The sequence below is a fragment of the Podarcis filfolensis genome (genome assembly GCF_964270895.1).
Source record: "Podarcis filfolensis genome assembly, chromosome: 12".
Classification (NCBI taxonomy): domain Eukaryota; kingdom Metazoa; phylum Chordata; class Lepidosauria; order Squamata; family Lacertidae; genus Podarcis; species Podarcis filfolensis.
In genome coordinates this window covers 51,196,716-51,268,804 of record NC_139614.1, presented here as the reverse complement: position 1 = coordinate 51,268,804, position 72,089 = coordinate 51,196,716, and the positions used below count along the sequence as shown (strand labels likewise).

The 72,089-nt window shown below is 46.3% G+C and overlaps 1 protein-coding gene across 1 annotated transcript; it reads right to left on the bottom strand.

Annotated features, from left to right (window-relative positions):
- Nucleotides 1-28,933: 28,933 nt before the first annotated feature.
- On the bottom strand, nt 28,934-66,292 carry GHRHR (growth hormone releasing hormone receptor). The gene is made up of 14 exons (XM_083579927.1): nt 65,890-66,292; nt 61,273-61,375; nt 59,056-59,163; nt 55,924-56,021; nt 45,185-45,282; nt 44,347-44,479; nt 41,860-42,013; nt 40,786-40,846; nt 39,196-39,265; nt 38,211-38,302; nt 36,088-36,217; nt 33,737-33,778; nt 29,698-32,200; nt 28,934-29,586 (listed from the first exon to the last, which is right to left on the bottom strand). Exons 1-13 carry the CDS (start codon nt 65,938-65,940, stop codon nt 32,075-32,077), a joined length of 1,266 nt encoding a protein of 421 aa, XP_083436053.1. The 5' UTR covers nt 65,941-66,292; the 3' UTR covers nt 28,934-29,586; nt 29,698-32,074.
- Between the last annotated feature and the right edge of the window lie 5,797 nt (nt 66,293-72,089).

Below are 72,089 nucleotides of genomic sequence, written 5' to 3'. Positions count from 1 at the left end.
ACAAATTAAGGAAGGCTTTAGCAGCAGACTGGGCTGCAGCATTACAGTCTTTAGAAGCTAAAATAGAAACTTTATTAAAGAGCGTAGTCTACAGGTCTCGCATACTGCAAATGAAGCCCTTAATATGAGTTTATCTAGTCAATCAGGATCGCAACTATTTGCGAAAGGCAAATGAAGACCTTGAACCAAAGTGGGAGGAACATTCAAATTGGGATAGATGGGAACAATTTCATCTTTGCAGAGTTCCAGAATGGGAGGAAGGGGAAGAAAATGGTTGATTTAATAGTGGAATGGATAAAAAAAACTTAAATATAAATGTCTCTCTTTCTCTGACTAATATAGTGAGAGCACACAGAATTACATCTGCATAAAAAAAATGCACCTGCAGTACTTAGAGACATTACCTGGTGATAAGAGAATAGATGATGTAAGGAGGGAGACCAAGATAGGAAAAGAGGTAGAAAGGGAACACCTAGCTACTTTAAATGAATTCAAATCTCCAGGGCCTGGTACCCTCCAAGGATACCAAAGGAGCTTGCGGATGTAATCTTCGAGCCTTGAGAATTCTTGAAGAACAGGTGAGGTCCCTGCAGACTGGAGGTGGGCTAATGTTGTCCCCATCTTCAAAAAGAGGGGAAAGAAGACCTAGGTAACTAATGACAGGTGAGCTTGACACTAATATGAGGAAAGATCCTAGAACAGATAATTCAACTGTTGGTCTGTGAGCACTTAGAAAAGGATGCTGTGATTACTAAGACCCAGCATGGGTTTTTCAAAAATAAGTCATGTCAAACAAATATCTCTCTCTCTCTCTCTCTCTCTCTCTCTCTCTCTCTCTCTCTCTCTCTCTCTCTCGGATGGAGTTACAAGCTTGGTGGATCAGGGGAATGCTGTGGACATAGTATATTTTGATCTCAGTAAGGCTTTTGACAAAGTCCCCTGTGATGTTCTTGCGAGGAAGCTGGTAAAAAAATAGATTGAACAAGGTAACTGTTTGGTGGATTTGTGGCTGGTTGGCTGCCTGAATGCAAAGACTACTCATCAATGGTTCCCCGGCAAGTGGAGTGCCACAGGGTTCTGTCCTGGGCCGCTGATTGTTCAACATCTTTATCAATAACCTGGATGAAGGAGTTGAGCGGATGCTTATCAAATTTGCAGGTGACAATGATCTGAGTCAGTATAAGACAGCTGCTTATGTTACTGGGGACCCAGTGTTGACAACATCCGCCCCAGATCTGAAATTGGGTATAGTCATGTCCTGGACCTCTTAGAAGTTGGCACCCCCCATTTCTCCCTCCTCCCCAGTTTTGAATGTGGCTCTGATTGTGAGCCTTCCTCTTTCCCCATGCAAAATCGAGCTTCGCTTCAGCCCAATGCATACAGAACTCTCTCCCTTCAGTCTTTGATCTCAACTGCTGTTGCCTTGGAAATAATTTCAGCTTTGACTCCCATGTCTATTCACTACTTTAATAAAAAAGAGCAAGTGAAAGTGAGGGAGAGAGGGAGGGGGACAACAGCCCACGCTGACAATGGGAGTCCTGCATCTTGGAGCCCAATGGAACAAAGGAACTAAGTGGCCCAAATTATGTAAAATTGTATTTGATTTTTCTGTCAGAGACATATATCCGAGGCTGCCCAATTTTCCTTTCTGTCTGTTGCATTGATTACTATAGTAACAACATCAGACTCTCTAATTTGCTTGATTGCAGGCTGAGAGTTGGAGGAACAACAGATTGGTGAACTGTTCAGAAAGGAAATAGAAGGCCATTTCTATTATTTATTTTTTGTGGTGTCCACAAGGAACATTCGGTCTTCTTGGAATCACAAGAAAAAGGTGAAGATCCCTAATGTTCGCCAATTTTGCAATGGGGGAAAAATATTTTCTCATATTTGCTCCCTTCCTCTACTTCCTTTGAATGCCTATTTTCCTTTCTCTTTAAAAATAGCTGCTTCTTTGTCGCCTTTCGCATCAGCCCTGCAATCCATATACGTTTCAAACCAACCCAGGAGTGGAGCTGCTATGAATAGGCTCTTGCAGGAACCCAAAGGACTAGAAGATTAGCCAATCAGTTGTGCCAGGATAGAAAACCAACATTGCTATTGGAGGGAAGTTACTAGTAGGGTTGGGCTGAACCTCCTTGCTTCCCCCCACCCCCTACCCTGGCAAACTGTCATGTGACAAAGGTATATGACAGCAGAAGCGGTAAAGGACGCAGTAAAGCAGTCTAGAAAAGTTGAGAAATGCTGTAAAGCTGCACAATCAGTCAGCGTGCTGAATCAGATTGAGAATCAGATTGAGATTGAATCCTGACAAGAGAGAAGTATTGTTTTTGGGGGACAGGAGGCGGGCAGGTGTGGAAGATTCCCTGGTCCTTAATGGGGTAATTGTGCCCCTGAAGGACCAGGTGCGCAGCCTGGGAGTCATTTTGGACTCACAGCTGTCCATGGAGGCACAGGTCAGTTCTGTATCCAGGGCAGCTGTTTACCAGCTCCACCTGGTACGCAGGCTAAGACCCTACCTGCCTGCAGACTGTCTCGCCAGAGTGGTGCATGCTCTAGTTATCTCCCGCTTGGACTACTGCAATGTGCTCTACGTGGGGCTACCTTTGAAGGTGACACGGAAACTACAACTAATCCAGAATGCGGCAGCCAGACTGGTGACTGGCAGCGGCCGCCGAGATCATATAACACTGGTCTTGAAAGACCTACATTGGCTCCCAGTACGTTTCCGAGCTCAATTCAAAGTGTTGGTGCTGACCTTTAAAGCCCTAAACGGCCTTGGTCCTGTATATATGAAGGAGCGTCTCCACCCCCATCGTTCTGCCCGGACATTGAGGTCCAGCACCGAGGGCCTTCTGGCGGTTCCCTCACTGCGAGAAGCCAAGTTACAGGGAACCAGGCAGAGGGCCTTCTCAGTAATGGCACCCGCCCTGTGGAATGTCCTCCTACCAGATGTCAAAGAGAATAACAACTACCAGACTTTTAGAAGACATCTGAAGGCAGCCCTGTTTAGGGAAGCTTTTAATGTTTGATGTATTATAGTATTTTAATATTTTTTTGGAAGGCGCCCAGAGTGGCTGGGGAAGCCCAGCCAGATGGGCGGGGTATAAATAATAAAATTATTATTATTATTATTATTATAATCACTGTGACTCATTGAAGGAATGACCGCCAGGTGTGGAACACACTTCCAGCTGCCGGGTGTGGAGCACACATCCACCCGCAGACAAGCCACAGCTGTCTGAACATCATACCTTCTATCTAACCTTTGGCTTTCTCAGTGGTCTGCCTGTAACCCTGTCTGTAACCTTTGTCTCCTTCGTCATACATTGTGCAAGGGGAAAATGACACGGAGTTATCTGTTTGTTTCTGCAATAAATCCTCCTTTTTAATTAACAAAAATATTTATTGAAATTTTACAGACAAAAGAGAATTACAGAATAAGAAAAGAAAAAGAAAAAGAAAAAAGACACAAAAATGCAAAGAAAAATACAAAATACATGAAGAAATAAAAAAGAATTAAAAAACAAATCAATCTTTTCGTATCTTATATTTCAATTACTTGTTTCCTGACCTCCTCACACCTCCCTTTTTTGTATTCGAATTCACATAGTTAATTCAGCAAATCCTTTCCCTCTTTGTATTTATCTTAATTCTATATCTTAACATATTATAACTTTATATTTTCATCTAATTATCAGTCCATTTTTACATATTCTTTTTAACCTTATTGCTAAAGCCACTTCATTTCAATCCAACATCATTTTAGCATTCATTAATTTTACAATGTTTCTGCAAATAGTCTTTAAACTTCTTCCAATCTTCTTCCACCAACTCTTCTCCCTGGTCTCGGATTCTGCCAGTCATTTCTGCCAATTCCATATAGTCTATCACTTTCATCTGCCATTCTTCCAAGGTGGGTAGATCTTGTGTCTTCCAATACTTTGCGATGAGAATCCTTGCTGCTGTTGTTGCATACATAAAGAAAGTTCTGTCCTTCTTTGGCACCAATTGGCCGACCCTTCCTTTTTAATTAACGATGCTTACTGTGCTATCAATGGGACATGGGTGGCGCTGTGGGTTAAACCACAGAGCCTAGGACTTGCTGATCAGAAGATCGGCGGTTCGAATCCCCGCAACAGGGTGAGCTCCCGTTGCTCAGTCCCTGCTCCTGCCCACCTAGCAGTTCAAAAGCACGTCAAAGTGCAAGTAGATAAATAGGTACCGCTCCGGCAGGAAGGTAAACGGCGTTTCCGTGCACTGCTCTGGTTCGCCAGAAGCGGCTTAGTCATGCTGGCCACATGACCTGGAAGCTGTACGCCAGCTCCTTCGGCCAATAAAGCGAGATGAGCGCCGCAACCCCAGAGTCGGCCACAACTGGACCTAATGGTCAGGGGTCCCTTTACCTTTACCTTACTGTGCTATCAGGCTGGGAACTGGGACGCAGGACACCTGAGGAGGCCATGACCAGGAGAAACAAATCTCAAGGGCCAGCTAGAGATGCTTCAGCCAGAGTGCCCTAGAACTGAAGAATTGGAAGGGACTCTGACGATCATCAAGTCCAACCCCCTGCAATACAGCACTATGAAGCTGTCCCATACGGGGATTGAACCTGCAACCTTGGCGTTATCAGCACCATGCCCTAACCAACTGAGCTATCCAGGTTCTGGTATGATGCACCCCCCGAGGTGCTGATGCAATGCACAATCTTGTTCTTTATTGTTCAGCGTGCCTCTGTGCTTAAAAGAGCATCATGTGGGAGTTCCTTTGTCGTTTTAAAGAAAACCGACACCATTAAAAAATGCTCGTCGTTAATCTAATTAATTTCCTCCTTAACGACGATTCGTCCTCAGCTACACACAGTTGCAAGTCTCCCCGGAGTGTTCCGAATATGTGTAAACGAAATCTTAATTCCATTTGCTTGCATTATGCATAAATGGAATAATCACCCTTTGTTTCCAGAGAAACTATCAAGGGAGCAGATCTTGAGCAATTTTTAAAATTAAAAGATATACATATATGTATAAAGAAGGTCTTTTGCATCAGACACTGATAGCATACTGTTCTCTGCTCACACCCCCTCTTGTCACATTGACAGATGAAACAGACAGGCTCAGGATAATCATTTTCGCAGTGATTAACCAGGCTAGCAAGGTGTTATTCATTCAAGTCAGGAAAAATCATTTCTACAGAAAGCATGCTCCATGGTGGCTTGGGGTATCAACCCCACTGTGCTACTGCAGTTAATTCAGTTTATGAGTTTATTTATTGGGGTTTTTTATTGGTTGCTTGTTTACCAAGGTAAGCTCAAAGCAGATTACAATTTTTAAAAACAAACAAACACATAAATTGAAACCTGCATTAATGAACAAACAAAGAAAAATATAAAAGAATTGTTTAGTCATTTAGTCGTGTCCGACTCTTTGTGACTCCATGGACCAGAGCACGCCAGGCACTTCTGTCTTCCACTGCCTCCCACAGTTTGGTCAAACTCATGCTGGTCGCTTCGCGAACACTATCCAACCATCTCGTCCTCTGTCGTCCCCTTCTCCTTGTGCCCTCCATCTTTCCCAACATCAGGGTCTTTTCCAGGGAGTCCTCTCTTCTCATGAGGTGGCCAAAGTACTGGAGCCTCAGCTTCACGATCTGTCCTTCCAGTGAGCACTCAGGACTGATTCCCTTCAGAATGGATAGGTTTGATCTTCTTGCAGTCCATGGGACTCTCAAGAGTCTCCTCCAGCACCATAATTCAAAAGTATCCATTCTTCAGCGATCAGTCTTCTTTATGGTCCAGCTCTCACTTCCATACATCACTACTGGGAAAACCATAGCTTTAACTATACAGACCTTTGTTGGCAAGGTGATGTCTCTACTTTTTAAGATGCTGTCTAAAAGAATATCCTTTATAATTTATACTTTATAAAAGAATATCCTTTTTTAAAAAAGGCACCTAAATCCATGTAATGATGGTTGCAGGTGAGCCTTCTTGGGGAAAACTTTCTACAAGTAGGGCACCACCACTGAAAAGGCCCATTTTTGTGTTGTATCCCATGAAAGTCTCAAAGTGACTGACAAGTGACTTAGGTGCATAGGTACAAAGGTACAAAGGAAGATGCCTTTTACCAAATCAGAACATTGGTCCATCTATCTCCGTAATGTCAGCACCAGGGATGGCAAACCTGCATCCCCCCCAGATGTTGTTGAACTCCAGCTCCCATTAGCCCCAGCAAACATGGCCAGTGGTCAAGAATGATGGCACTTGCAGTCCAGCAACATCCTGAGGCCCAGGAGTTTCCAACTCTTGGCCTACCATGAATGGTGGGAGCTCTCCAGGGTTTCAGAAAGAGGACATGCCCAGCCCTACCTGCCAGGGATTGAACCTGGGTGTCTGGAGTGGGTCTGCAATAAATCACACAGAGTCAGTGAAGTTAACTCTTTATTAGAAGAAACAAGGTCAGCTTAGGGGTGCCAGGCCTAATGAGCACAGCAACTCTTCTTAATGGTCCTGCCTCTAGGAGGCAGTTGTGGACAGAGTAGATAGACTAATATATTCACAGAGTTGGAAGAGACCCCAAAAGCCATCTAGTCCAGCCCCCTGGATTGCAAGAATCATAGCTCAAGAATCCCTGACAATTAGCCACCCAACCTCTGTTTAAAATCCTCCAACGGAGGAGAGTCCACCACCTTCCATGGAAGTCTATTCTTTTGTCAAATGGCTTTTATTAGTTTTTCCTAATATTTATTCAGAATTGCATGTCTTGTCATTTGAATCCCTTGGTTCGAGTCCTGACCTCTTAAGTTGCAGAAAACCAGCTCGCTCCATCTTCCATGTGACAGCCCTTCAGGGAGTTGAAGATGGCTGAGCTAAAGGGTCGTGAGCTGGGTGGAGCATCACTGTAAGACAACTTCATGGACACTGAACTCTAATACCAAATATATTGCTCTGACAATCTGGACCATTGGCCACTCAGCTCCATCTTCAGTGCCAAGGATAGACAATGTGGTGCCCTCCAGATATTGGTGGACTACATCTCCCATCTTTCCTGACACTGGCCGTCCTGACTGGGCCTGGCAGAAGTCGGAATCCCAACATCTGGTGGCACAGGTCAGAGGCAGCCAAGGTGGTACGCTACAGATGTTACTGGACCACAATTCCCATCAGCTTGACGATTGACCATGTTGGCTGGGACTGATGGGACTTGGAGTCCCTCAATGTCTAGAGGAGACCACCTTGGACACTTCTCCTCTACACCAACATATGCCGAGGGCTGTTACTAGGGTAACTTTTGCCGCGCAAGTTCATCCCGGCTCGGTTGACAGCTTGAAATCTTGTTGATATTCTATTATCAGCTTCCTAATGAGCATGTAAAGGAGGTTGTACACTGAGATTGCATTACACCAGAGACTCACCCCTGTAGACTCGCTTTCGCTTTATAATTCTATTTCCCCACATTATAGCACTCGATGGGTATCAGAATACCACTTACACTTTTACAAGACACAATAAAGCTTGTCGGAAATCTAATTGGTTTTTCTTGCAAATCTATGCTCCTCCCCCCACCCCCATCTTGTAAATACCACATATACATTTAACGAAGTGCCATTCAGGAGCTGCACGGCTGAGATCTTAATGGCAGGTCTTGTGTTGCATCCGAGTGTTTAAAAACATATTAATAACATCCCTTTGACATGAGGGCATCCCACCAGGATTCTAAACAGGAGGCTTGCTTGCAAGACAGCGGATCACAAGAGAGGGCTTTCCTTTGCGATGCCCTCTGTGTTGGCTTCTGCCGAGGCCGCAATATATGCATTAAGAACCCCTTGGAAAAGAATTGCTCCCTCCAGGTTTAATTATATGGGAGACTGGCTAAGCATATTTCATGGTTCCTAGGCTACATTAAGAAACAGGGCTAGATTAGCCAGTAAACCAGGAATGCTGCAACACAGAGCGTCTAGGCTTGCAGCATTTTTGAAGATTTCAGCCAGACTCTCCTTGGTTGTAATGGGGAAATAAAACATACTTTTCAGATGGCTAGCTTTGTTTTCCCCAAAGTTATTATTATTTTGTCCTGCCTTTCAAATAAATATATCTCTCCCCCTCGCATCACACTAGGACTGGCGGACGTCTGATGAAGATTCAGGACAGAGAAAACAAAGGACTTCTTCACACAGTGCAGAGTTAAACTAGAGAACTCCCTTCAATGGGAGATTGAGATGGCCACCAACTTGGAGGGCTTCAAAATATGATCAGACAAATTCATGGAGGAGAGGGCTATTAACAATGACTACTAGTCATCCTAGAAATGGAGGCAGTGAGAGATTGTACTTTCTTGGGCTCCATGATCACTGCAGATGGTGACAGAAGTCACGAAATTAAAAGACGCCTGCTTCTTGGGAGAAAAGCAATGACAAACCTAGACAGCATCTTAAAAAGCAGAGACATCACCTTGCCAACAAAGGTCCGTATAGTTAAAGCTATGGTTTTCCCAGTAGTGATGTATGGAAGTGAGAGCTGGACCATAAAGAAGGCTGATCGCCGTAGAATTGATGCTTTTGAATGCTGGAGGAGACTCTTGAGAGTCCCATGGACTGCAAGAAGATCAAACCTATCCATTCTGAAGGAAACCAGCCCTGAGTGCTCACTGGAAGGACAGATCCTGAAGCTGAGGCTCCAATACTTTGGTCACCTCATGAGAAGAGCAGACGCCCTGGATAAGACCCTGATGTTGGGAAAAATGGAGGGCACAAGGAGAAGGGGACGACAGAGGACGAGATGGTTGGACAGTGTTCTCGAAGCTACCAGCATGAGTTTGACCAAACTGCGGGAGGCAGTGGAAGACAGGAAGGCCTGGCTGCTCTGGTCCATGGGGTCATGAAGAGTCGGACACGACTAAACGACTAAACAACAACAACAACAGCAACATGCTGTCCATCTGGCTGGGTTTCCCCAGCCACTCTGGGGAGCTCCCAACAGAAAATTAAAAACACAATAAAACATCAAACATCAAAAACTTCCCAAACAGGCCTGCCTTCGGATGTCTTCTAAAAGTCAGATAGTTGTTTATTTCTTTGACATCTGATGGGAGGGCGTTCCACAGGGTGGGTGCCACTATCCCTGTGACGGAACCGCCAGAAGGCCCTCGGCGCTGGATCTCAGTATCCAGGCAGAACGGTGATGGAGATGCTCCTTTAGGGCGTTGGCCCTGTATATGGTGTGGGGCTTGAATTTTTGAATGCTCTGATTTGTGAAATGGCATATAAATACATTGTGCCCCTATCAGCTCCTCATAGCATAACCAGAACCAAAGCTGGATGATAACTCGTAACAGAAAGATCCCATCTTTTGCCCTGGTCATTAGAGAGGCCATGGCATTTTATTGCATTTACATCGCACCTTCATTCCTCCAAGAAGCTCAACCGTACATAGGTCACCTCATTTTATCCTCACAACAACCATGGGCTGTAGAGTGAGTGACAGGCCCAAGGTCACCCAGTGAACATCCTGTGGGGATTTGAACTCTGATCTCCCAGGTTTTAGACCAAAACTCTAATCACTATACCACATTGGCTCCAATGGTCCCTTACTTGGAACTGATGCAAATTCAGGGGACCCAACATTCCCTGATTGGCTTCAGCTGATCCTATCTTGAGATCTTCTCTAATCAGCCCCAGGAGCAGAGATAATGGAACACTGAAGCCAGTCAGAAGACATCTTGTCCCATTTGGCAGACCTAGATTTCTTAAGCTCTACTCAGGAAGCAGAAAAACTGGCATAGGCTCTGGATGAAAGCTCTTCTGGTGCACCATTGCCGAGGCAACATATTGTTAGAATTCCTGCTCCATGATTGCAGTCATGGGATTGTTGTCTTTCACATGACGGTATGTGTTTTGACTCCAGACAGTGGGAAGTGATGGAGACAGGATGTTTGTGTTACTGTGTTCCATGAAGTGGGACTATTGTCCTTTGTTCTTTTCCTCTTTGCTGTCTGAGGCTAGAGAGAGAGGGAGCCATGTTGCAGTGCTCCATGTGTGTTTATATGTAAATAAAGTAGATTAGCCAAAATGCTGAGTTGCTGAGGTCTGTCATTCAAGTTGCGCAAACTCTGCGGATCCCTAAGTGTGCCGGTGTTGGTTGGCATTGGTCGCTGTGATGTTCGGGCTGAAGAAAGCTTTTGAAGCTCCTGAACGATCGACCAGGAGGTAGGGAACATGCCATTCGGGCATGTGTCTCTGCCAGGGTCCTACTCGAGTGTAGGACGAGCTCCTGACACACATTGTATAGCTCAGCTCACTGTGGCTATGGCTGGACAGCTCCTTCGGTATTGTGGACTTGTTTGTTGTTGTTGTTTAGTTGTTTAGTCGTGTCCGACTCTTCATGACCCCATGGACCAGAGCACGCCAGGCACTTCTGTCTTCCACTGCCTCCCGCAGTTTGGTCAAACTCATGTGGACTAGAAACCTTGATTACCAACCTGTTAGATAACTTTGCAACCTTGCTGGTAAGGTGGGAGCTTAAGCCAGGTGGAAGTAGAGGTGAAAATGGAGTGAAATGTGGCAGCTGGTAAAAACATGATAAGGATTTATCCAGATTCCTGGAATTTGAATTATGCAAAGGCAGGCATTTGCAATTCATTTAACCCAGAGCACAATCCACCAGGACTTTCTCCTGAGCTCGCTCCATTGAGATGAACGAGAGCAGCAGAAAAACACGACATCTGGGACCTAACTGAAAATATAGTGGATGTAAACAACAGGACAAATATTGAGAATTAGGAAAATAGCTCATAGCAATGCAGCAAGCCTGGCGTTCATCTCTGTGTAAATGTCGGTAGTACAGTTAAGCAAATGAAATTAAATCCAAGCAAAGCAGATGCAGATGATGCATTAATAAAGATAACATTTGCCAGGAGGACCCAGTCATTTTTCCCTATTACCATTTTTATGTATAACTTTGTGAAATCATTGCCGACCTCCACCTGCATGCATCTCCCACCACACACACACACACACACAAAAACACCTGCACCCACAATTCAAATGTTGTATTAAAGGTAGAGGGACCCCTGACCATTAGGTCCAGTCATGACCGACTCTGTGTTGTGGCACTCATCTCGCTTTACTGGCCGAGGGAGCCAGTGTACAGCTTCCGGGTCATGTGGCCAGCATGACTAAGCCGCTTCTGGTGAACCAGAGCAGCGTACGGAAACGCCGTTTACCTTCCCGCCAAAGCAGTACCTATTTATCTACTTGCACTTTGACGTGCTTTCAAACTGCTAGGTTGGCAGGAGCAGGGACCGAGCAACGGGAGCTCACCCCGTTGCAGGGGTTTGAACCGCCGACCTTCTGATTGGCAAGTCCTGAGTTCTGTAGTTTAACCCACAGCACCACCCACATCCCTAAATGTTGTATTATGGAATGTAAAATCTCCATAGGGATTTCATTTTAGGTTTTCCATAGTTAGTGGGGTGGAGAGTTCCTGGGGATGAAATATGCTTTCTTAAAAGCAGGGCTGGGAAACTGCAGGCCCTCCAAGTGCTGAGGAGCTACAATTCGCATCTTAAGAATGTAAGAATAGCCTGCTGGATCAGTCCAAGGGCCCATCTAGTCCCATATTCTGTTCTCACAGTGGCCAACCAGGTTCCAGCGAGAAACTCACAAGCAGGGTTTGAGAAGAAGAAGCTGGGTGGCCATCTGTTATGGATACTCTAGTTGAGATTTCCGCCTTGCAGGAGGTTGGACTAGATGACCCACAGTATCCCTTCCCACTTTACAATTCTGGAATTTTATGGTTCCATGCTAGTGGGCTTCCCATTTGGGCAGTTGGATAGCCACAGGATGCTGGGCTAAGACAGGACTTTAGTCTGACCCAGCAGCCAGGCTCTTCTTATTCCATTTCTATACCTAACAGATAACTTTCCTCATCTCGCCTTGTCCCTTTTCCTTGTGTGTCATGTTCTTTTATTATTATTATAGTTCATTATTAGCCCTCTGCTTATGAACTTAGTCCGTTCTGGAGGTCCGTTCTTAACCTGAAACCATTCTTAACCTGAGGTACCACTTTAGCTAATGGGGCCTCCCGCTGCCACCATACCAGACCTTGAAATTTTACCATCCTGAGGTAAAGTTCTTAACCCGAGGTACTACTTCCAGGTTAGGAGAGTATGTAACCCAAAAGGGTTTGTAACCCGAGGTATTTGTAACCCAAGGTACTGTCAGGAGTTCAGCCTACACTCGAGTAGGACTCTGGCACAGACACATGCCTGACTGGCATGTTCTCTCCCTCCTGGTCGATCATTCAGGAGCTTTGGGAGCTTCAGCCTGAACATCACAGCGACCAATGCCAACAGACATCGGCACACTTAGGGATCTGCAGAGTCTTTGCAGCTTGCCTAACAGACCTCAGCAACTCAGCATTTTGGCTAATCTATTTTATTTACATATAAACACACACGGAGCACTGCAACATGGCTCCCTCTCTCTCTAGCATCAGACAGCAAAGAGAAAAAGAACAGAGGACAATAGTTCCACTTCACGGAACACAGTAACACAAACATCCTGTCTCTGTCACTTCCCACTCCGTGGAGTCAAAACATACACCGTCATGTAAAAGACAACAATCCCATGACTGCAATCATAGAGCAGGAATTCTAACAGGTACCACTGTATAATACCATCCACAGCACCAGCGAGTGTGGGTTGTCACAATCATGCCCTGCTTCTGAAGCCAACCCAAAAAATGGTGTCCTGTCAGGGAAGAAGGTGTGAGGGAAGATCTACATCAGGATCAAGAGGGGGAAGAAAGATTGACATTGGGATCTGCTGCCCCAGTGGATCCTGCCACCCGAGGCAGTCATCTCGCCTTGCCTCATGGGTGGAACAATGTAGGGAAGGAGACTAGAAAGGGTTTTGGTGTGACCTAGCAAAACTACTTCTGCCCAAAAGAACCAGAAGCAAAATAAATCTGCCCTCTTTCCTTGATGTTGGTTTTAAAGCGATGTTCATTTGCATGAACAAGACAGCAGATTTTAATGAGAACCCCAATTATCTCCCCTCCCCCCTGCCAACTGTTTTCAGTACTATTTTGTTGATGCTGTTGGTTTGGAATTAAAAGTAAATAAATGAAAAAGCTGATAAAAGCTACAGAGCCATTTGCTTTTTTTAATGACTTTTCAAGCAACAACCCACAAATTAGTGAGCCCGGAATATGCAGTGTTATTATTTGCAATTAATCAATGCTTTTTAAGCTGCACAGCCATACCAGATTAATCAGTGCTCTTTAGCCATGTGCTCGTGCCAGACCCTCAAAATTGCATAAAATCTCAGACGTCTGTAAAAATGGTAATGGATACCCAGACGCAGGGGTCACGGTTTCCTTTTGTGTTGGTCTGGCTGATGGGTGATTCCAGAGGCATCGGCAACGAAGTGTGGAAGAGAAAGGGGTCAGCTGTGTCAAGTGTTTTATCTTTTAATTGAGCTCCATGGCTCTCTCTGTTCCACGGCATCAGTGAAAGCATGTTTTAGAGTAGGAAAAGTAGCAGATTTGGGCAGCTGAAGGTATCAGAGGGCTGGAGCATTTTCCAAATGAGAAAAGGTTGCAAATAATTGGGGCTTTCGAGTGCAGCAAAATAATGCTGGAAACATGAGAAAGGTCCGTACAATTAGGCACAGTGTAGAGAAAATGGATAGAGAGACATTTCTCTCCCCTCTCCCATAGCATTAGAACTCAGGGCCATCCAGTTCTGTTGCAGGATGGGAGATTCCGGGCAGGAAAAAGGAAGGAGGGATTTGACCCCTACTATGATGGCAGAAAGTGAGGAGGAATTAATGAACCTTTTAATGAGGGTGAAAGAGGAGAGCGCAAAATATGGTCTGAAGCTCAACATCAAAAAAACGAAGATCGTGGCCACTGGGCCCATCACCTCCTGGCAAATAGAAGGGGAAGAAATGGAGGCAGTGAGAGATTTTACTTTCTTGGGCTCCATGATCACTGCAGATGGTGACAACAGTCACGAAATTAAAAGATGCCTGCTTCTTGGGAGAAGAAATGATGTATCGAAATAAGTATTGCAAATAACATGCTAAATACTCTGGAGAGACAGTCCCACAACTTGACAGTCCCTGTAACTTGACTGCAATCTGGTTTCTCCATCAGCTGATGTTTCCGCTCACTTCCAGTGGGTGTTCTGGTCATGAAAACACACAGTTTCTCTTTTGCATCTGCATCCCATACACTGAGGTACAGCGTGAATCATCACAGGTGTGTTGAGAAGCTCAGTGTGAGCTCAAGAGATCTCATCAATATGAGAGCAATACAGTACTGCTCTCTACATGTGTCTTGCTTTGCCAACTGAAGAATCATTGAATATTCAAGTTCTTGCGGAACAGGATGACGTTCAGGAAGGTGAGAAGAATTAAGTGAAGAGGTTGTCAATCTCGAATTCTCGGGGTGGAATAAAGCATTGCAAGGAGCTCAGGCCAGCTAAAAACAAAAGGCATGTGAAATGTTCTCCTATGTTCAATGTCTGGAACAACTCACTCCATGACCTGACATGAGGAGATGATTCTAGCAGTGCCATAACTAGCAATGTAATTGGGTGATGTGGACGGAGGGGGAATCACAGTCCTTGTGAATGGACAAAACACCTTCTGTCTACCTTCTAAGAATATACAAAGAGTTCTGCTGGCCCAGGTCAGCATTCTGTTACCACAACTGCTGACTACACATCTATGGAAAGTCTTCAAGCTGGACCTAAACAACAGCATTCTCCTGCGCCTCTTTCAGAGGGATGCTGCCCAGTAGCGTAGCATGGGTTGCCAGTGCCTGGGGCAATAATAATAATAATAATAATAATAATAATAATAATAATAATAATAATTTTATTATACCCTGCCCATCTGGCTGGGTTTCCCCAGCCACTCTTGGTGGCTTCCAACAAGATATTAAAATACAACAGTCTTTCAGATATTAAAAGCTTCCCTAAACAGGGCTGCCTTCAGGTGTCTCCTAAAAGTCTGGTAGTTGCTTTTTTCCTTTGACATCTGGTGGGAGGGTGTTCCACAGGGCCGGCGCCACTACCGAGAAGGCCCTTTGCCTAGTTCCCTGTAACTTTGCTTCTCGCAGTGAGGGAGCCGCCAGAAGACCAGAAAATCGCTCGCCAGCAGCGCAGTGGCAGCAGGAGGCCCCATTAGCTAAAGTGGTACCTCAGGTTAAAAACAGTTTCAGGTTAAGAACGGACCTCTGGAACGAGTTAAGTTCTTAACCCGAGGTACCACTGTAGAAGGAAATATATGGGGAGGAAAGGCACCCCTTGTCTCAGTTGGGAGGGCCAGAGGAGACACAATGTCTCCTACCCCTGCTTCCTCGTGGTTATCTAGAGTTATATACATATACTGTGCAAAACTCTACTTCCGCATTAGCCATGTCCCCATACTTATTATGCCAACAAAGGTCCGTATAGTAAAAGCTATGTTTTTCCCTGTAGTGATCTATGGAAGTGAAAGCTGGACTATAAAGAAGGCTGGTCGCCGAACAATTGATGCTTTTGAATTATGGTGCTGGAAGAGACTCTTGAGAGTCCCATGGACTGCAAGAAGATCAAACCTCTCCATTCTTAAGGAAGGACAGGTCCTGAAGCTGAGGCTCCAATACTTTGGCCACCTCATGAGAAGAGAAGACTCCCTGGAAAAGACCCTGATGTTGGGAAAGGGCACAAGGAGAAGGGGACGACAGAGGACGAGATGGTGGGACAGTGTTCTCGAAGCTACCAGCATGAGTTTGACCAAACTGCGGGAGGCCGTGGAAGACAGGAGTGCCTGGCATGCTCTGGTCCATGGGGTCATGAAGAGTCGGACACAACTAAACGACTAAACAACAACAACATACTTATTCGGGACTGGGTTCAGGGCAGTGGTGTTCCCGAGGTACAGCCAGAGTGGGTCAGCAGTTCCCTCTCCACAGATCAGAGCCATGGGGCAGATCAAGGTGTGCCTGTGTTTGGGCATAGCCCTAGTTAACACTGACTCCCTCCGCAGCACATGGTGAGAGGAGAGGTTATAACTGTACAAGCCCTGTGTTTTTTTGATGTGCTCTGTTCCATCCTGATGTTATCACATCTCCAAGCATTTTGGGGTGAAGGGCTTGATGTTCCTTTCCCCAATTCTCTCTCTCCATCGCTTCTTGCCTCTCTTAATAGGCCTAATTTCCTGAATGCACTCCACACCCCCAGCCTTGTTGTTCAGTAGCAAACTAAGTAGCTTTTAACTGCTGGCTGGATATTAATTTTACCTCTCTGAGCTTTAAGAGCTTTGGGGAGTGTGGGGTGGGGTTGGGAGAGTAGCTTTTAATAAAGGGGAAAGCATTGGAATGGCAATCATTTCACTTTTCTCCCTGCCTCTTCAGCGGCTGCAGAGAGCGCTATTTAATTAGATTAATTCACAACTCATATGCAGAAAGCTTTTCTCCCCTTCCTATTTTTCCAACCCCGCAAACCACCTGAAAGGTATTCAGCCACCTTTGCTCAAGAGCTGCCTGCGAGCAGCAAGTACCCTCATTTACTCTTTCGGTAACAAGGCCGACGAGGACAGAGCTATATGCCCAATTACTCCAGAAGAGAGGAAATGGATCGCATTCATGCAAAGAGGACAGAGATGCACGCACGGAAATTGAACACGCTAATGGATGGGTGGGTGCAAATGCAGACACAATCACGATAATTTAAACACCGCACAGCACACAATAGTGGAGATGATCTCGCAAGTCCCTGCTCGGTCTGCAATCTGGGTGCTCAGTGTGGATGCATAACTTCAGGGCCCCTCCTGCTCTCCCGACGTAGAATTATTGACATAAAACCTGGACTCATGCCAGACAGCCTTTCAAACAAAGGATGCCTTTGTGAGCAGAGGACATCCTCTGTAAAGTAGGACACTTGGACACTGCAGGAGGCAGTGGGATCATAAGGTAGTTCCAGGCCATGCTATGTTTTTAGGGGGGTACACTCCTCCTGGCACGGGGACTCAGGTGGCTCTGTGGTCTAAACCACTGAGCCTCTTGGGCTTGCCGATCGGAAGGTCGGTGGTTTGAATCCCGGCGACGGAGTGAGCTCCCGTTGCTCTGTCCCAGCTCCTGCCAACCTAGCAGTTCGAAAGCATGCCAGTGCAAGTAGATAAATAGGTACTGCTGCGGTGGGAAGGTAAACAGCGTTTCTATGCGCTCTGGTTTCTGTCACGGTGTTCCATTGCGCCAGAAGCGGTTTAGTCCTGCTGGCCACATGACCCGGAAAGCTGTCTTTGGACAAATGCCGGCTCCCTCGGCCTGAAAGGGAGATGAGCGCCACAACCCCATAGTCACCTTTGACTGGACTTAACTGTCCAGACGTCCTTTACATTTTTTTTAACCTTGTGGCTAGTTGCCACTGATAGTGTTCTCCTCCATGAAATTGTCTAATCCTCCTTTAAAAATATCCTCCTTTAAAAATCTCCATGTCCACCTCTGCCTCCTGCACTGTCCTTCCTTTTGTCTTCCAATGTTCCAGTGTTCAGGAGAAAGGGAAGAAAACCTCTCTTGTCTATTTTGCCTTATCGAGCTCAATTTTACACACAAACACACCCACACACCCAAACCAATAATATAGACGCAGCCATTTGCAAACATAGTCCTGCTTAGCTTGAGGTAGATCACTGCATTTTGTGCCTTCAGAGCATAATAATAATTTTATATCCCACCCATCTTGCTGGGTTTCCCCTGCCACTCTGGGCAGCTTACAGCATGTATAAGAACACAACAAAGCACCAAACATTAAAAAATAAAATGTCCTATATGAGCAACAAACAAACCAATAAATCAATCGAAACCAATAATAACAACAGCAATAACAGTAATAATAAGCAGTTCGCAGTTATACCCAAAATAAAATAACCTCCAGCCCCAACTAAACATTTAACCAACATCAACCTGACAAAAACAAAACAGAGGAACCAAAATTAGAACCGTTTAAAACATTTTAAACCATTTTAGCCAACCCAAGAGTGCATGCCTGAGAAAGTAATGGGGTGAGGGCTGGGATTTCTAGATCTGAATAACAAATGACCTGACTTGTTGCGTCCTGATGGCACATGTTTTGGTGATCTTCTGATACATACTTGGTGCATGTATCTTCCCCCCACTATAATATGCGCCTCCAATGTTATGCAGACATTAGCCATCACAGAAACGATAACTCTCAAATTTAGAGTATTTCGAAGAAAAGAAACGCCTGAACATTTCTACACTGCATGGAGGGACTTTATCAGCCACAAAAGAAATCTGGAACTTATAGTATAAATGATTCTGATACTTAAACACACACATATCCATACTGAGGTGACCGTTTTGACCTGCGTATCTATTGCTTTAGGAGTTGTTGCTTATCGGGTTCTTTGAGATATAGAAGGCTAAATAAACAAAGATTAGAAAATACAGTGGACGCTCTGGTTGTGAACGTGATCCGTGAGGGATGCACATTCGCAACCCGCAGCGTTCGCAACCTGCAGCTGCGCATCAGTGCACGCGCGGGTTGTGATTCGGTGCTTATGCACAAAGCGCGATTTAGAGCTTCTGCACATGTGCAACCGCCGAAACCCGGAAGTAACACAACCTGAAGCGTCTGTAACCCACCCAAGGTATGACTGTAAGATGAAAAGTGGAACCTAAGCTATGCACACATGGTGGCATATCTTAGCCTTCTGAAATGTGAAATGCCTCTCTCTGCTCCTAATATTGCTGTCGTTTTGACTAGTGACTGGGTAGACGACTGGTAGTTGCTTGAATCGTCTCCCAGTCTCATGTGGTACAGTCATCTGCAGCTGATGTACTGCAGCACAACCACAAAGATAGCCTCCCCATGTCCAGCACAGCCGTAGTTTACCTGGACGGAGCTGTTACGAAAAAGGAGCAATGCTGCTGAGTGCTCCAGATGGCTGGAAAGCCAAACAGGATGTTGATGTTATGGGACTGTACCGTGGGAACAAGGGACAGTCTATTATGTGCACTGAGCACCGGATGTTAGCTCAGAGTGTCACATGACCCTGTACTGGAAGTACATGGGTGGAGTTTTTTTCTCTCTCTGGCTGCTGATGTGAGAGGGTGCAGACATGATTTCTCTGCACTACTGGAAGGACAGAAATAAAGGCATGTAAATACATTTCTGTCTGTCTCTCTCCCCTCCCTGGGAGTGAGGGAGGAGGGATGGTTGTGTTCTTCTCACGTTGAGGAGAATCGGCCGATAGAGATAACCCCTTGTCTTGCCGGGAGTCGCTGACGGGGGAGATCAACATGGAATCAAAGCCGGGCACCTGGAGAGTGCCAAATTCCTCTGACTGACAAGGCTTGATATCAACAGGAGCTGGGGTAGGCCAGGGGTGGGGTGGGTGGCAAGTTTGGAGCTGGTGGTATGGGCAGGGTGGCTCAACAACTTCCTAATATCCAGAAGCTGCCTGCAAAAGAGAGAAGGAATCCTCTCCGGGTGAAAAAGAAGAACCCCCTTTCGCAGAAAACTTTTTAATGTAGGAAGCATTTCAGATCTTTTATTGAGATTGCCATGACAACGGCACTCCGAGCTTGGCCATCCTTATTTTATGGGCAGAAAGCAAAGGATTTATTTGCCCTGGCTCTTTTCCCCAGCTGGATTCTAGAACATGCTGGAGAGAGAGAGCTCAGACTCCAGATTTTAGATGGTGTGCCCTCATTAAGAACTCCCCTCTCCCTTGCTTCCAGGAAGGTGATAAATATCTTGTGGAAGAGATTCCAGCTTTGCATCTCTCACCCAGAATTCCTTCTAGATATGTGGGGCCAAAAGCCGCACCCTATCTTGAAATAGAGACATCCCATTCCATACCCTTTAACATTTCTCTGATTCAAATAGAGATTTCCTCCCTCCAACATTTCTCCAGCGAAAATAGGGACTTCCTAACGAAAAGTGGGACATTCCGGTATCTAATAATAATAGCAATAATAATAATGTCACTTCCCCCCTGCAGAGGAGGTGGGATTGCGGGCGTCACGGCCCCACCACATGCGCGGTGGCTGGAGCCCAGCCCCCGCAAAATTGGGGGAATCCCTGGCCGTGTTACACCCTGGCCAGCCAATCGGCTGGCTTTGGGGGTGTGACCTGCCTGATTTAAAATGCAGGCATGGCGGGGGAACCCCTCTTTGCCCGCCTGCCAGCTGTTCCTGTTTTCCCACCCTCCCGCCCTATAAGGTTTTCTTTCTTTGACCTTGCTGTGGACCTCAGTTGCTTGCTGTTGAGGGGCCTGGTAGGAATTTTTCCACTTGGCAAATTGGCACCAGCCACTTGGTTTTCGCCTACCACATAGCAAATTGTCACAACTTTCTTGGTGTTGGCAGTTAGGCATTGGTATAGTTCTGTAGATGGAAGAGGGGATGAAGTGCCATCACCTGCCCCGCATATTGAAAGGTAGTCCGATAAAGGATTCCGGGGGGGGGGGGGTGGCCCTGTCCGAAGCCTGGGGAGGTGAGGGCCTAAGGCACGCCCCCTATCGGTGACCCCGGGGGAGTTCCTAGTTGATGTGCATCAGCAGGACTCCCCCTACTGGTGGTTAACCCTTCCCGGACTTCAAGCGGACGGGCTGGAGTCGGATATAGTCGGTTAGGACCAATGCCTAAGCCAATACCGCTCATCACCTGTAACAAATAATGTTGTGGCCTTATTTAGCCCATTAACCTTAATAATTGTGTCATGTGTCTTTATTTCCATTGGGGGGGGCGGGAACTCGCCACACAATTTGTTTTTTATACCCTGTCCATCTGTCTGGGTTTCCCCAACCACTCCAACAAAAGATTAAAAGTACATTAAAACATCTGAATCTGAAACCAGGGTGGCTTCTGTAAATCCGGGACTGTTCCTGGAAAATAGGGGCACGTGGAGGGTCTGGCAACTGTAGAACTGGAAGGAACCCAGAGGGTCCTCTAATTCAGCCCCCTGCGATGCAGGAATCACAGCTAACTTTTTAAGTTCTCCATCATCATCCCCATACGAAATGGGGCTTATCTGAGGGCCTTCTCACGGTTCCCTCACTGTGAGAAGCAAAGTTACAGGGAACCAGGCAGAGGGCCTTCTCGGTGGTGGCGCCCACCCTGTGGAACGCCCTCCCTTCAGATGTCAAGGAGATAAACAGCGAACTGGCCTTTAGAAGACATCTGAAGGCAGCCCTGTTTAGGGAAGTTTTAAATGTTTGATGTCTTATCGTGTTTTTAATATTCTGTTGGGAGCCAGCCAGAGTGGCTGGGGAAACCCAGTCAGATGGGCGGGGTATAAATAATAAATTATTATTATTTGTTGTGCTTTGGTTTTCACTGGGAAACTTGGGCGGGGGAAAGAGCTTTCGGACATGGAGCTTTAAATCTGTGCCTGGAAAGGGTGAAGTAAAGGATAAGTGTGGATGATCTCAGATCAAAAGGCAGATGCAGAGAGACCCTCCAGAAATGGCCGAACTACAGCTCCCATAAGCCCCAAGAAGCATGGACAATGGCCAGGAATCATGGGAGTTGCAGTTCCGCAACATCTGGATGGCCAAATAGGGCTTTAAACAAGACAGGAGATGGTATACCGCCAGCAGTAAAGCATTTGAGGCTTTTTCAATTTCAAAAAAGAGATAAATGAGGAGATGCAGAAAGAAGATTACACCCCAAGCTTGATATTCATACGTCCCTGGGATTCCCAATGGACTATTGTTCGATCCATCCGTGCAGCAAATGATGAGTCTGACTCGTGCCGTTTTCTTTTTAAATTTCTCCCCGCAGAAGCTATTCACCAGCCAGCTGCCCTCACGCTGGGAGACTGAGCCGCAGAGGCAGTCAAAACATCTCAGCGGAAAAAAAACCAGCAGTCCGGCTTCCAGAGACTGCCTGCCACCTTGTGGCTGAGAGACTGGATAGCTGCTCTGCTCTCAGATGCTTTTGTTTCCAAACCAACAAATGGCTTCTGAAGGAAGAACATTTTCAGTTGGACCAGATTCAGTAGCATGAAATCTCCAGCAGGGCCGGCCCTTCTGTTAGGCTATGTGGAAATGCTGCCTCGGGTGGCAGATGCTGGAGAGGAGGGCACAGGCAGCAGGGTGAGGTGTTGGAGAGCATCGTAGGTGGTGTGCCACATTTCCAGCAGCTTCCCCTAAGCTCGCCTGCTGCACGCTGGTGTGGTAATGGATGCTCACAAGGCAACAAGGAATGCTGGAGAATTCTGACAAAAGCAGAAAGAGGAACAGAGTTTGCTGCTGTTCGCTTGTTCAATCCATGTTCAAGACAGGATTCAATTCAACAAATATGAGCTCAGTATTGTGAGTTTGTAAGCACAGGTAAACAACAATATAGACTGATCTATTAACAGGTATTAGGGACACGGGTGGCGCTGCCCGTGGACTGTCTTGCCAGAGTGGTGCATGCTCTGATTATCTCCCACTTGGACTACTGCAATGCGATCTATGCGGGGCTACCTTTGAAGGTGACCCAGAAACTACAACTCATCCAGAATGCGGCAGCTAGACTGGGAGTGGCCACCGAGACCATATAACACCGGTCTTGAAAGACCTACATTGGCTCCCAGTACGTTTCCGAGCACAATTCAAAGTGTTGGTGCTGACCTTTCAAGCCCTAAACAGCCTCGGTCCAGTATACCTGAAGGAGCATCTCCACCCCCATCATCCAGCCCGGACACTGAGTTCCAGTGCTGAGGGCCTTCTGGCGGTTCCCTCGCTGCAAGAAGTGAGGTTACAGAGAACCAGGCAGAGGGCCTTCTCGGTAGTGGCACCCACCCTGTGGAACGCCCTCCCATCAGATGTCAAGGAAATAAACCACTATCTGACTTTTAAAAGACAACTGAAGGCAGCCCTGTTTAGGGAAGTTTTTAATGTTTGATGCTGTAGTGTTTTTAATATTTAGTTGGAAGCTGCCCAGAGTGGCTGGGGAAACCCAGCCACATGGGCGGGGTATAAATAATAAATTATATTATTATTATATAAGCCTGGTCTTCCATGTCCTATTCCACTATATCACACTGGCTCTGACCCCACAGGCATAGGTCAAGAAGGAGGTATCTGAGTCCAGGAGAGATGGGAACCACACGAAACTGCCTCTCATCATCTGACCATTGGTCCACCTACCTCAGTATTGTCTATCTGACTGGGAGCGGATCTCCAGCATTTCAGCCCGGGAGTTTTCCCTACATTTATCTGAAAATACTGGGTATCGGACCTGTGACTTTCTGCCTGCTCTACCACTACAACTGCATGATGCAACAGTCAACAAGGAACATTGCCTGTGAAAAATTTGCCTCCCACCGACTGGAGACATTTCCAAGAACTGCAAGCTGGATGTCATCTGAAGTCCGCCGTTCCACTTGATTGAAGAGGTACAATTACATCGTTGGGTGGAGGGCATGTCCCAAGCCCAGCGCTCACGTGCCCGAGGTTCCTATTATGAGGCACTCAAGAATGAAATTACCATCCAATTATTCCGGGGAGCATAACACATTTAATCAAGAGCTATTCTCCAATCCAAATCACACAGCCCTTGAAAGCTTGATCTGGAGTCGTTTGTGGGGGGAGAAGATGGGCTATTTGATGAAAATTGTCACATAATTTAAAGGTCTGAGACCAATTACAGATACTTTGCCAGAGGAGAAGTGGTAGTGGGGTAGAGATTTCCATTCCGTGTCAAAGCAAAGTTCATTAAACGCTATTTCTCGGGGTGGCCAGAGGGGCTTATGATCCTTGGGGTTATATATTTCTTAATTTTATTACATTTGCATTCCATTCTTTCCCCCTCCAGGGTAGGTTGAATATAGCATGCACGATGTTTGCCTAACTTCTTAGACTCAAGGAAATGCTAGGCTTTGCTGATGGAATTGCAGCAACTGACTCCTGGCCATGCCCTAGACCAGGCATCCCCAAACTCAGCCCTCCAGCTGTTTTGGGGGCCACAACTCCCATCATCCCTAGCTAACAGGACCAGTAGTCAGGGATGATGGGAATTGTAGTCCCAAAACAGCTGGAGGGCCAGGTTTGGGGGTGCCTGGTTTAGACCAGTGTTTCCCAAACTTGGGTCCTCAGCTGTTGTTGGACTACAACTCCCATCATCCCTGACCACTGGTCCTGCTATCTAGGGATGATGGGAGTTGTAGTCTGAAACATCTGTAGGGCAGCAGTTTAAGAATGTAAGGTGAGTCTGCTGGATCATGACCCATCCAGAATTCTGGATGTTGCAATTTGTTGCGGGTGCTGAGTGTTCTTAGGAGAACCCTATTTCCTTCCTGGAGCTACAATTCCCAGAGTGGCTTAACAATCAGTCCCTCTTTCCAGGGAACTCTGGGAATTGTAGCTCTGGGAAGGGGAAAGGTTCCCTCACTGCGAGAAGTGAGGTTACATGGAATCAGGCAGAGGGCCTTCTCGGTAGTGGCACCCGCCCTATGGAACGCCCTCCCATCAGATGTCAAGGAAATAGACAACTATCTGACTTTTAGAAGACATCTGAAGGCAGCCCTGTTTAGGGAAGTTTTTAATGTTTAATCATGTATTGTGTTTTTAATGTTTGATTGGGAGCCGCCCAGAGTAGCTGGGGAAACCCAGCCACATGGGCGGGGTATAAATAATAAATTATTATTATGATTATTGCCTAACCGCTCTCAGCATCCATAACAAACCACAGCTCCCAGATTTCTTCTGAGGAAGCTATGACTGTATAAATTAGCATTATGCATTGCAGGAGATTAGACCAGATGATACCTACCGTCTTTTCCAACTCTACAATTCTATGATTCTATGACAGTATAATATTTTAAACATATGGTGTGAATGTAGCCTTAAATGACAACACTTAACAAATGTCTTTTTCTTAGTGCGGTCAAGATTCACCCACACACTGCGCAAATATAAAATTATACAGCTGCATCTTTCCTCCACTTTTATGTATAAATTTAGACAAATAAATTTTGCAGATAATGTAGATTACACTGTGGTAGTAGGGCCAGGGCGGGAGAGTGGCAGAGCTCTGTCTAGTCAAGTTGTATGGGATCAGTTTCAACCCGTAGGCTCTGAGGATGTGGACAGACTGCTTGGACAAGTGAAAGTGACCACCCATCTCCTTGATCCTTGCCCATCGCTCATAAAAGTGAGCCAGGCAGGGTTAGGCAATGGGCTCCATGGGCTGGTGAATGCTTCCCTCTGTGAGGGAGTCTTACCAGACCCGCTTGAAGAAGCTGTTATTAAGCTGCTTTAAATATTTGGTTTTTTAAAAAGCCACCATCTTTGGATCTGGCTGTTATGGCTAATTATCGCCCAGTCTCAAATCTTCCATTCCTGGGCAAGGTGATTGAGCAGGTGGTCTCTGAACAACTCCATGCACACCTGGAGAATGAAGACCATTTGGATCCCTTCCAGTTGGGATTCAGGCCCCATTATGGGGCTGAAACCACCTTGGTTGTGCTGGTCGATGGTCTCCAGCAGGCCACGGACAGAGCCATGTGTGTGGACCAGTGGAAGCAAAGAGTTGTCTGGAATGGTCCCTGCTGGGTATGGGATTCAGTTTACCACAGCAGAAGAAAGTGTAGTAGAGAATGTTTGACTTAGTAAATGCCATCATACACAATACAGATGTGACCAAACAATTTTCTAAGTTCCTAAATTTTCCTAGTAGTGATGTATGGAAATGAGAGCTGGACCATAAAGAAGGCTGATCGCCGAAGAATGTATGGTTTTGAATTATGGTGCTGGAGGAGACTCTTGAGAGTCCCATGGACTGCAAGAAGATCAAACCTCTCCATTCTGAAGGAAATCAGCCCTGAGTGCTCACTGGAAGGACAGATCCTGAAGCTGAGGCTCCAATACTTTGGCCACCTCATGAGAAGAGAAGACTCCCTGGAAAAGACCCTGATGTTGTGAAAGATGGAGGGCACAAGGAGAAGGGGATGACAGAGGACGAGATGGTGGGACAGTGTCCTCGAAGCTACCAGCATGAGTTTGACCAAACTGCAGGAGGCAGTGGAAGACAGGAGTGCCTGGTGTGCTCTGGTCCATGGGGTCACGAAGTGTCGGACATAACTAAACGACTAAACAACAACAACAACAAACACAAAACACACTATATATAAACAGTTGCTTGAGGAAGTCTTCTCTCTCTCTGAGCCCAGAGAGGGCTTTCGCTTTCAAAGCCATTGCTTAGGCAAAGCTCACAAAGCAAGTATAAAGTCCACTTGCCAAAGTCCTGCAGCACACAGATCTCCAAGTCAAGTTCTCCAGTGGTCTTCCGATTCTCCAGCTTCTCCCCATCTCCACGCTTTATCTTCATATGTCTCCAGAATTTCTGTCTCAAAGGAATGCTGTGAAGTGAGCCTCTTACACAAGCCAGCACAGGAATCTTGTATTGGGAGAGCAGCGCCACTCTGCTACTGGCTGGTGATGCCATCATCCTGAATCTTTTCGCTATAATGGCATAATAAGCTATAATGATAATGTCTCATCTCCTGTCAATTTGCTGGGTTTTAAATAGCTGCCGTGCTTTCATTTCGCTTAATTCTTGCATGGTTGTTTTTGTATTTTATCTATTATAAGCCACCTTGAAAGGCAGCCTAAAAATACATTCGTATATAAATACAATTATTTGCCTCCGCTGAAATGCCGCAGTTACTGTTTGTTTTTCTTTACTGCAACTTTAGATCAGATTATCCAATGACATGCAAACATCCATAGGCAACATTTTTTGCTTTCTGCCTTGAATTCGCTTAACGCAGCAGAACATGTCTGCAGATTCTGTAGTTTCACCTTTTCCGACTGTGGCCGGTGTTTAGTTCAGCTTAATTTGTTGTATGTTCACTGATGTAATTGCTGGCAGCTGTATCTAACTTCCACATCACTATTGATTTAAGGTTTGTCTTAATCTACAGTTTGTAGATAAAGATTTGAACTTATTGTGCTTGGGGCCCACTTTGCGGTTCTTTTTGTAATGAAAAATGGGCTGGAAATATTTTTCAATGAATCTTAAATTATTATCATTTAAAAATAATTTGGGAGTGCCAGCTTAGGTTTTATGTAGCCTCAAAGGCTACATTCTACCTATCCTGTCACAAGCAACATGCTTCTGTCAATCAGTTACTGGGAATAATAATAATAATAATAATAATAATAATAATAATAATAATAATAATTATTTATTATTTATACCCCACCCATCTGGCTGGGTCCCCCCAGCCACTCTGGGCGGCTTCCAACAAAACACTAAAATACAATAACCTATTAAACATTGAAATCTTCCCTGAACAGGGCTGCCTTCAGATGTCTTCTAAAAGTTTGGTAGTTATTTTTCTCTTTGACATCTGGTGGGAGGGCGTTCCACAGGGCGGGTGCCACTACTGAAACGGCCCTCTTCCCGGTTCCCTGTAACTTGGGAACCACAGAAGGATATAGTGCTCTTTTACTCTGGCTCCTGCTTACGGGCTTGTTGGTCACTGTGGGAATATGATGTTGGACTAAATGGACCATTGGCCTGATCTAAGAAGGCTCTTCAGGTGTTCCTAAATAAACAGGCAGGTGTGGAGGACTCCCTGGTCCTGAATGGGGTAACTGTGCGCAGCCTGGGAGTCATTTTGGACTCACAGCTGTCCATGGAAATGCAGGTAAATTTTGTGTCCAGGGCAGCTGTCTACCAGCTCCATCTGGTACGCAGGCTGAGACCCTACCTGCCTGCACACTGTCTCAATAGAGTGGCACACATTCTGGTTATTTCCTGCTTGGACTACTGCAGTGCACTTTTGCAGTTTACCAGTTCTGTGGTATGTTCGCGCTTGTGGCATTGGCCACAGTGACAGTGACTTCAAACAAACGAGATAAAAATTCCACGTCGGCTATACCTTTCCCCTGTTTTTCTCCTTAGTGTGAGTGTTGAGGCACATCCTTACACTACTTCCAGAGTGGTGTAGTGGTTAAGAGCAGTAGACTCGTAATCTGGGGAACTGGGTTCGATTCCCCGCTCCTCCACATGCAGCTGCTGGGTGACCTTGGGCTAGTCACACTTCTCCGAAGTCTCTCAGCCTCACTCACCTCACAGAGTGTTTGTTGTGGAGGAGGAAGGGAAAGGAGAATGTTAGCCGCTTTGAGACTCCTTCGGGTAGTGATAAAGCGGGATATCAAATCCAAACTCTTCTTCTAGGTGTGTGGATAATAATAATAATAATAATAATAATAATAATAATAATAATAAAAAGAAACAGCATGATGAGATCTCAGCAAAATCTAAAACAGCAGCAACCAACCTGGGATTAGTGTCATCCCAGCCAAAAGTGCCCTGCTGAGATTGCAAGATCTCCCTATGCTCCTGTACTTCTTTTCACAGCACATAGTTGAACTGTGGAACTCACTTCCACAGGACACACCAATGGCCACCAACCTAGAGGGCTTTAAAGGAGGATTAGGCAAAATCACAGAGGGCTATCTTGGGCTGTTGGCCATGATGGTTATATTCTGCCCCAACAGTAGGAGGCAGTAAATGCTTCTGAAATGCAGTTACTGGAAACCACAGAAGGACAGAGGGCTGTTGTGCTCGAATCCTGATGCTGGTTTCCCACAGGCATCTGGTTGGCCACTGTGAGAACAGGATGCTGGACTAGACAACAACAACAACAATTTATTATTTATACCCTGCCCATCTGGCTGGGTTTCCCCAGCCACTCTGGGCGGCTTCCAACAGAATATTAAAATACAATAGTCTATTAAACATTAAACGCTTCCCTAAAGAGGGCTGCCTTCAGATGCCTTCTAAAAGTCTGGTAGTTGGTTTTGGTAGTCTGGTAGTTGGATGTCTCGAATGATTATTTTCTGCCCATGATTTGCAATGCTAGTGACTAAAGCATCACGGATATGCTCTGGATCTTTCATTCCTGAGTAATAAAGCAACTTTTTTTCTACTTCCTGGTGTGACAAGTTCTTTATTAGGCACAAGTTTTAAAGGTATACACACATTTTTTTAAGTGGACGCATGTCAAAATGTTGCATTCCTCTCAAGAGCGGACGCCAGGTCTATACGTGTGATGAACACATACGCAGGTTCAGACATGCACCTTGTAGCAACAAACACACACGAAATTGTGAAAGCAAATTCATTTGGTATGGTTCTTTTGTTTCATGGCAGACATATATTTTAACAAGTAAGGGTGAGTACTTTCCCACATTTTCCAATCAATTCTTGATGCAAACTTATCCAACCTTGTCCACGTTTAGTCACAGGACCCCTTGAGTTCGACAGACCCTAGACTACGATCCTAAACACATTTATTCAGGAGTAGGCTCCATTGAGCAGAGGTGGGCTTACTCATGGGTAAATAGCACCCAGAGGATTGGGTTCCATGGCTGCTGAATCATATGCTAGCTTACTCAGAGGCCAGACCACACTGAAGTCAAAACGAATTTAGCGGGGCGAAACAGAAGCAGAAATTGTCCGCGATGATATATTTGCGGTGATTCAAATATTCACATCAAATTTGTGTTCCAGGAGCCTCAGCGACACATTTCCAAATCTGGATTGTTTTAAACAATGCAGACAATGTCAGGCTTATGTTATTAGGCAGTTTATTAGGCACAAGTTTTAAAGGTATACACACATTTTTTTAAGTGGACGCATGTCAAAATGTTTAAGTGGACGCATGTCAAAATTAGGCAGACAATGTTAGCCTTATTGCATCATGGGGAGAGAAGTAATCATATTGAAGCTGGATAATTTCTGTTGTCTGGGTTTAAAAACTCAATTAATTGCCTGGGGGTTTTCATATGACAAGCCCTCTGAATTAATTCTGTTCCTTACAGATCGCACATTACATAAGGCCCTCAGCTAGGGGGAACTCTTTCCTCTGGAGACATTTACATTTACATGATAAATCGAATGCTCCCCGCCACTTAAATGTGCGGTATATTTTCCCCCCAGGTGCTCTCGGCTGAAAACCCTCAACCTTCCCTGCGCATATTAACCCGAAACGCCCTCCTAATTATGATTAACGATTATGTTCCCTCCTCCAGATGTCTGGAGGGAACTGTAAGGGGTGGCGTTGCTATGGCAACATCGAGTCCATTCCCATGGAGTCCGTTCCACAGAGCCGTCCTCTCCTGAAGATTACGGCTTATTCTGCACTTCACAGAGGGCAAAACAGCCAATGCTGACCCAGGCTGAAACTGGGTAAATGGAAAGCTGTGAGAAATGTCCTTGAAATGTCCCATCCAAACTGGATGCTGTGGCCTCATTTCCACAATTTGGCTTCTGGAATCTTGTTGCAATTCCGATAGTAAAGCATTCGTAGGGATGAGCCGAAAATCCACATTGAGCCAAAATGGCCTCCCAGAATTCAATGCACCATTTGTGGGTGATAAAATGAAACAAATTTGTGGAGGTGAAAATCAGCAAGGGCCACCAACCCTAGTGGCTGGGAGGCAGAATGACTCTGAATTCCAGTTGCCGGAATGTCCACAGGACAGGACATTAGATGTTCTCAAACTCCAATTCCCATCAGCCCCAGGCAGCATTCCCAATGGTCAGGGGCGAGGGTTTTGTAGTCCCTCAACATCCAGCAACGTGATTCCCAAACTTAGGTCTTCATCTGTTTTTGGACTACAACTCCCATCATCCCTAGCTAGAAAGACCAAGGGCATTCCAGGGGATGGGGATGGCCCGCTCCAGGCACCATTCCAAAGGGGGGGTGACAAAATGCTGACCCCCGATTGGTGACACTCCCCAGGGCATGCGCCGCTCGCCGCACACCACCAGGACGTGTGCCACACCCCCTGGGACAAGCGCCACTCTGGGTACAGGAGCAGGAACAAGACGAGTGGTCAGGAATGATGGGAATTGTAGTCCCAAAGCAACTGCAGACCCAAGTTTGTGAAACGCTGGCCTAGTGGGTCCCATGTCCCTCATCCCTGTGTTGGAGTCCTGGCTTGTGGTGACTCTACCAGCCCACAAATGGACTGGTGTGACCATGTGACGAGATGAGCAACCTCTTCCCCTATATAAAGGAGAACCAGGACATACATTTGAGGGTTGGGGAATAGCCAACATGGTGTCCAATCGGCGGACTCCAACTCCCATCAGGCACAAACAGCAGGGCCAATAGTTGGGGGTGATGGGAGTTGTAGTTCATCTCTAAAGGCCCATCTTGACTACCCCTTTCACATCACAATAGGGCACAGCTAATCTATTTTTATTTTATTTTTTGTTCTGGAGTAAGTTTCCATATTGTGATTAGGAAGTATCATGGCAACACCATGAGTTACTATGGCTTTATCAAACTGTATTAATTGTTTGGATGAATCTGGTGTTGTAGATAAATAGGTACCACTCCAGCGGGAAGGTAAACAGCATTTCCATGCGCTTCTCTGGTTTTGCCAGAAGTGGCTTAGTCATGCTGGCCACATGACCCGGAAGCTGTCAGCAGACAAACGCCGGCTCCCTCAGCCTATAGAGCGAGATGAGCACGCAACCCCAGAGTCGTCCGCGACTGGACCTAACGGTCAGGGGGTACCTTTACCTTTACCTGTGTTTGATACTGTAGCGATTGCAATGTTTGGGACGTTTGTGTGTTTTCAAGGTTTTTGTGATTATTGGGAGCCTCCCTGAGCTCAACATTTGTCGCTGGAAAAGCAGAATACAAATATTAAATCAAATCCAAGTCAATAATCTGCTCCCTGATCTTGCCAATGGTTGATTTTTGCTTGCAAAGCAGGGGCTTGAGCCATAGTCTATTCCACAAAGCAAAACGAAGGAGCTGAAATAAGCAGAATGCAGTGCTCTGTATACCACAATTTGAGGGGGGGGGGGGGGAGGAACAATGGAGATCATTTCCATTTCAGAGGCAGGTGCAAGAGATCCAAAATCTGAGAAATGAGAAGGTCATAATGTTCTATGCTGAAGCCACAATCTTTAAGCGATGGTGGTGCCTGGTTTGGAGAACTAACTCTCAGCTTAGTGATGAATCTGGGTGACAGCTTCTTCCCAAACTCCACATTCCTTTCTTCTGGTCCTTCCTGTTTCCTTTTGCCTTATCAGTCACCCCTAACACACCGAGGTTGTCATCTTGATGCCAGAACTCGATGGCATGGTCCACCTTGTCCTCTTCCTCCAAATCGGCATAAATCCATAGCTGTTGCCACGCCATTTCCGACAAATTTCTGCCTGTACCTTTAAAAATCAAAGAGCTGCCATTACCAGAAAGCTGCCATTTCAGTTCTCAGACACAGTCAGAGTAAAAGTGCAAAGCTTTGTCGGTGACATTTGTTATATGTCAAGCACAGAAGGAATAAACCTAAAACCTTTGGATTATTCTTAGCTATTTTGCACTTCGACTGAAATTTGTCAGTGCCAACAAATGCAAAAGTTTAGGTGTCAACTGTTGGCATCAGAAAACACAGTGGACACTTTGGGGGGGGGGACTTTATGGTTTTTCTAGTGTTGCATCATTATTATTTTCTTAGTTTCACTGTTTAATATCTATCTACCTTAGAGACTGAGGGACGCAGGTGGTGCTGTGGGTTAAACCACAGAGCCTAGGACTTGCCAATCAGAAGGTTGGCGGTTCGAATCCCCGCAATAGGGTGAGCTCCCGTTGCTCGGTCCCTGCTCCTGCCAACCTAGCAGTTCGAAAGCACGTCAAAGTGCAAGTAGATAAATAGGTACCACTCCGGCGGGAAGGTAAACGGCGTTTCCGTGCGCTGCTCTGGTTCACCAGAAGTGGGTTAGTCATGCTGGCCACATGACCCGGAAGCTGTACACCGGCTCCCTCGGCCAATAAAGTGAGATGAGCACCGCAACCCCAGAGTCAGTCACGACTGGACCTAATGGTCAGGAGTCCCTTTACCTTTACCTTAGAGACTGTTGTGATATTAAGCAGCAAATAAATATATGGAAGGAAATAAGAAGAAGCTTCCATGGTATCAGGTCATTTTTATTGATTGACTGACTGATTGATTGATTGATTGATTGAATCACAAAATCACAGAGTTGGAAGGGCCGTCACTTGGAAGATGGAGCAATCCTGTTTTCTCCTGCTCTGGAGGGCAGGACCCAAACCAATGGCTTCAAGTTACAAGGAAGGAGATTTCGACTAAACATTAGGAAGAACTTTCTGACAGTAAAGAGCTATTCAACAGTGGAAGGGACTCCTTCAGAAGGTGGTGGACTCTCCTTCCTTGGAGGTTTTTAAGCAGAGGTTGGGTGGCCATCTGTCAGGGATGCTTTAGATGAGATTTCTGCATTGCAGGGGGTTGGACTAGATGACCCCAGGGGTCCCTTTCAACTCTACAATTCCATCATTCTATGGCCATGCTGATGTTGGAGGCTGGGGGAAGCAATAATTTGTGTAACCACGAGAGGGCCACATCCTCACAGAGATGAGAACAGGGAAGGGTTTATACCAGGCTTCCTCAACCTCAGCCCTAGAGATGTTTTGAGACTACAATTCCCACCATCCCTGACCACTGGTCCTGCTAGCTAGGGATCATGGGAGTTGTAGGCCAAAAACATCTGGAGGGCTGAGTTTGAGGAAGCCTGGTTTATACTCTCTGCTTCTGTGTCTTGTTGCACTTAAGATTTCCTGGCCGGATTTTGAATCGCTCAATTTTGTTTTCTGCTGTGGTCATGGGAATCGTAAGCCTTTACTTCCCTGAAAACACAGCCAAGGCAAAATATTGCAAAGTCCGCAGCCCCAGCTCTTCTTACCTCTTGATTTAGGAAGCAGTACAGAACAGCAACGATGAAGCCCTGTATAACAAGGAGGAAAAAATACAGAAATTAAATTACTAAACCGGCAGCTGGAGAAACTCAGGTTTGCGGGCCAATTGGATTCCTCTAGACCTCTCTACCTGGTCCCTGGGATTCTCCATTGGCCATGCCTCCTCCCCAAAACCACACCATAGTCCCTCTCCCACACCCTCCTCCGGTCCTCCTCCCTTAAGATGTAATATGCCCCTGACAGGAATGGACCTTAGTAATATGGTGTCCTTGGTGAGGACCAAATTTGAGGCTCCCCCCCCAGCAGCTCCCAGCCCTCATATCGCCCTCCAAAAGTCAGGGAGGCGAGGTGCTGAGCTTGGAAAAGGAGCTGCGACAATCTGGCGGGGTCCTTGAGTCCTCCTGTCTCCTTCCCAAAGCTGGGCAAGTAGTAGTATTAGTAGTAGTAGTAAAAATAATAATAATTTATTCTTTATACCCCTCCCCCACCTGGCTGGGTTTCTCAAGCCACTCTGAGTGGCTCCCAACAGAATACAGTGGTACCTCAAGTTACAGACGCTTCAGGTTACAGACGCTGCAGGTTACAGACTCCGCTCACCCAGAAATAGTACCTCGGGTTAAGAGCGAGTGGCGAAACCCGGAAGTAACCCTTTCCAGTACTTCCAGGTCACCACGGGACGCAACCTGAAGAAACGTAACATGAAGCAAACATAACATGAGGTATGATTGAGAGCCAGTGTGGTATAGTGGTTAAGAGTGGTAGACTCTTAGACAAGGCAGTCTTCAATTGCTTTGTCTCATTTTTGCATCACTTTACAATCTCTTTTGTTTAAAAAGTCCTCCCCCAAAATTTGCCAGCATTTTATTGTGTATTTTTTAAAACTGTTTTGCCCAAATCAGGGATGTCCCTGAAAGACAGGTACACTTGGAGGGTCTGAGACGAGAAATGCTATAAGGGACTTCCGGTGTGGTGTAGTGGTCAAGAGCGGTAGACTCGTAATCTGGGGAACCGGGTTCGATTCCCCGCTCCTCCACATGCAGCTGCTGGGTGACCTTGGGCTAGTCACACTTCTCTGAAGTCTCTCAGCCCCACTCACCTCACAGAGTGTTTGTTGTGGGGGAGGAAGGGAAAGGAGAATGTTAGCCGCTTTGAGACTCCTTCGGGTAGTGATAATGCGGGATATCAAATCCAAACTCTTCTTCTTCTTCTTCTACCAGAAAATATGGCTGGGGCTGATGGCAGTTGAAGAGACAAAGGTACCTCAACCCTGATTTAGATGGTACCCTGAATTGTGTGAGCAATTCAGTCTGAGAGCAGCAGAAGTGAGCTAACTTGTGATTATAAACCAAGATGAGACTCCTAACTCTAAGATTAGGAGGCCCTGACGCTATAGCAGCATCAGAAACACCCACGCTATTACAAGATTTAATCTCTGCAACAAAAACAAAAAATCCTACACTAGCACTATATAAAACTTTACTTAACAGGAAGAAATACGATTTAGAATATGAAAGACAAAGATGGAGTAAAGAGCTTGGAGTACAGATAACAAATGATATATGGGAGACAAGTATAAAATCAATAGAAAAAGCCTCTATGGATTTAAGGCTTAGACTTATTCAACAGAAGATAGTATTTAGAGTCAACTGGACTCCAGCAAGATTATATTAGAAGAAAATAACAAGTGCAGATAATTGCTGGAGCTGTGGGAGTAAAAATGCGAGCTTCATACATATGCTGATTAACCGCCCGACGATCAGACCATTCTGGAGCAAGGTGAGGGTATTTATAGCAAACGTAATAAAAAGAAACTGTTATTTAGGGGAACCGAATTTAATTCTAAATTATATTCCGGAAACTTGGAAGATCTTGAGGGGCCAAAAAAGTGGTTGTTTTGCACTATATTAGAAGCAAAAAAAAACTTGTTTTGATGAATTGGAAGAGTCGCAAAAAGATTCCACTGAGCATATGGATTGATAATATGGATAGATTAGCTACATACGAAAGAATTGCTTGCCGACGCAAAATGAGAATGGATAAATACAAAGAAATTTGGAACGAATATCTAAGTGACAAGGCGGGTAACAGTGGGAAATAGAGGGGGGAGAGAGTGGTGATAAACAAGGAGTAGGCATAGGGATATTACTGTATCTAAATTTGTGTTATTATTGTTATTATGGTTTTTTGTTGTACGTGTCTTTTTAGTTTGGCGTTTGTACTGACTGGAAAAAGTGAATAAATAAATAAATAAATAAATAAATAAATAATAAAAACAACAACTTAGCAGTGGCAAAGCACACTTGTAAAATCTGATTGATCCCTTAAGTCCATACTTCACCTGGAATGATCCGATGCAGAGCTCCAGGGAGAGGCGAACCCCCACGTTGGCGTAATCGGGAAGAAAATTGAAGATGATGTAATGCGTCCCAAACAGAGGAATGAGGAGCAGAGTCGACTTACAGAGGCGTCTGGGTTTGGGAGGAGACATCGGGAGAAAAACACAGTCATGACACCCTGGCTTACAGAAAACGGGCACAAGATGGCGCTCCCAGCATCTCAGTTGATGTAAAGTGACGGTCAGGGCCCGCTGGAACTGGCAAAGCAGAAAATGAGGGAAGCCGCCAAATGGTGGAATTTGAGCCAATGGAAGAGAGAGCAAATGGATCCTAGCTTTGTCCCCACCGCCTATCTGTTGATGGAAGGCAGCGCTAATGAAATATACCCGGAGTCGAAAGTGGATTTCATGCTCTTTATTCAGCTCATAGTGGTGAGGAGGAATGGAAGTTCCCCCAGAATGTCTGCTTTATATACATTATTTACACAATGGGCTCCACGTGGTTGGCTAATTCCGGGATTCTCCTGTAGGCCAATCAGGTTGCGGATTCACTTCCAGTTGGAGCTGGATTGGGTGGCGCCTGTGGACCAATCAGACTGCTGCATTCTGGGTCCTATTGTTCTAGGACCAATCAGACTGCTGCATTCTGAATCCTATTGTTCTAGGACCAATCAGACTGCTGCCTTTTGGAACCTATTCAACTTAGTACATAACAGCTAACAAGGAGGTGCAGTAAGTAAAGAGGCAAGTGGGTGTGACGTTAACATATGAGAGTGCTGGAGGTGAAATAGTTAAACAGGTTACCCAATCAGGACCCAGGGGGTGGAGTCAGAGGGACTATAAAACCGGCTCTGGGAGGGGCGAAGGGGAGAGTTCATTGGGAGTTGGGTGATTGGTTGGAGTGGGAGTGAATTGGGATAGAGTCTGTGGGTAGGTTGAGTTAGTGTAGCGAAATACAGTGGTACCTCGGGTTAAGTACTTAATTCGTTCCGGAGGTCCGTACTTAACTTGAAACTGTTCTTGTTTTGATGAACACCACTTTAGCTAATGGGGCCTCCTGCTGCTGCCGCGCCGCCGGAGCCCAATTTCTGTTCTTATCCTGAAGCAAAGTTCTGAACCTGAAGCACTATTTCTGGGTTAGCGGAGTGTGTAACCTGAAGCGTATGTAACCTGAAGCGTATGTAACCTGAAGCGTATGTAACCTGAGGTACCACTGTAAGCAGAATCAGGAACAGTTAGGGGCTAGGAAGACAAGTAAATATCTGAGAGGTGGTTTAGTGAGTGAGAGCAGGTTGAGGAAGCTATAGGTCTGGATAGGCACCCCATGCTTGTATTTGACCAATACTGTTTATGAAACCACACGCTTGTTAAACTGCAATAAATAAACAGAAGTTTATGTTCCAATTTAACCCTGACTGGACTCAGTATTGTACCAGGTAGGGCCTGGGTGGTGGCAGCAAGAAATAAAGTGGTGGCACAGGGATCAATAGACGGTGAAACGTCCGGGGACCCTGTGTGATCGCCACAGTGAGGACTGGCTGAGATTGGTGGATCAGTGCACCATTCCCTCATACTCTGTGGCCATGAATCCTGTACATTTGCTAAAGGAACTCCCGTCCATCCTAAGCTTTCTACCACTCAGGCAGAGGGAGAGGTCTGGAGCAGGACCACACTACTGGCCGAGAGACTAGAAACATTTGGCTTCTCCTCTCCTCAAACTGCTTATGCTCCAGTTTTATAACTAAGAACTAAGTGCCTGGGTTTGCTTGTTTTCCTCCTCCCTTTTTTCCTTTTGTGCTGTGCCTCTTTGATCACAAGCCTAGAAGCAGACACTGCCTCACTACTGAAATGTACAAGGCACTCCAGGAGTCTTTTTAGCCAAAGAGTAGGGGTTTTTAAAAAAATGCCTGAAATAAATAAAATAGTACATAAACAATCATTCCCATCGTGTCACACCCCACCCCAGATGTTCTAGAATTAAAGAATGAAAAAGAAACATTCCACTACCTTCACCCCATTCCAAATTCATAGGAACCTCAGATCTTTCTCTAAGCCCTCTGCTCAAAAATATGTTCACAGTATGCAGCCTGCCAGCACTTCATGCTGGCTGGTTCCACTCAATTCACCTGTACTGAGATGAGTTGTTGAAACTGATTTGTCCTGGGTCCAGTTTTTTCAGCAGGATTCTGATGATGTTGATAAAAAGAATGAAGTTGACCTGTCCCAGATGTAGGGAGGAAAGAGGGGAAGAGGGAAGAAGAGAGCACAGTTAATGTTAAGACAATTTTTTTTATTGATTGATTGATTGATTGGCCGCCCTTCACCAGATTTAAAATATATCCTCCGAAATGTTCTGGATGGAGAAATGATCTTGACAGCTGAGGGTCTGCTTTGCAGGATGGGGGGAAATATTCAAGTCATATTCTGGAAAACACACTTGTTTTCTTTCTTTTCTTTTCAGATATATTTATAGTGGTACCGCTGGATGTGAACGGGATCCATTCCAGAGCCCCGTTCGCAACCTGAATGGAACGTAAGATGTGACTGGGCATCTGCACCTGTGCAGGTCGCATTTCGCCACTTCCACGCATGCGCGTGACATCATTTTGAGCATCTGCGCATGCGTGAGCGGCAAAACCCAGAAGTAACGTGTTCCGTTACTTCCAGGTCGCCACGGAGCGCAACCTGAAAACGCTCAACCTGAAGTGTATTCATCCCGAGGTATGACTGTATTGATACTTGCCCAAAGATATACAAAAGTTCATACCCAATACAAGCACTCTCTTTTTCTATGGGAGTTAAAAAGAAAGAAAATTCTCAGAAAACCCTCTTCCGAGAAGGTTTGGCTTACTCTGCAATAAACCATGACATTAACAACAACAACCAAATAACCACTAGAACCACCAGATAAAACTAAGCAGTAGGCAAGATTTAAAAAGGCCTTGATCAACAGAGACTGGGATGAAGCAGTCTTTGAACTTCTCTCTCTCCTTAACACACACACACACACACACACACACAGAGAGAGAGAGAGAGAGAGAGAGAGATAATGTTATGAAAGCCAGAACTTCCCACCATTCAAATGTACAAAAAGGCAAATAGGATACATACCCCAACAGAAAAGATAATGGGTCCTTTGATTAGCCACCAGTAAGGAGAACCTTGGTTTGCATCCCAGCAACTGGAAAGAACATGTTATGGTTAATGCAAATGAATGTGTGATCTTTTCTGAATATTGTATGACTGAATTATTTATCCTTCCTCTTGTGTCTCCCTCTCCATTGGTATTGGTGGAGTGGAGGGTGGTCCATTCTTAACAGACTATTTTACAGAGCCCTACTATTTTACAGTGCCCTACTATTTTACAGAGACAACTGCCTCAGGTGACAGATGCTGGCAGCAGTCAACACAGCCGACCTGTGGTACCCTCTAAACAAGGCAGTCTTAAATTTGCTTTGTCTCATTTTGGCATCACTTTACAATCTCTTTTGTTTAAAACGTACTCCCGCCAAATTTGCCAGCATTTTATTGTGTATTTTTACACACTGTTTTGCCCAAATCAGGGATGTCCCTGGAAAACAGGGACACTTGGAAGGTCTGAGATGAGAAATGCTATAAGGGCCTTCCTGTTTGGCTTTTACCTGAGCAATAATGATCTTCCAGGCACTTTTTTGGATTTTTGTGTGTTAAGCCCAACACTAATTTGACCACTTTAAGCCTGCAAAACTTGTGATACACACATATTACAATCCAAATAGGCCAACAGCCACCACTTGCCACGTTTGCAATAGCAGGTTATCAGACATCCCCGTTTCCCGGAGACAGTCCACAGATTTGCAAATCTGTCCCTGGACAAATTCTGTCCCCGGAATGTCCCCAGATTTGCAAATCTGTCCCTGGGAAATGTGGCATGGGCAGCTTCAGCAGCCCGGAGCCAGCCTGGTAGTGCAGTTGGCTCTGGCTGGCTTCAGGGGCTGCTGGCTGCCGCTGCCACTCCCAAAGGGGAACCAGGGATGTCCGGTGGTACAGATCTCCTGCTCCCTTCCCCCTTTGTTTTGACTGATTGGGGAGGCTTGGGAGTCGTGGACCGGTGGCCACTGCCCAGTTTTTTAAAAAACTCTGCACATTTATGTTTCATAGGGTGCGAAAGAAGGGCTTTGCACCTTGCCTGGCAGAGAAACTGCACGCATTGTGCCCCTCCTAGGCAATGGCCTCCCACCCGCAACTCCTGAGCCCCCCCCCCCGATCTGTCAAAACAAAGGGGGAAGGGGGCAGGAGATCAGGGAAGGCTCAGGAGTCATGGGCGGGCAGCACGCCATTGCCCAGTTTTTTTTAAAAAAGGCCTGCGCATTTATGTTTCACAGGGTGCGAAAGAAGGGCTTTGCACCTTTATACAATATGCATGCATGCTTAGGCCCAGGGTCTTTTGCCTCTCCATCCCCACTTCTGACTCCCTGTTGCTACTCAGCTTAAAAAAAAACCAACAACACAAGTGTCCCCGGATTCATTGAAAAAAATCTGGTAACCATAGGCTGACCACCCAAAAGGAGATGAGCACCTCCAGGGGGAGTCACCATGCATGGCTCATAGATCCATAACTTGGTGGGCCAGTATTTCTGGAAGCCTGGGTTACTTTCTTGTCTCCTGTGCCCTCCCCCCTACCACTCAATTTTATGAATCTGAACATAGGACATGACTCACGAAATGTCTTCGAAATGCACCTTGACTAATATCCACAGTATGGTAAAAAACGTTGGAACACCTGTAGGATCGAAAACAGAGGACATGGTGATTTTTACGGATGCAATCAACCCACATCATTTTCCAAAACTGACCATCTATTTGTTAAGGGGACAGATCCTTGATCTGTGTCTCTAGAGCAGGTGTGATGAACCTTTGGCTCTCCAAATGTTGCTGTACCACAACTCCCATCATCCCTGGCCATGCTTGTTGGGGGCTGATGGGAGTTGTAGTCCAGCAGCATCCAGACAGCGTGCTGCCTGTGCTGCCCAGGGTGGGTGCGCTCCCGAGGGGACGTGACATGCTCCCGAGGGGGAGTGTGGCGCTGAGGGTGCCCTCGCAGGCATGGGATAGCCACTCGGGTGCCCGGTGTTGGGATTCCATCCCACCCTTTGCTGCAGACATGGGATTGTTACATGTCACATGTCTGTTTACATTCCAGCACAGATTGCTGGCGTGAGCGGAACTTCCGCTCTGTATTGCTTTTGTTTTCTGTCTCTCTCTGAGAAGATGGCAAGGAGAGATGCCATGTTTCCTTTGCCCTGATTTATGTATAATAAATGTGTAGTTTAGTATGTGTCTACAGCCTCAAGCCTCTTCTGTTGCGCAGTTTACACTGCTGAGTAACGTGTGCTCAAGTCTGCAAGCTTGAGTCGCTGATGCATGTCGGAGCAGAGGTTGATGGATCTCCGCAGCGGCAAGGCTGAAGGGAGACGCTCCAGCTGGGGCTGAGCCAGCTGGCCTTTTTGACCCCCGATTCTGACGTCGAGGTTATGGACCCAGATCTGAGACTTTACTGTAGGACTGCTGTTGGCTGCTACAGTGTTCCAGGGATTTATGAGGTAATGTGCAGCGTGCACAGGATCAGAGTTCAAGGGCAAATTCCAGCCAGGCAAAAGCACTTGGGGGCAAAGCAGAGTTAGTGAGGGGAGTGGCCTGGATAAACATTTAGGGGCCAGACTTGGGGTGGCTTGGAGAGCAGCATTTGGCTTGCCAGCCTGAGGTCCACCACTGCTGCAAGTCCTCCTCACTTACCCCAGCCAAACAGCATGAGCCACCAGTAATATTTTCTTCCATGGGGAAAGGACGACAACAGCAGGCAGTTGAGGTAGAGAGCTTCCACCAGCAGCCACATGAAGTTAGCCATTGTGAAATATTGACAGAAAACCACCGAGATCTTGCATTCAGTCTAAAGAACACAGAAAGTGAAACTTCAATGAACACCATCATTTGTAGGGCATTGCTTTGGGGTTTTTTTGGTTGTGTGTGTGTGTGTGTAGGTGTGTGTGTGTGTCTGTTATTATTCTTACTATTATTTCTTCAATTTGCATACTGCCCTTTATCAGAGATCTCATGGCAGTTCACAGAATAGAAATATAAAACAGAAACACAAAAGACATAATATGAACAAGAACCAAACAAACCCAGAACCCTTCTATAGGTGCCATGACTGCACAAACTATAGGCTCCCATATTGCACAAACTACCCCTGAGTTTCAGGGGAGCTTCAGAAGGAAGTTATGGAGAGGGTAGAAACATTCATTCGAATCTGGAAGCAAAGGAAAAAACCTCCAGGTGTTGTGGACTACAGCTCCCATAATCCATGGCCATTGTCTGTGCTTGTTGGGGCTGATGGCAGTTGGAGTACAGCATTTGGACACAGGTTCCTCAGCCCAATTCTAACAGCATCCAGGTGTAGGATTTGTAGATTTGGGGCATATTTCAAATTCTCCACATTTTGCAGCAATTTGTGAATTTTATTTTTAAAAGATTTGTCAGCCTAACCTTACTGTATGCTTGTGAAACATGGACCACTTATAAACACCATCTCCAACTCCTCGAAAGATTCCATCAACGGTGTCTCAAAAAAAAAAAATACACATCACTTGGGAAGACAGGCAAACTAATGCCAGTGTACTGGAAGAAGCAAAGATCACCAGTGTTGAAGCAATTATTCTTCAACATTAACTTCATTAGACTGGTCATGTTGTGCGGATGCCTGATTATCGTCTTCCAAAGCAACTACTCTATTCCGAACTTAAAAATGGAAAGTGTCATGCTGGTGGTCAACAAAAGAGGTTTAAAGACTGTCTCAAGGCAAATCTAAAAAAATGTAGTATAAACAATGACAACTGGGAAACACTGGCCTGCGAGCACTCCAGATGGAGAACAGCCTTTACTGAAAGGTGTCACGCGCTTTGAAGACACTTGAACTCAGGACGAAACGTGCTAAGAGGAAGGCACGCTTGGCAAACCCTCACCATGATCAACTTCCGCCTGGAAACCTATGTCCCCACTGTGGAAGGACGTGTGGATCCAGAATTGGCCTCCACAGTCACTTACGGACTCATTGTTAAGACCATATTCATGGAAGACAATCTTACTCGGCTACAAGGAATCGCCAAAAAAGAGGAAGAAGAAGAGTGCAATTTTCTTTCACCAATGTACACATTTTCACAAGCAGTTTCCCCTAATATAATGCATTTTGTATGTTATTTTTGCGAATAAGTTCCTTTTTTATGTTTGCTTCCTCCCAGTGCTATTTTTCTAGATAAAGAAGGGCCAGAACTCACCATGAACGCCTCCCTTGTTCTCTTAGAATGGCAATGGTGCCCAACCTGAGAGGTGCTGAAACAGAGTTCTGGTGAGTTCCAGCTGAAAAAAAAGCCTTACTTCCCCTGATATGTGCATTTTTGTAAACCTTGTTTGCAGTTGGAGGCAAGAAAGCTTCCAAATTTGCTGGAAACCAAAAGAGGTGATGGCTGTTTGTGGGTTTCCGCAGGCATCTGGTGAACACAGGATGCTGCACTAGATGGACCACTGGCCTAATCCTGCAGGCTCTTATGTTCTTATGTTTGGAGAACTATATCACAAAATTCAGATAAGGGCGAATTTTGAAAACTAGCTGTGTTTTGGTTTGCATTTTATCATCATTAGTGTTATTATTAAATTTATAGTCCACACTTTTTCCCTGACAGGGACTGAAGTTGGTTTACAGATTAAAAAACAAAAACAGCTAAAAACAAAATGTTTTGGAAAATGCCGATTTGATAGATTCGGCATTGAATGAGTGCTGAGCTGCTGTTTTTCTCCCATCCCTCTCAGGGACTTGTTCGCCCCAGAGAAGTGGTGGAGAGTCGGGGACATTCAGACTCGGCAACCGATTCATGAAATTGAGCTGCTGTGCTCCTAAGGCCTGGCACCCAGCCAAGGCTGTGAAGATTCTATTCTTGTTAATAAAAAGTTAACTCCAACTTTGAATGGTGTGATTTACTGCCGGCTCACTCTGTGACAGACCCTGTCTCCAGCTGAATGCTGGATCACATGAAGCTTTGTTCTGCTAGAACCAGGCAATTGGCGTGGTCCCCCCCCCCTTTAGGTTCTTCAGAAGGTTTCCAGCCTATAGTTTGTGCTTTAGGAGAAGGAGCAAGCAGAAGAAAGCAGCCCTGGTACCCTTGTGGCCATGACACACACAGATGAAAACCAGAGACACAAGCAAGTCACACTTTTTTTACAGCTTACCGTGGAAAAGCTACAATAGTCAACATCTTCTGTTTTGAAAAGAACCTCATCCTTGACGAAGACGGCAATGGTCTTCAGGATGAAGGTGAAAAAGAGATGGACATGGATGTAGTTTCTGGGGCAACGGAGCCTCCTGCAGAAGCAGAACATGGAGCCATAAGAGGCTGAGAGCAGAAGCTAAGAGTCTGTCAGTGTCAATCCTATGCTTGTCTACCTAGTAAACTTAAGTAGTAGTAACAGTAATCATCATCATTGTCATTTTATTATTTGCACCTTGCCCATTTGGCAGGGTTGCCCCAGACATTATGGGCAGCTTCCAAGGCATATAAAAACACCAAACATTAAAACCTTCTTGATACAGGGCTGCCTTCAGATGTCTTCTAAAAGGTGTGTAGCTCCTTGACATCTGATAGGAGGGCGTTCTACAGGGCGGGCACCACTACTGAGAAGGCTCTCTGCCTGGTTCCCTGTAACTTCACTTCTAGCAGTGAGGGAACCACCAGAAGGCCCTTCGAGCTGGACCTCAGTGTCCGGGCTGGACAAGGGGGTGGGGATGCTCCTTCAGGTATACTGGGACAGAGACCATTCAGGGTTTTAAAGGTCAGCATCAACACTTTGCTCCGAAACATACTGGGAGCCAATGTAGATCCTTTAAGTGTTACATGGTTCTGACAGCCACTCGCTGTCACCAGTCTAGCTGATGTAATAAAAGATAGCTCAATGTTCAGGCAGAAATGAAATCCCTTTGGAGGAAGGGATTCTCCTAAAGTCATATACCTCTCGTGATTCACCCCTCCCTCGGCACAGCATGCTACCTGTCAGGTTTCCATGAACATACCTGAATGCGATGAGGACCATGATGGCCATAGCAAGGGAGGTGGTGGAGATGCTGTAGCCCACAGTGTAGATGGTTTTGACGGTTGTCAGGTAGGCGTGCTGAAATGGAAGGAGAACAAGGGCATCGACGGGATGAATCTTATTAAAGAAAAGTATTGGATAGCTGTTACTGAACAAACCCAAAATATTGAACCATTTGAAAGACGCCTTACTCAAGGAGGATTTGGCGGTAACGTTGAACTATCTCCTGCAAAATAAAAATGGCTAAATCATTGGGGGGGGGAGGGAGAGGGAGCCACCAGCAGCAGCCCCAGTCTCAGAATGGTTTGAAAGAATCTGAGATAAAGTAAAGTTGATTGAATACATGTCCTACAATAGAGCAACGAATGTACAAACAAAGAGATTCTTGCAAAGAGGGGCACCATCAGTTATGATCTGGGAGGATAAATGCCCTGTTGTCTGTTATGCAATGGTCTGAGAACCTCACTGGCCTGGCTGCATTTGAACGTCAGTTTCATGTGGATATCTGTTTGGACATCTGGAGGCTGTATGTTGACTTATATGTTTGACTTAAGGTATATGTATTGGTAGGGAGCGGGTGGCCCTGTGGTTTAAACCACTGAGCCTCTTGGGCTTGCTGATCAGAAGGTCGGTGGTTCGAATCCATGCGGCAGGGTGAGCTCCCATTGCTCTGTCCCAGCTCTTGCCAACCTAGCAGTTCGAAAGCAAGCAAGTAGATAAATAGATACCACTGTGGCGGGAAGGTAAACAGCATTTCCGTGTGCTCTGGTTTCCGTCACAGTGTTCCATTGTGCCAGAAGCAGCTTAGGCCTGCTGACCACATGACCTGTAAAGGTGTCTGTGGACAAACGCCGGCTCCCTCGGCCTGAAAGCGAGATGAGCACCACACCCCATAGTTGCCTTTGACTGGACTTAACTGTCCAGGGGTCCTTTACTTTTACTTACAAGTATTGGTGGCTTCTGTGCCCACTGATGCTGGGGTTTTGATATTTCCTATTTGTTTAATGCATTTCTATTCAACTCTTAAGCCAGGAAGGTTCCCACAGGGACTTACATACATCCAATTAAAGCAGGATTGTCCCTGCCCACAGGCTTACAATCAGAAGAAACACGACACACTGGTCTCCCAGGGTAAGAGGCTGGGAGGAGAAAGGAAAAATACCAGGTGAGAGCTGGGAGGAGCAAACTGAGAATTACTTTGAAGAGAGGACTCCATGTGTCAGGGGCTCGGGAGCAGGAGCACAGGGGAGAGAGGAAATGGAGAGCGAAGGGGAAGAATCAGAGGGCAGCGTAGGGGAGTATGACAGTGACCCGAGAGATTCCATGAGTTTCTCCAGCGAATCAGAAGATTCCCAGAAGGGGGCGCCGATGGTCAGGGCAAGGGGGGTCCCAGGGGGGACGCACCAGAAACAAGGAGCCAGCGGGGAACCCCAAAGCAGCAGCGGGGGATCAGGACCAGTTTCCCCACCAGAGCGTAGTGGGGGGGAGGAGTCACATGTGTCAGGACCAGCGTCTCCTCCAGCGGGGAGAGGAGATGAGTCATGGCTGACCACGCCTCCAACGGAGAGTGGCGGAACGGAGGGGAGGTCAGTTGCAGCTAGCCTCCCCAGAGGGGGAAGCAGTGACAGCAGCAGTGAAACGGTCAGGAGGAAAGTTGCTGGCTGGGCGCGCGCGCCAAGTTCAAATGTACAGGCGCGAGGGACAGCAGGAGACCCGGATTGGGAACCAGCTCCTAAAGCCCGCTGGAGGGAGGGGGAAGGCTCAGGGGATTCAGCGTCAGAAGAGTCTAGAAAGGGCGAGACCCCGACAGACAGGCGGAACCAGAGGCGGAAAGAGCAGAGGAAGAGGTGGAGTAAGGCTAGAGTCTTAAACTGGTGTCTGGGGGGAGGAGACTCAGACGGAGCTTCAGCGGTCTGAAGTTTGAGACGTAGAGCTGCACGCTGCGGCTCTGGAAGTGAAACTGAGCTTCAATAAAGACTTCCGTACTTAACAACGAAGCAGCGTTGGTCCTTTGTGAGCTGGGACCTCGGGCAGCTCTGACACCATGTTGCACTTATTTTGTTTGAATTTTTGTAACCGCTATTTTATTGTATTATGGAAAATTTTAATAAAAATTGAATTACCAAAGAAACACGATAACACAAGGGGAAAGGGGAACGGGAGTGATGGAGAATGAAAACTCAGGCACCAATTCTTAAACAGTTATTATTAGTACTATTTGTAAATTCTCTCTCTCTCTCTCTCTCTCTCTCTCTCTCTCTCACACACACACACACACACTTCTTTCCCCTTCTCTTTCTTTTTGCTAACTTTGTAAGTATTTTTTTTTAAAAGAAAATAAATGCTTTTAAATAACTAACAATTCTCTGTGGGCTTTAGCTACTGTTCCAAAACACTACCCACTTCCCGTTGCATTGAAATATTGCAAATAGAAAGCAGATTTGAGGCTTAATGGTCAATTATAAGCAAATGGCAGACAACAATAACACGTGTGAGCCACAACAATAATTCAGATTTCCATTCTACTGCTTGGAAAAAGATGTGCGCTTTTGAACAGGGAACACAGTGTGCCTTTCAGACCACTGTGGATAATCTTTCCTTTGTGGTTGTTTGTTTGTTTACTGCCGCCATCCCACTCTTTGGCCCCGGAGGGTTTCCAGCAAACAATTAAATATTGAAACTACTAGGTTAAAAAAAAGCAAAAACAACAACCCACATGAACAGAGCATATAATTATAAAATAGTGGAACGGTAAAAACAAATACCATAGAATCACAGAATTGTAGAATTGTAGAGTTGGAAGGGACCATGAGGTTCATCGAATAAAACTCAACGTGGGGCTTGAACCCACAGTTCTCATGCTATAAACCAATGAACAATCTGGGCCAAGCAAGCATAAGCTCCTGAAATTGTTCAGGTATAGATTCCAACAAATCTTCAGAAATATTGTGTGCTCTATGTTGGGATACTGCCAGGGAGATAGAGTCCATCTGAAGCTGCCAAGCTCAGTGCCGGACGATCCATCGACCTCCCGTAGTCTCGCAGTATCAGCAATTTAGCGACACTAAGCCTCTGGCTTTGAGCACACTTTAAACAGCAGAATTCACACAGCAAGAAGTTGCACAGCATGAGAGCAGAACATGCATATTTACAGTTTATTTGGCGTTGGTCAGAACAAAAGAAGACATGACCGTCTGCTCCGACTGCTCAGGCAAAACAGACGAAAACGAAAGGAACATATAGCATAAACATCCTGTGAGACAGGAACTTACGCAGGCTGTTATACAAACATCCTGCTCCTTTTAAGGTGGAACGGAAATATCCTAACATCCTCCCCCTTTCCGTGTAACCTGTAGTACCTGTGGTTCAACCCAATTGCAACCTTTGTGCGTAAACCTTCAGTTGTTCTCTGTTAACAACCTTAGACAACAGATCAGCAGGAATTTCATTTCCTGGCATGTAGGACACTTGAATGAGTCCTTTCTGAATACACTCTCTTGCACGATGTAGCTTAATCTGCAAGTACTTGGTCCTTTGCTTGCAACTCTCCGAGTTCAGCAAAGCCAAACAAGATCTATTGTCTTGATACACTTGTATAGGACATTTCACAGAAACCCCAATGTCCTTAAACAGTTGCATCAACCATTCACAATCCATGAGTGAAAATGACAGAGCATTGAGTTCTGCTTCACAGGAACTTAGGCTAACTGTCGTCTGCTTTTTGCACAACCAGTCAAACAGGCAGTGGTTGTACATGTAGCATACTCCAGAAGTGCTTGTACCATCCGTGGTGTCACTTCCAAAACTTGCATCTGCAAAGATTTCAAGACCTCCAGTCTTCTGACTGGTGAACCTCAGCCTGTAGTGCATAGTCCCTTTCAAATACCGGGCTATGCGCTTCAGAGCTTTCCAATCCTGAACAGTAGGATTGTTAGCATGTCTGCTAAGCAGGTTAGTGCTTACAGCAATGTCAGGTCTTGAACATCTAGCAATGAAATTCAACTTGCCTAGAATGCATCTGTACAGCGTTGTGTCAGAAAACGCTTCAGCAGTACTGTCTACCTGGTAACCTGTCACCATCGGTGTGTCTGCTGGGTTTGCATCAACCAAATTCAACCTGGTTAATACATCAGCAATTTTCTGTGTTTGGTGTACCAGAAAATTACCTGCTTGGTCCCTCTCCACCTGCAGAGAAAGATAGTTGGATACCTCACCAAGATCCTTCATGTCAAAGTGCTCCTTCAGCTGAGCTAGGGTGCTTTGGTAGAAAGCCTGATTCTTCCAAAACATCAGAAGATCATCAACAAAACATAAACAATACAGTTTGTTTTGCCCCTCCTCCTTGACAAACACACACGGATCAGCTTTGCCCTGGTGAAAACCTAGAGAAAGCAACGTTTCAGTGAGTTTTGTGTTCCAACACCTGGCACTCTGCTTGAGACCATATAAGGATTTCCGCAGTTTACAGACCATTCCCTTCTGTATCTGCATCCCGTCAGGTGGAAGCATGTACAGCTCCTCCGCCAAAATTCCGTACAAAAAAGCTGTATTTATGTCATGATGGGAAACATGCAGTTTCTCCTCCGCAGCGATCTTGAGCATCAGCCGAATGCTCTCATATTTGACCGTGGGTGAGTAGGTCTCGTGGTAATCCTGCCCTGGTACCTGTGAAAAACCTCTGGCAACCAATCTGGCTTTGTGTCTGACAACCTTGCCATTCTGGTCTGTCTTGGCCTTGAAGACCCATTTGCTGCCAACCAGTCTCATCCCTGGGACTACCGGTACCAGCTCCCAAGTCTGGTTCCTGTTCAAGGAATCAACTTCAGCCTTCATGGCATTAAGCCAAGGCTCAGCATCTTTAGAGGTTAACTCCTGGACCTCTTTGAAGCTTGAAGGTTCCCACACCTTCTCTGAGCTACTAAGAACAGCAGTTGCTGTCTTAGCAAACTCATCAGCAAATCTCTTTGGAGGTTTGCCTTTGGTCGCCCTTTCAGACCTGCGAACTAGACGCAAGTCTTCTGGACTCATCTCCTCCTTCTTAGGAGAAAAGTGACCAATGGTGAACAGTGGTTCTTCCAGTTCATTGTCAGACGCATCAGATGGTCTGACTGAGGCCTTTGCGCTCTTGTAGTCTGCTGTGTCATCACTGTCACTGACAGCAGCAGCAGCGCCGCCCACTGAACTGGAATCCAAACTCTGATCATCATCATCATCATCATCCTCAGTTTCCTCAGCTTTCTCAGCATGATCTGCTTTCTTCACATCACCTTCATCCTCCTCTGGGTAACTCTGGAAAATTCCCACATTTTCCCCCCACTTAGGATTGTACTCAACACTCCTTGTGAACTTTATGGATTTTGAGTTAGTCATCCATACTCTGTATGCACCTTTATCGTACCCCATGAACAAACCATGTGCCCCACGCTTCCCAAGCTTGTTGCTTTGTGGGGTGTGTACCCACATGTCAGAACCAAAGATTCTCAAGTGCTTGGTGTTAGGTTTCTTACCAAACATTTTCTCATAGGGAGTGCAGCCAATAGGTGATGACAGTCTGCGATTAAAAGTGTAAACAAAATTCGAGAGAGCCTCCCCCCAAAACTTCTCAGGGAGGTTGGCATCATGCAACAAGGTTTTTATTCCTTGCAGCAACGTTTGATTTGCTCTCTCCGCAAGCCCATTCATCCATGGCGATCTAGGCGTTGACAAGTCATGCAGGATTCCCTTCTCAGTCAGGAAAGCTTCAAACTGCTGAGAAGTGAACTCCCCGCCCCGATCAGTAAACAGACAGCCAATACGTTTACCATGAGCATTCTCCAACCAAGCACAGAATGCCTTGAACCTAGGAAATGCTTGCGATTTCTGCTCGAGCATAAACACATGAACATACCTGGAAAAAGAATCAATTAGAACCATGAAGTACCTTGCCCCTCCCAAAGAGGGCGCTAGAGGACCTACCAGGTCTGCGTGAACTAGCTGGTAGGGTTTGGAAGCCTGCCTGCTAGACTCCTTGCCTTTTGGAGCAACCTTCACCTTGTTCTCTGCACAAGATACACACTTCATGTGAAATTTACAAGGTTTGATGTCCAAACCTTCAACCAACCCAGGCATCTTGGCTAGCGCTTGCCAAGAGAGGTGACAAAATCTTCGATGTGCATCATGAATGCATCCTGCATGAAGAACCTTGTTAGTTTGTGCAACACAACAAGAATCAGCATTAGACACAGCAACATCATCATAAGTTAGACAGAACAAACCATCCAACAACTTTGCATGCAAAAAGTCCTCTTTGCCTTTTCTGATGACACAGACATTCCTCTTGAATGTAATCTCAAAACCACGCCGATTTAGCTGTGGGACACTAAGCAAATTGTCCACAGCTCCTGGAACAAAAAGAACATTACTAATGGTAGTATGCAGACCTTCAAGTTTCACAGTCCCAACTCCTGTAGCTTGCAAAGTCCTTCCATCAGCCAGCTGGACCTCTCCATCTTGAGGTGTGAAGGAGACAAACAGATGGCGGTCTTTGGTGAGATGGCGCGTGGCCGCAGAGTCAACAATAAACCTGGCCTTCCCCTTCGAAGCAGATTTGCTGGCAAACAAAACCTTGTTTTCCACCAGCGTGGGCTTTTGCAGCTTGCCTTTAGCCTAACACTCTACACTGAACAACCAAACGGTTTTGAACCTCAACATCCCTCCCTGCAGCCTGCTTCGAAAACAGCAATTATTAGAGATGATTTTTTAGTCTTCAAAACCTCAGAGGAGGCAGGAACACCACTGAGCTCATAACCTAGAAGCATCAGCAAGCACCAGGGGGCTCCCAAGATGGTTGCTAAGCAACAGGGCTTTCCTTCCCAAACAGAGCTCTGCCACTATTAGTCTGGAGCAAATGTGTAGGAGTGGCCCAAACCTCTGAAGAGAAGTTGGAGATGGGCAGATGAAAGATATAAAAGAAGCATGAAGACCAGTCTTCCACAGGACAGGAAAGGTATGCTGCTTTGTTCAACAAAAATATAAAACATGGCTGGGGAAAGCCCTCCAGGTGTCACACTAACCACAGCTCATGTGGATGATGGTCAAGGATGAGAAAACCTGCAATATCTGGATGGCAGCAGCTTCCCAACCCTGGTACAAAACCAAGGAAGTGGCCCAGACTTTGTGGGATGTAACATCACTGGAGCAGTCAAATACAACATTTCCTGTTTGGCCAGAATGGACACACAGGGGAGTGTTGCTCCAGCCAGGAGGACCTCCTGTCTCACCTGGTCTGGAGCATCCTCCCCCTGCGTGTGACTGGGTAGGTGGGCGTTACGCTGGCAGACCCTACAAAAGGGCCAGTCACACAGCCATCTTCCCTCCTCCTCTCTCTTGACTCTTCCTGATGCCCTTATGCTGTCTGGTGGTCCTCAGCCAGCAGCACATGGGCTCATTCACCACATGAGTTGAACCCACACTCTCTTCTGTAACTACAAGATAAAGCCTGCCTTCAGGGGTCATACTGTGAACTGAATGTAAGTAAACTTATTATTACTTTTAATAGAAGACTGTTGTGTCATTATTGTTTTAAAGAGGGAGTTAAAGGGAGTTAAAGGAGTTAAAGGGAGTAAAAGGAGTTAAACTTAAAGGGAAAGTTTAAGGGACGTGGGTGGCTCTGTGGGTTAAACCACAGAGCCTAGGGCTTGCGATCAGAAGGTCAGCGGTTCAAATCCCCGCGATGGGGCGAGCTCCTGTTGCTCGGTCCCTGCTCCTGCCAACCTAGCAGTTCGAAAGCACTTCAAGTGCAAGTAGACAGATAGGTACCGCTCCTGCGGGCAGGTAAACGGCGTTTCCGTGCACTGCTCTGGTTCTCCAGAAGCGGCTCAGTCATGCTGGCCACATGACCCGGAAGCTGTCTGCCGGCTCCCTCAGCTAATAAAGCGAGATGAGCACCACAACCCCAGAGTCGTCCGTGACTGGACCTAATGGTCAGGGGTCCCTTTACCTTAAAGGGAAATTTACAAGGAACAAATCCAATCTGGACAAGCCAGACTGGATTGCTTAACTCAAGGGATTCTAGCGAATCTAGCAACTAGCTTCCTGTGATGTACAGGGAATGTGCTCTGCTACTAGCTCACTAGTGTAAGTGAGGAAGGATCATATTTAATCAGTATATCCTCTCCTACTATCCACAGCATTCCCACAGACTTGAGGCTGGTAGAGCTGGGAATCGTTCACACCAGCAAGGCCTTTGATGTTTACAACAGAGCAGAACAGGGAGCTGTCCGCTGGTTCCCTGACACCAGTGGTGCTGAAGCTGAGTAGTAGCCCTTGTAGGGCTACTCAGAATATGTTGGGGACTTGGACCAGAGGCCTGGGTTAGGGAGAAGGCAGGGTGGTGCCTTTCTAGACTCTTGACTCAGAAGCCAAACTGAGCACTCCTTTTGAATGGTAGCAATTTAATGCCAAAGCAGTGTAGTGGCTAGATCAGGAAAGTGGGGCTTATGGACCTCTATATGTATTTGGACTTCAACTCTCAACAGGCCTAGCCAGCATACCCAGCAGTCAGGGATGACAGGAGTTAAAGTCCAACAGCACTGGGACATCTTCTAAAAGAATGGCAGATGAAGATGATGGATTTTTTGGAGCTAGCCGAGTATCAGGAGTATCAGGAAGAGTGGATTAAATTTAATGATTACTTAGTTAAATGGGTTAAATTAAATTAACTGAAAACAGCTTGAGGATACTTAATTGGCTAAGGATTTTATTTATGTTAAGTGTCAAATTAATATGTTTAAATTCATAATGTGAAGATCTAAGGATGTTAATGTTTAGGTTAAATTTTATAAGAACTGTGATTTGGAAAACCGTTAAAAGAACATGCAATGAAATTCAACCAAGGGGAATCGAGGAAGTCACTTAACAATGTTAACAAGTGTAATTTTCAATAAGGCTATGATTTATGTTTGTTTGTCTTATGTGTTTGTTTATTTATAATGTTGTGAAAACCAATAAAAAAAATGGGGGGGGGGAGCACTGGGAGAGCTTCAAAGTCACACTCAACTGTGAACCTAAGCCAATTTCTCTCTCTCTCTCTTTCTCCCCGCTCCCCTTCTCTCTGTCAAACCATGTACACCACCCTGAACTAGAGGGATAAATTTGATTCAGTTCACATTTAACTCAGAACTGACCAAATCCACACTTCCCAAAGCAATATGTGGGCCAAAATTCAGCCATCCTTCAAAATTAACATTTCTTGGAATTTTGGAATGTCGTTTTCCTGCCAAGTACTGTGTACAAGAACACATATAACACACACAAAATCATCATGTTATGGAAAATTGTTTTGAAAAACAAAAGTGTATATTAGAAAGTGACACTAAAATCTGACGGGTTTTGATGAAAATAAATTGCATACAGGTGTGGAAATGTGGAGAACAGAACCTGAAATTTGAAAGAAGAGAAACAGGAAATGATCACACTCAACGAACCCTATTCTGAATTTCTTGGAAGAAATGGGGGGATGTAAGAAATACGTTCCCCTTCATGGATCACTGCCTTGTTGTGGTGAAGGGGCTTGGATAACTCCAAGACGCTATGAGCTATGCCGTGCAGGGCCACCCAAGATGCACAGGTCCTAGCTGAGAGTTTAGACTAAATGTGATCCACCTGGAGAAGGAACTGGTAAACCACTTCAGTATTTTGACAAGAAAACTCCATGGACATAAATAAGGAGAAGCTTTGAGAAGAAAGTGAGTTTCCAAGGCACGTACTGGTTCATGGGGTCATGGAGAATCGAACATGACTAAGACGACTAAACAACAACAAAGAAACACGTTAAGTGTGGTACCCAAATAGTAGGAGGAAGAGTCCTTCCCTGACTTGAAAGGTGTGCCAGTCCAAGATATTGTGATGGCCTGGGACTCGGGCTCGGACTCGGAACCAGAGGAGACTCAGTCCGCACCGGATCCTTTGCCTCAGGCATCATCTGAACCAAGTCTGGGGCCTGATCCTGAAGAGTCCCAGTCTGTACAGGTTGCCCTGCAACAAACACCAGCGGGGCCGAGTCAGGGGCCTGAGGCTGCCCTGGCTCCAGGTGCGGGGATTACCTCGTTGCCTTCAGCTGAGCCATCACTTACAGCTGCTCCACTACTGGTTGGGTCAGGGGAGGCTGAGGCGGCCTCTGGGTCTAGTAACCCACCAACATCTCCCGAGCTGCAGAGACTGAGGTCTGAGAAAAGGAGAGACCTGAGTACTCGCAGGAGGAGTCCTCACCTTCAGACGAAACAGGGAGGTGAGTCGCCAGGGGATCAGGACCGGCCGCTACCCAGACAAAGATAAAAGGCTGTCGGACCCTGCCCCAGGTTGCAGGAGCAACATTGTTGTATACCAGATCCTGCCTGAGATCCTGTACCTGTCCTTGCCTGGTTTCCTGCCTCGTGTCCTGCCTTGGCCCTGTCTGACTGACTCCAAGTGGAACCTCTGGATTCTGGTCTGGTCCTGGACCGCGTTTCACGGGTTACCCCCAGGGCCAGCAAAGAGATCCCCTATCAGCAAAGAAACTTGAACTGCAGAGTTAATTCAATGCCAACTTTTTGAGGCACCATTCTTTGCCATCCATCATGCTCTACCTAATCGCAAGAAGCATTGATCTCCTGAAGAAGTTGCCCCCTTCCACCTTGCCTTCCCCCTGCCTCCCAAATACCAGGGTGTATCATTCTGAGGTACTTATTCAGCTCTACCCACCTCATAAAGAGTAACCTCATCTTCCACTGGACATGCTGTGGAATAGGGAGGAAATGGTTCAGACCAGCCCTGAGCTGTGCAGCTTCTTTTCACTGAGCCTGTGAACAACAAGGGGGAAAGAAGTCAGAAATGTAAGATGAATTTATTATTTCGGTCATAGACCAGTTCCAGCTCACATAAAATATCAAGGAAGTCATAAAACACAATAGGGATACATCTGAATTTGCAATTGGGTATAACAGGGACAATACAGATATAGCAGCAGTTAAAAATATATAAGTTAAATCTTAATCGCTAAAATATAACCTAAAAATTTTCATTTAAGCCCTTAAGTCAATCAATCAATCAATCAATCAATCAGTTTATTACAGTCATAGACCAGCAGTCAGAGAATAGAATATTAAGTGGATAAAAAACAAAAACTGATAATTAAAACAGATAAAATCTAAAAACAAATAAAACATTCAGGTAAAACAACTGTAAGAGCATAAGATCTAAAAGACTCACAGTTAAAACAACTGTAAGAGGCTGCAGAGTAGAAGCCTCTGAAATAGAGGACACTCACAGTATTAGAAACTGATATGCAAATATGGTTAAAACAGACAATTAAAACAATGTACAACAATAAATTTAGACACACTGTGCAACAATAAACTATCCCAGGAAGTTGACTCAGAGTCACCCATGGTACCGGGTTTGGGGATTGTCATACTGGACTATTTTGAGTTGGGCGATGGTCTGCGTCTACAGATTTGCACACAGAATCTGGCGACCATCCAGGTCTTCTTCTGGTCTTTGCCTAACAGCAAAAGGTCAAATTTTTGCTTTTGCGGGAGGTCGGTGAGCCTCACCAGTAGGGGATCAATGAACTTACTGCGTGCCTCTTCATAAAAGGGACATTTAAAGAACAAGTGTTCTGGGCTTCCTATGGACAGGTGCAAAGTCTCTGGGCATAGGGGACTTTTCTGAAGGTTCCATTCAGGACCGGCGAGGGAAGAGCCGAGCTTCTGGCGAGTGTATGAAATGCCCTTCTTGCATTTCTAGATACGAGAAAGAAGAGATATGCTGCCGGTGCAGCTATGTATCTCTCGATTTCTCCAATTTTATAGTCGGGGCACCTTGCGCAGTCCTGTTGTCTCTCGGTATCTAATATTCTTTGCCTGACCGTGGCTTTTGCCTGGTCCAGGCCCAGACTTAGAAGGGCTTGAGGGGCAAAACCCAGTTTCGGGAGGGTGTTCAGAACTGCAGTCTGCCAGTCTGACTGGAATTGGTCACAGAGGGTCAGTGGGGCTATCCCTCGGGGGAGCAGATTCAATGTCAGCCATTTGTATATTGATATTAAGCAAATGCTAGCCTCCACTCTCATCCAACTGAAAACGACCAAAGCCCCAGGCTCAGATGGCATTACGCCAGAAATGATTTAAGGCCTTAGTCATTATGGTAGCACAGCTTGTTCCCTAAGTTTTATGGCAGTCGCACAGAATTTGGCCACCCTTAGCATGATCTTTGGATCCTTGTCCTCTACCAGAGATTTTAGGCACTGAAGTTCGGACCCATTTGGAGATTTTTGTATAGCAGGGATGATAAGTGCCAAGCGTATATCCCCATAGAAATGACAGCCTAACAAGGCATGAGAGACAGTTTCTTCCTCCATCAAGCCGCAGGGGCAGACTCGTTCCGTGTATGGTTTACCCTCAAATCAGCCCTGCAATAAGGCAGATGGCAGCACGTTGAATCTAGAGAGGATAAACAACCGTCTGTATTTAGGTATTTGTAATTTTGACAAATTTATTGCTGAGGAGGTGGGGGTGCGGGCGTCACGCCCCGCCCCCGCGAGACCAGGGGAATCCCGGCCGCGTCATCTACCCAGCCAGCCAATTGGGTGACTGGGGAGGCATGGCCTGCCCTATTTAGGGTCGGCACGGCCAGGGCCCGCCCTCTTTTCACCACGCCAGCTGACTCCCTCTACTAGTGTTAACCCTTGCTGGTCTTCATGCAATCGGGCTGAAGCCGGCTAGTCGACAGGACCAATGCCTAAGCCAATACCGCTCATTCCTGGAATCAATAAAGTTGTGGCCTAATTCGCCCATTAACCTAATACTTGGTGTCCTGTGTCTTTATTTCTCCTGGGGGGGGGGGGACTCGCCACGCAACTTTTATTGCTGGGTGTTTGTTTATCTCACTCATGTGACATTGCAGTTCCACATCCCAAATTTGCTGGTGTATTATTGCTCTAGCTTTCTCATAACCGACAGCTATCAGGGCCTGTGGGGAAAACCCCAAGCCTCTTAGCTTTTTGTATAGTGTAGTTTTCCATTTGGATTGGTAGGAATCCAGTAGGGTTATGGGAGCCAACCCGACAGGGAAAAATGTAAGATGGGATTCTCTCAGTTCTAAACTGCCTCTTCTGAGTCCTGTTCTCTTGCAAACTGTGTGTCTCTGCTGCTCATTACAACACTTGAGGAACCCCTACCATTTACTGTATTTTTTGCTCCATAAGATGCACCTGACCATAAGACACACCTAGTTTTTAGAGGAGGAAAGGGGGAAAGCCCTGTTTTGGGGAGGATCAGCTCAAAATTGTGCAGATTCTTTTGCAAAGAGGAAAAGCCCCCTTTTTGAGGATCAGCTCAAAGTTGTTGAGCTTACTTTGCAAAGGGAAAAAAATCCTGTTTTTATGGGGTTCAACTCACAGTTCCGCAGCTTCTTTAGGAAAGGAAAGTAAGCCGTTTCTACACTTTCCAGACAGATAATCTAATCAGCCAGTCACATGTAGCTGGGGGAACAAACAGCCTCCATCTGCAGAACATTCAACAATGGAGGCCTGGGCAAGGCGGCAAGGGGCCGGAAAGGGAGCCAGCAATCAACCACACATTCAGTCCATAAGATGAACAGACATTTCCCCTTACGTTTTAAGAGGAAAAAGGTGCGTCTTATGGAGCGAAAAATGCGGTATGTCACTTCTGCGAAAAAGCAGAAGTTTCACTGGAGACAGTGTTCTTCGAAACATTGGGGGGAATTACCGAAAACGATACCTCAGGTAACAATATGCAAAGGGTTAAGGACAGTTTTAAATAATGCCTAGGAACAAATCAACATAACGAGGGTCATGGCAAGCTACAGTGCCCTCACCTGGATGCTTTGTGAAGTGGAGAAGGATGCCCGGGCAGGTAAAGGTGAGGGTTTGTCCAGCATTTGTATCCGGCCAGCACAGGAGTTGGTCCCATATTCTCTTGCAACCTTTCAAAGGGAGGGGAAAAGGCACTTTGAAATCTCACATATTTTCGCCATGCTTGGAAATGAGAATGAAAAAGCAAATAGGATTATCCCAGTGCCTTGAACTGAGCCCAGAGGCTGATTTGTAGCCTCTGGAACTCCTTCAATATCATGGCTATAATATGCCTAAATCCATTAGAAGGCATCTCAACCAAAATGTCTCAAAACAGCATACTTTCAAGGACCCAGAAGTTATTATCAGGCTAGACGTTGGTGGTGGGGACAGGACCACAAGGGGTGGGGGTGGGGGGATAGAAAAGGCTCTTGGTATTAGTTAAGCCGTCCATATACAGTGGACCTCTGATTGTGAACAGGATCTGTTCCAGAGCCTCGTTCACAACCTGAGCACAACACAACCCACGTCTGCAAGTGCGTGGGTCACGATTCGCTGCTTCTGTGCATGCGCGTGACATTATTTTGAGCATCTGTGCATGCATGAGTGGTGAAACCCAGAAGCAACCCTTTCCAGTACTTCTGGGTCACCGTGGGATGCAACCTGAAAATGCTCAACCTGAAGCAAATGCAACACGAGGTATGACTTTAAGAGGGAATGTGGGAGGAGCTAGGAGCCATTCAAATGAGACACTTTCAGATGCTTTAGGTTTGGGGAAATTCTTCCCAGAGAGTTTTGGTGAAACCTGTAAACACATGAAATGCTCTGTTTGAATGTCTCCTGGCTGCTCCCTCATTCCTTCTTAGAACTTATCAAATGCAGACGTCATTGGATGGAGTGACTCCAGCTGCCTTTTCTTCCATTTCCCATTTTTAAGTTAAACTATAAAAATAGTAAAACTACGGAACGTGCTCTTTCAGGAGGCAGTGATGGCCACCAAGCTGGATGGCTTTTGAAGATGTTGAGACAAACTCACAGAGGGTAAGCTTATCAATGTCTACTAGCCAGGACGGATGTGATGTGGTTGGAGGCATCTCTGCTTCTGTATACCAACTGGAATACTGCTGGAAACCACGTAAGGAGAGAGTGCTCAAGTCCAGCAAGCATCTGTTTGGCCACACTGTGAAAACAGGATACTGGCCTCCTCTTTCCCCCCTTTTTTTCTCATGTTTGGGTTTTTAAATACCTAGCCTGATGGAGAACTCTGCAGAACTAGGAAGCTTGTGCACTATTTTGTGGCATTTTGGCTGGCCTAAAATCAAGGGTTTGCTCTAATATGGACATTGGGATTTCCCTTATGAAATCCCGGCTCTACCTTTACGTTTTGTGCAACTGATGTAATGTACTCACTGAAGTTCACCCCAACCAGTAACCAGGCAGCCTCATTCTGGATCCCTTGAAACACCCAAACTATATTAAAGGGTGTTCCCGCACCAGGTGAAAGTTAGTAATCAAACTGCAAAGTGAATGAAGGTAACACCAGGCTCCAGGACCTAAGCAAAACACAGGCTACACAACTGTGGCCCAACACCTTAATGCTGACTAGGTAAAGGGACCCCTGACCATTACGTCCAGTTACGGACAACTCTGGGGTTGCGGCACTCATCTCACTTTATTGGCCGAGGGAGCCAGCGTACAGCTTCCAGGTCATGTGGCCAGCATGACTAAGCCGCTTCTGGCAAACCAGAGCAGCGCACGGAAATGCGGTTTACCTTCCTGCTGGAGCGGTACCTATTTATCTACTTGCACTTTGACGTGCTTTCAAACTGCTAGGTTGGCAGGAGCAGGCACTGAGCAACGGGAGCTCACCCCGTCACGGGGATTCAAACCACCGACCTTCTGATCTGCAAGCCCTAGGCTCTGTGGTTTAACCCACAGCGCCACCTGCGTCCCTCAATGCTGACTACATCTCTCTAAAATAGATACATGTGTGCTACTTGCACACCCCTCTCTGCCCTCCATCCCTGCAAGTGAAAGGCATGATCAGAGTTTGAGGACATGTTGTTTCAGCCAAACAAAGGACACTTAAGGAGGGTGTGAAGCAGAAGTGGTGAGGGGCATGGCTTGGGTGAGCGTCAAGAGCTAGATTGGAGGTCTGGGGGTCCCAAGGCATGAAATTTCCCAACCTTGAGACATCCAATGCCTCTCCAGAGATCCAAACACTACTTCTTCTAAGGTACCTGCTGTTTCATTCATGTGGTGCCGAATCTCCTTGAGGCATTCAGTCTCATTTTTCTTCCATTCTGTTAAAGCTTCGCATTCTGCTTGAGACATTCCAAGACCCTGGAAACAGGGGAGAAATAAGAGGCTGGGCACGTTTATACAACCTCACCTTCTTTCCCTCCCTGCACCCCCACCAAAAAACCCCCTCCTTATAGTACAATCCTAACAGCGGTCCCATCTGCACCATACATCTGAAGTATTATTATACCACTTTAAATAACCATGGCTGCCCCCAGCAAAGAAACCTGGGAACTGTAGTTTGTTAAAGACGATGGTGAGAGTTGTTAGGAGATCCTATTCACCTCCTAAACCTACAATTCCCAAAGTGTTCTGTCAGTCAATCCCTCTTCCCTGGTAGCTCTGGAAATTGTAGCCCTGTGAGGCAAATAGCAGTCCCCTAACATCTCTCAGCATCCTTAGGAAACTACACTTCCCATGATTCTTTGGGAGGGGACCTATGGCTGTTTAAAGCCACACTGAGATCCAGCGCCGAGGGCCTTCTGGCAGTTCCCTCATTGCGAGAAGTGAGGCTACAGGGAACCAGACAGAGGGCCTTCTCGGTAGTGGCGCCACGCTGTATTGTTTTTAACACTTGATTGGGAGCCTCCCAGAGTGACTGGGGAAACTCAGCCAGATGTGCAGGGTATAAATAAATTATTATTATTATTATTATTATTATTATTATTAAGTGGTAGGATAGTGCTTTACATGTATAGCGCCCATGTCTACTCAAATGCCCCTCCTACTGAATACAATGGGACTTACTCTTAGGGAAGTAGGGTGAGGATTGCAGCCTTTGCTGTTTGTGATGCTATTAACATTTGAGTGATATATTCCTCCCCTCTTCTTCCTTGCACTTCCTGCATCAGTTCACTACGTCAATCATCATTCAGTTGTTGAAAATGGTGTGACATGTAATAGTTATTACTGAATAAATGACTCAACGTTAAGTATATCTGGGGCTCAGAAAAAGGGGGAAATGTCATAGAATCATAGAATTGTACAGTTGGAAGGGAATCTAAGGCTCATCTAGTCCAACTGCCAGGGCCGGCTTACCCATAGGCGCTAGGGGTGTGGGGCACCCGGGCACCAGGCTCTCAGGGGCACCAGGCTGAGAGTCCGGGGCAGAGATTTGGAATCCGGGGATTGAAGAGCCAGGCCAGCCGACAGCCACTGGCAAGTGGAGCAGAGGTCATTGGAGCGCCACAGGCTTTTCTGCTGCAGGCACTGAGGCAGCCGGCCGGCTCCACCCTCCTGAGCTCCTGGGATTGGTGGGCCATCAAGAGGCACACACATACTGCTCACACGAGGCACACAGCTTCTCTCCCAAGCCTCTGTGGGGATTGCTCTCCTCTCCCCACCCACAGCATGGGAGAGAGTTGCACGCCCCCCCAAAAGCTGAACAACTCTGAGCTGCCCCCTAAACAAACCTCAAAAACTTTGGCCTGCTCCCTCCCCAATTGGGGACGCTGGGCAGTTTTTTGCACCCCAGCGCCATATATTCTAAAGACAGCCCTTCCAACTGCCTACAGTGCAGCTGTCCCATACGGGTATCGAACCTGCAACCTTGGTGTTATCAGCACCAGGCTCTAACCAGCTGAGCTATGCAACCTTTCCTTCCTGGAGACCACCACCTTTTAGGAACACAAAGGATGCTGCCTTATGCAGAATCAAAACAGTACTCCATCAAGCCCAGCATTGTCTACTGTGATGGCCTGGGACTCGGGCTCGGACTCCAGAACGAATTAAGTTCTTAACCCAAGGTACCACTGTATAACACCGGTCCTGAAAGACCTACATTGGCTCCCAGTACATTTCTGAGCACAATTAAAAGTGTTGGTGATGACCTTTAAAGCCCTAAACAGCCTCGGCCCAGTATACCTGAAGGAGCATCTCCACCCCCATCGTTCTGCCCGGACACTGAGGTCCAGCTCCGAGGACCTTCTGGCAGTTCCCTCCCTATGAGAAATGAGGCTACAGGGAACCAGGCAGAGGGCCTTCTCAGTAGTGGCACCCGCCCTGTGGAACGCCCGCCCGTCAGATGTCAAAGAAATAAGCAACTACCTGACTTTTAGAAGACATCTGAAGGCAGCCCTGTTTAGGGAAGTTGCTAATGTTTGATGTTTTATTGTATTTTTTTGAAGCCGCCCAGGGTGGCTGCTGCTGCTGCTGCTGCTGCTGCTGCTGCTGCTGCTTCTTCTGCTTCTTCTTCTTCTTCTTCTTCTTCTTCTTCTTATTATTATTATTATTATTATTATTATTTCCCCCTTGCATTCTGGGATTCAGCAAATGGCTGCAAACGTTCCTTTTGGCCTCTGCTCCTGATTCTTTTGACTAGTCATGGCTTGATGCTACAACCCATTGATTTGTTCTTGTTAAGGGGCGGGAGAGAATGAGACCCAGAACAATCAAAACACGGTGAAATCGACCTACTTGACAGGTGGCCTAGCTGATGCTGCTCAGCTCATTTCCACACCAGCAGGATAAATATTCAGCAAGGTTTCCAGATCTCTGGATCATATATTTTTTTCGGGTCACAAAGAGTGCAGAAGGCAATGATTCCCTAATGCATGCGCTATTCATATTCACAGCCTTCTTCATTAATGAAGAGGCCTCAGCCAAATACATGGCTGGAGATAGCAAATACTTCACCCACTGCAAGTCTTCTATTTGCCACACTCCTCTCATTTCTGTAAGAAAGTAAAAAGAGCCTGCTTCTCCCCCTCTCCACACACTGTCCCAAGAGGGGAGCCTGTGCTATACTAAACCTTTTGGGTGCCTCTAGATTAGGGATGGGGAGAATTTCACAACCGATCCCTTTTTCCAGGGAACTCTAGGAACTGTAGTTCCGTGAGAGGGGAAAGGGTACCACTCCAGTGGGAAGGTAAACGGAGTTTCTGTGCGCTGCTCTGGTTTGCCAGAAGCGGCTTAGTCATGACCCAGAAGCCGTCTGTGGACAAACGCCGGCTCCCTTGGCCTATAGAGCGAGATGAGCGCCGCAACCCCAGAGTCATCCACGACTGGACCCAAAAGTCAGGGGTACTTTTATCTTTACCTTGGTTTACGAACTTAATCCGTTCTGGAAGTCCGTTCTTAAACCAAAGCGTTCTTAAACCAAGGTGTGCTTTCCCATAGCAGCGGGGGACTCAATTTACAAATGGAACACACTCTGCCTTGGAAGCAGAACATGTTCTGCTTCCAAGGCAAAGTTCACAAACCAAAACACTGACTTCTGGGTTTGCAGCGTTCTTAATCCAAGTTGTTCATAAACTAAGCTGTTCTTAAACCAAGGTACCATTGTATTGCCAGAGCAGAGGTTTCCAACACTATGACTAACTGGGGGTGGGGTGAGGAGCTTAAACCCTCAAAAAATCCTCCCTGGATTTGGAGGTGTCCGATAACAATGGCTAACACCCCCTTTAATGGATTTGCTCATCAATGGGGTTGGTGGGACAGCTTCAGATGGGCTTGGAGGTGATGGGTTATCAGGACTCACTTCAGTCTAGCTTCAGGCAAAATCACTGGATTCAAACTGGGAGCCAATATTTTTGGAAACATGGATCGTCCCAGCGCTTCAGAAAAACATCGCATGAATTAAGCTTTTAGTTTATATGTTGAACTGAAACTTTGGGACTCTCTTGGGCATCTTTCAGATTTTGCTTCCGAAACAAAGCTCTGAGGCTCACTCTAAATGAAGTCAGACCTCAGGCTTTGGCAGTGGGTTTTAAATGGCAACTTGCCACTGTGAATATTTTCACAACCATCACATACACCCTCCCCTTCAATCCTCAATTTATCCACAGCTGCAAATCTTGGGAACACTTTGAAATTAGGAGAACCTGTATCTGGAGTTTTTGCAAGCTAACTGACTGGAGAATTTCTTTCTCCCAGATTTGCTTCGCCACAGATGGAAACGGTGATGGTGGAGTGGAAAGCGTAGGTGGATTTTGTAGACAGGATTGGCCATTTCCCCGATTACTTGATTTATATTTCAAATAATGTACGAGTGACCTTTAGCAGAATACCGGAAGGGGTGAGGTAGTTGGAAGGGCAGCCTGGAATCTGGCCAAACCATCAATCCACCCTTTTCTGAATTGTCTACACTGACTGGTAGCAGCTGTCCAGGGTTTGGGGCATCTCCATGCCTATCCGTAGATGCCGGGACCACTCAGCAAGACATTTTAAGCAATACTCAAGGCGACAAACCAACAGATCACACAGAGTTGCCACTACGTCCCCACACAATGTTTCCCAAGCTCTGTCCCATCATTAAATCAGAACAAGCCCTTAAATTTCCTCATTTATTCCTCTTATCCCTAGTGCTTCTGAGAAACAGAACTGGAGCTCTCTAAGTCAGAGTTTGCGTTCACAGGAAACATTCGCAGGTAAGCGATGCAATTTGACAGTCAAAAGAAATCCCATTAGCGCACCTTTCTCTGCCCTTCTCTGAGCACCTTCTGCCAAATCAATGCCAAAAGAAAGATTGACATGATATCAAACAGGGATCTGATCCGAGCAGAAGTGGACAAATGCATGGGAACAATGACAAAAAGACTTTTGGACTGTTTACTTACAAGAGACGGCAGAGTCAACAGGAAGAAGATCCATATATTTCCCGAGTTCATGTTGCAGGAGTTAGAGAGGCACCCCCACTTCTGAGCATCCCTCTCGCCTCTCGCCTCTTGCCTCTCTCCTCCCTACTGCCTGCTGCTGATCTGAAGCACACAAATGACCAACAGAACCGGTGAATATGTGTAGTGGAAGTGAGGAGGGGGAGTGGTGGAGAAAGAGAGAGAGACTCAATATTATTAGCAACTCTCCTGGCTGCGATTGATTTGCCTTCCACCTGTGTGCATTCAGAGAACTCTGCCAATTACTGCCACGGGAGCTGACGGGTCCCTCAAAAATGCAACGCAAACAGCGACAACACAAAAGATGTGCACAGACCTGCTCAAGGTGACTGCTTTCATGCAAATCAATCAACTTGCACATGCAGGAAACATATTAATTGGGAATGTGGGTGTTCCAAGCAAGGAGCTGGATTGTTTGGAGGTATGGGTGAAGGGAGAAGGAAAGCAAATTTTCCCAACCTGATACTGTGGGCTGATGCTTTGGACTACAGCTCCCATCATCTATGACCGTCGGCTATGTTGGATGGGCCTGATGGAAGTTGGAGTCCAACAACATTGAGAGATAATAATAATAATAATAATAATAATAATAATAATAATAATGTAATGGGAATTGGGGTTGCTTGTGCGTAAATTCCAAGCTGCTCCCAGCTGTTGGGGTAGCTAAACCTTTCCCTGATTTGACAGCCCTTACAAGGTGACTGTCTCAGTCACTGGCAGAATCCGTCAGTGGGCGTTCCCTAAACTTCTTCCAACATAAAAGCTGTTTGACACCAAGTCTCCTCCTAGCCTCTCTGCGCGGAAGTCTCCTGCGCAGAGTGGGCGTGGCCAGCGGAGGTCCTGGGCTCTCCCCGCTGGACCCTGTGGAAGGGTCTTGGAGCCCTCTCTCCGAAGACCTTTCCTCCTCCCCTTCTTTCCTGGTGTCATGCTTATTTCCTTCCCCAATGGAAGTATTCTCCCTCTCCCTGCTGGTCCCTTCTCCTGCATCATCGGAGAGCCCTACCTCCGCTCTGCGCTCCGATGTCAGTTCCCTGACAAATAATAATAATAATAATTTATTATTTATACCCCGCCCATCTGGCTGGGCTTCCCCAGCCACTCTGGGCGGTTTCCCAAAAAAATATTAAAATACTGTAATAAATCAAACATTAAAAGCTTCCCTAAACAGGGCTGCCTTCAGATGTCTTCTAAAAGTCTGGTAGTTGTTGTTCTCTTTGACATCTGGTGGGAGGGCGTTCCACAGGGTGGGTGCCACCACCGAGAAGGCCCTCTGCCTGGTTCCCTGTAACTTGGCTTCTCGCAGTGAGGGAACCGCCAGAAGGCCCTCGGTGCTGGACCTCAGTGTCCGGGTAGAATGATGGGGGTGGAAATGCTCCTTCAGATATACTGGACCGAGGCCGTTTAGGGCTTTAAAGGTCAGCACCAACACTTTGTGCTCAGAAATGTACTGGGAGCCAATGAAGATCTTTCAACACCGGTGCTATATGGTCTCGGCGGCCGCTCCCAGTCACCAGTCTGGCTGCCGTGTTCTGGATTAGTTGTAGTTTCCGGGTCACCTTCAAAGGTAGCCCCTCGTAGAGCGCATTGCAGTAGTTCAAGCGGGACATAACCAGAGCATGCACTACTCTGGTGAGACAGTCCGCAGGCATGTAGGGTCTCAGCCTGCGTACCAGATGGAGCTGATAAACAGCTGCCCTGGACACAGAATTGACCTGCGCCTCCATGGACAGCTGTGAGTCCAAAATGACTCCCAGGCTGCACACCTGGTCCTTCAGGGGCACAGTTACCCCATTCAGGACCAGGGAATCCTCCACACCTGTCCGCCTCCTGTCCCCCAAAAACAGTACTTCTGTCTTGTCAGGATTCAACCTCAATCAGGTTGCATCTCTGGACTCAGTCTCCCATCCCTGAGCATTGGAACATAGGAAGCCAACAGTGGCCCATCTAGTCCAGTAGTGTCTGCACTGACTAACAGCAGCACTCCAGGGTTTCAGATATTGGATATTCCCAGGGCTACCTGAAGATGCTGTGGTTTGAACCTGGGACCTTCTGCAGGCGAAGCTGGTGCTCTGTCATTGAGCCATGGCTCTTCCCAACCTGGTTTGCCCTCCTGTCATCATTGAGGTTGAGGACTACAACTCCTGCCATCCTAAGGAGTGTCTCTGCACTCATCATTCACCCTGGACACTGAGGTCCAGCTCTGGGGGCCTTCAGGTGAGTCCCTCATTGTGAGAAGTGAGGTTACAAGGAACCAGGCAGGAGGCCTTCTCGGTGGTGGCACCTTCCCCCGGGGAACATCCTCCCATCAGGTGTCAAGGAGATAAATAAATTGAAATACTTTATTGTCACTTGTACAACTTGTACACAGTGAGATTACACGAGCACCCCCCACTCAGCTCTCTTTGTCTTAATTCCCCTCGTTTACTGACGCACACCCACCAAACCTGAAACTCAGTTGCCCTGTTGTTATCTTTTCACTCAGCAGCCTAACAGCCCACGGATAGAAGCTGTTCTTTACCCTGTTGATGCGACTAATCCTGCTTCTATATCCTCTGCCCGAGGGCAGGAGATCAAGAAAGTGCTGGCCAGGGTGTGAATCATCCCTGAGAATTTTCCTCACTCTTCTGAGGCAACGTTCTTCCGCTATTTCATCCAGCGGATTCACAGGACAGCCCATAATATCTTGTGCTGTATTCACCACCCTCTGCAGGCACTTCCTATCAGATAATGTCAAAATAACAATGCAACTTTAAGAAAACATCTGAAAGCAGCTCTGTATCAGGAAGTTATTAATGTCTGGTGTTTTATTATGTTTTTATGTGTGCTGGAGGCTACTCCGAGCAGCTGGGGAAACCCAGCAGGATGGGCAGGATATTATTATTATTATTATTATTATTATTATTATTATCCTTGACCATTGGCTTTGCTGGCTGGGGCTGATGGAAGTTGGAGTCCAACAACTTCTGTAATTCAACAGGTTCTGTTGCTGGACTGCAGATAATAATAATAATAATAATAATAATAATAATTTATTATTTGAACCCCGCCCATCTGGCGGCTTCCACAGAGACCAAAAATACACTAAAATGTCACACATTAAAAACTTCCCTGAACAGGGCTGCCTTAAGATGTCTTCTGAATGTCAGGTAGTTGTTTATCACTTTGACATCTAATGGGAGGGCGTTCCACAGGGCAGGCGCCACTACCGAGAAAGCCCTCTGCCTGGTTCCCTGTAGCTTTGCTTCTCGCAGTGAGAGAACCACCAGAAGGCCCTCGGCGCTGGACCTCAGCGTCCGGGCAGAACGATGGAGGTGGAGATCCCATCAGTCCTAAATTTTGGCCATGCTGCTTGGGGCTGAAGGCAGTTTCATATAGTCATCAGAATCTTTATGGCAGGGAGAAGCCATAGTTCATCACTCACCTGTCAGCTGAAAGACCTGGCTTATTGTGGCTGAAATGGCCAGATAAAGATCAATTCACTGCCTGCAGCTGCACACTAGGAAGTTCAATGGCCCTTAGTGCAATGACAACACCCTACAATGATGGATTCTCTGGGTCACAAAGCAGAGTCAGATTGCAATGGGGAGAGGGGAGCACCCTCCCGCCTCTGAGCGTGCAGGAAGAGTAATTGGAGGCAATGAATTAATTTTAATTACACATAAAATGGGCAGGTGGGTTTTGATGAGTAGTGGAGTTGATTCGAGGAAATGTTGAACAGGAAGCTTTAAATTGCACTAAGTAGCAGGTAGCTACGTTCAGGTGAGTGAGTGAGATATAGAGCTAACAGGAGCTGTTTTTCTGCCCTAGTTAGAAATGTTTTCTTTCCTCCCTCCCCCCATGTTATTTTACGGGGAGAACTGGGCTCCATCCTTGGGATTTTTCCAATTGCATCCTTTCCCCTCTTCCTGCGCCCCAATCCATGCATCTGAACTGAATGAAGAGAGAGATCAATAATGGCCACCAACCTGGAGGGCTTTAAAAGAGGACTAGGCAACTCCTGGCACTGTGGGTTAAACCACAGAGCCTAGGACTTGCCGATAAGAAGGTCGGTGGTTCAAATCCTCACGACAGGGTGAGCTCCCGTTGCTTGGTCCCTGCTCCTGCCAACCTAGCAGTTTGAAAGCACATCAAAGTGCAAGTAGATAAATAGGTACCACTCCGGCGGGAAGGTAAACGGCGTTTCCGTGCGCTGCTCTGGTTCGCCAGAAGCGGCTTAGTCATGCTGGCCACATGACTCAGAAGCTGTACGCTGGCTCCCTCGGCCAATAAAGCGAGATGAGCGCTGCAACCCCAGAGTCGGCCACGACTGGACCTAATGGTCAGGGGTCCCTTTACCTTTACCTTTAGGCAACTCCATGGAGGGCAACGGCTATTTTTATGTGCTACCCCAATCTTTAAGCAGTGAAAAATTACAGGGGTTCCAGCTTACTCATGTTCTGTTTCCTTGGAATGAAGGTCAGTGGAGAAGTTGGTGGCTTTAGGATATACCATATTGGCCTGAATATCAGCCACACCTGAATATAAGCCGCACCTTTAAAATTCAAGAGAGGGAGAGGGGGGGAAAGGCAATACCCGAATATAAGCCGCTCCTTAAAATTCCGCAGGCACTCACACCCATAAATGGCAAATGTAGAAGAAAATCTTATGGGTACTAGAGAGGACCCGCAAATGGGTTAAACATCTGTTCCTAGCACTGTAAATGCATTTTTTTAAAAAATCAACATTGCACTGTAAAATACGGGGAAAGCGATGAATGACATTAGAATTAATTCCACAAAAGTCTCAAGCTCGCAAATCGGCAATAATTTTTGTTGTTGTTGTTCCATTTTGCTGTATGTCTGTTTCAGCAGCGATATTACAAAAAGCCCATTTTTGTAAGGTCGTGAATGTAAGCCGCACTTTAACTTTTCACGGTCGGAATTTGGGGGTAGGGGTGGTAGAAGTGTGGCTTATATTCAGGCCAATACGGTATGGTGTTATTTACACATAGATAAAACCTGAGCATAAGATGGAGGGGCTCGCAGCTTCGACACACCCAAAGGATCTTCCTTCTTCATTCATTCAGCCCAGAGCAAGCATGTCTCTATGCCTCCAGCTGTGAGCCTTTCTTCCTGCTTCCTCCCTCACACATCTCTGGACTCTGCCCCCTTGCCCTGGGAGACTTTGTGCCGACTGAATTCTCAGTTGCCAGCGCTGGCTTTCCACAGTCTAGGACAAACACTTCTTGAATTTAACAGCCAAGTGGGGGTTTTCCTTCCAAATAAACCACAACAATATAAAACAGAGGGTCTTCTTTTGCACACTACTCCATTTCTTAGCAAGAACCTATTTTTGAGAGCCAGTGGTGGTGTGATGGTTGGGGTGTCAAAGCAGGATCTTAAAGACTCGAGTTCGAATCCCCCACTCGGCCATGAAGCTTGCTGGGTGACCTTGGGCCAGTCACTGTTAGGAGCTCATCTTACACTCGAGTAGGACCCTGGCAGAGACACATGCCCGACTAGCATGTTCTCTCCCTCCTTGTTGATCGTTTGGGAGCTTCTAAAGCTTTCTTCTGCCCGAACATCACAGCGACTGATGCCAACAGACATTGGCACACTTAGGGATCCGCAGAGTCTGCACAGTTCACGTGACAGACCTCAACAACTCAGCATTTTGGCTAATCTACTTTAATTACGAATGGGATGCAGGTGGCACTGTGGGTTAAACCACAGAGCCTAGGACTTGCTGATCAGAAGGTCGGCGGTTTGAATCTCTGCGACGGGGTGAGCTCCTGTTGCTCGGTCCCTGCTCCTGCCAACCCAAGCAGTTCGAAAGCACATCAAAGTGCAAGTAGATAAATAGGTACCGCTCCGGCAGTAAGGTAAACGACGTTTCTGTGCGCTGCTCTGGTTCGCCAGAAGCGTCTTAGTCATGCTGGCCACATGACCGGCTGTATGCCGGCTCCCTCGGCCAATAAAGCGAGATGAGCGCCGCAACCCCAGATTCGTCCGCGACTGGACCTAATGGTCAGCGGTCCCTTTACCTTTACCTTTACTTTATTTACATATAAACACAAACGGAGCACTGCAACATGGCTCCCTCTCTCTCTAGCATCAGACAGCAAAGAGAAAAAAGACAAAAGACAATAGTCCCACTTCACGGAA

Coding starts and splice junctions, on each gene's coding strand:
- GHRHR (XM_083579927.1), bottom strand. CDS start 65,940: ATGAACTCGGGAAATATATGGATCTTCTTCCTGTTGACTCTGCCGTCT. Junction 44,480..45,184: donor ATGGTCCTCATCGCATTCAG/GTATGTTCATGG, acceptor CTGCTTCTGCAG/GAGGCTCCGTTGCCCCAGAA. Junction 40,847..41,859: donor GCTCATGCTGTTTGGCTGGG/GTAAGTGAGGAG, acceptor TCGATCCTACAG/GTGTTCCAACGTTTTTTACC.